Source organism: Bactrocera latifrons, unplaced genomic scaffold (genome assembly GCF_001853355.1).
Source record: "Bactrocera latifrons isolate USDA-ARS-PBARC rearing strain unplaced genomic scaffold, ASM185335v1 scaffold_432, whole genome shotgun sequence".
Classification (NCBI taxonomy): Eukaryota; Metazoa; Arthropoda; class Insecta; order Diptera; family Tephritidae; genus Bactrocera; species Bactrocera latifrons.
Window position 1 is genome coordinate 23 of NW_017537082.1, and position 72089 is coordinate 72111.

At 35.6% G+C, this 72089-nt stretch overlaps 7 protein-coding genes across 8 annotated transcripts; 3 read left to right on the forward strand and 4 right to left on the reverse strand.

Moving 5' to 3' along the window:
* The first annotated feature begins 27115 nt into the window (after positions 1 to 27115).
* On the forward strand, positions 27116 to 29995 carry LOC108972863 (serine/threonine-protein kinase stk11). Its single transcript, XM_018939743.1, has 5 exons — positions 27116 to 28553; positions 28632 to 28954; positions 29038 to 29232; positions 29296 to 29459; positions 29529 to 29995. Exons 1-5 carry the CDS (start codon positions 27747 to 27749, stop codon positions 29750 to 29752), a joined length of 1713 nt encoding a protein of 570 aa, XP_018795288.1. The 5' UTR covers positions 27116 to 27746; the 3' UTR covers positions 29753 to 29995.
* A 1147-nt stretch (positions 29996 to 31142) lies between these two features.
* LOC108972867 (integrator complex subunit 5) lies at positions 31143 to 34888 on the reverse strand. Its single transcript, XM_018939747.1, has 9 exons — positions 34247 to 34888; positions 33854 to 34183; positions 33417 to 33761; positions 33095 to 33356; positions 32584 to 33016; positions 32470 to 32527; positions 31756 to 32403; positions 31554 to 31696; positions 31143 to 31484 (listed from the first exon to the last, which is right to left on the reverse strand). The coding sequence occupies exons 1-9, from the start codon at positions 34815 to 34817 to the stop codon at positions 31230 to 31232; spliced, it is 3045 nt and encodes a 1014-aa protein (XP_018795292.1). The 5' UTR covers positions 34818 to 34888; the 3' UTR covers positions 31143 to 31229.
* A 398-nt stretch (positions 34889 to 35286) lies between these two features.
* Positions 35287 to 36602, forward strand: LOC108972868 (ATP-dependent (S)-NAD(P)H-hydrate dehydratase). The gene has a single exon (XM_018939748.1). The coding sequence runs from the start codon at positions 35291 to 35293 to the stop codon at positions 36332 to 36334; it is 1044 nt and encodes a 347-aa protein (XP_018795293.1). The 5' UTR covers positions 35287 to 35290; the 3' UTR covers positions 36335 to 36602.
* Positions 36603 to 37217: 615 nt separating this feature from the next.
* LOC108972869 (N-alpha-acetyltransferase 40) lies at positions 37218 to 38076 on the forward strand. The gene is made up of 2 exons (XM_018939749.1): positions 37218 to 37710; positions 37769 to 38076. Exons 1-2 carry the CDS (start codon positions 37352 to 37354, stop codon positions 38001 to 38003), a joined length of 594 nt encoding a protein of 197 aa, XP_018795294.1. The 5' UTR covers positions 37218 to 37351; the 3' UTR covers positions 38004 to 38076.
* LOC108972870 (pterin-4-alpha-carbinolamine dehydratase) lies at positions 38035 to 39438 on the reverse strand. 2 transcript variants are annotated; one of them, XM_018939750.1, is made up of 3 exons: positions 39098 to 39438; positions 38909 to 39002; positions 38035 to 38422 (listed from the first exon to the last, which is right to left on the reverse strand). In XM_018939750.1, the coding sequence occupies exons 1-3, from the start codon at positions 39283 to 39285 to the stop codon at positions 38123 to 38125; spliced, it is 582 nt and encodes a 193-aa protein (XP_018795295.1). In that variant the 5' UTR covers positions 39286 to 39438; the 3' UTR covers positions 38035 to 38122. The 2 variants fall into 2 exon arrangements, with proteins under 2 accessions (XP_018795295.1, XP_018795296.1); XM_018939751.1 differs by having other exon boundaries at positions 38909 to 38999; positions 39098 to 39427.
* On the reverse strand, positions 39423 to 40051 carry LOC108972871. Its single transcript, XM_018939752.1, has 2 exons — positions 39976 to 40051; positions 39423 to 39907 (listed from the first exon to the last, which is right to left on the reverse strand). Exons 1-2 carry the CDS (start codon positions 40028 to 40030, stop codon positions 39525 to 39527), a joined length of 438 nt encoding a protein of 145 aa, XP_018795297.1. The 5' UTR covers positions 40031 to 40051; the 3' UTR covers positions 39423 to 39524.
* Positions 40052 to 42153: 2102 nt separating this feature from the next.
* LOC108972864 (vegetative cell wall protein gp1) lies at positions 42154 to 57255 on the reverse strand. Its single transcript, XM_018939744.1, has 3 exons — positions 56530 to 57255; positions 43152 to 43415; positions 42154 to 43088 (listed from the first exon to the last, which is right to left on the reverse strand). The coding sequence occupies exons 1-3, from the start codon at positions 56539 to 56541 to the stop codon at positions 42324 to 42326; spliced, it is 1041 nt and encodes a 346-aa protein (XP_018795289.1). The 5' UTR covers positions 56542 to 57255; the 3' UTR covers positions 42154 to 42323.
* Between the last annotated feature and the right edge of the window lie 14834 nt (positions 57256 to 72089).

The window sequence follows — 72089 nt, forward strand, 5'->3', positions numbered from 1 at the left end:
ACAGAGTTACCTTCTATCAAAAAATCGTCATGCCTTTAATAACGTCTTCTTTCTGTTGAAGTTTAAAACAGAAATTTTTACGTTGTGTTCTTTTATTAAAAAATTTAATTAGATTAGAGTTACCATTTACAACAAGACAAGCAAAAGTAGCAAAAAAGCCACTTTGTCTGAAACTTCGTTTAGTATCGAACGGCTCGGAGAGGTCCTTCCAGTTCCTGACGGAGTATTAGCTTTGCGGGGATACCAAGTTTAAACATAACAACATAGAGGCAGCTACTTTTCGAGCTGTCAAAAGCAGCTTTGAAATCGGCGAAGAGATGGTGTGTGTTCATCCTTTATTACTGGTCTTTTTCAAGATGTCTGGTCACTTGTTGCTTTTCCAGGCCTATAAAATCAATTGGTTGACGGTTGGCTTTAATATTTCACCCAATACGCTCGATAGAACCGCAAATGCGACGTTGAGGAGGCTTATCCCACGGAAATTGGTGCTGATTGTGGTGTCTCCCTTTTTGTGGGTTGGGCAGAGAACACTTAAATTCCAGTCGTCGGGCAAAGAAGCTGATACTTGCTCCTTATCATTTCTTCGCCGCCGTATTTGAAAAGTTCAGACGGGTAAATGCTATTCGAACTTGTTCATGATTGGGTAATGGAGCATCCACTTCACCGTCATCGGTGGTGTTATGCTTGCACTTCCATTCAGCAGGCTGGATGAGGGTTTCCTGCATAATTTTAGTATGCCATGGATATCAGTCGTTAGATCACCTCTGGGGGTTCTATAACAGTATGCTCTAATCTTGGGACCGTTTCTTAACCGCCATATCTTTTCTTAGAATTTTCAAGTATTACCTCTGTCGGTCAGCTTTTGGTACCCATGCAATACGGCCTCTCTTTCTTTGCAGTTCTGTGCGCCATTTACTTGAGAGTGGCCAGAAACGATTCGTTTACATTTAGCTCACGACTTCCGCTCTTGGGCCAAGTATTATCAAACCTCCGTTTGAAGGCAAGCTAAAACGAAAAGGGACATGATGCCTCCCTATGGTTATACTTACTCCCTAATGAAAAGAAGAAAACAATACTTAGCTACCATTTATGAAATAAAGGTTTTTCAGTAAATTTTGTCTCTTCAGTTACATATGCTTATAATATAACATTCGTCGAATATTCGATATTCATTAGAATTATTAAGCAACATTTTTTAATATGAAGTTTGATCCTTGAAAATTGCAAGCGTACGAAATTAGTGCTTACTAACTTGTTTTTATAAACAAAACACATTGTTTTAATTAAGCAAAGACCACTAGAGCCGGTTGTTATGTTACTGTTATGTTACACCTCATATCTACTTGTACTTACAAATTACATACAACATGAATCGTTATGAAACGATATAATGAATAATACAAATTCCTACATTTTTTGTTACAAATGGGTTACACAAGCTGTTACAATGTTTGAATCCATAATATTTAGTAACAACTAAGGAAGTGTAAAGCAGACATTCATGACGTCATATAACAATGTAGTTTGTGTCAAAGAAAGAAATAATGGTTTGGTACTTTTATAGTCACCAATATGGCTTGCTGGCATTTCCAAATTTCTATACCTCAGTGAATGGGGAATCTCAATATTTATTATCTTGCTCGACCTTTAAACCCTCTAGTCATTGTTCAGAAATTCCATACAATTACTTTCATTATTGTGCATTATTCATACAAATATATGTAAATTAGAATATTTGAAAACAATATTTTATTTTCAGAAAATAATTCGCTGAACGTAATATTAGAAACGGTAAAACCAACTCGTAAAACCAGCACCAATAAAAGTACTTGAGAAAAGTAAAAGAAATTAATTCTTGAAAAATAAACAGACAGTGCTTTTAATAAAAACGTTCATATTAATTTATGTACCTTCTTTGTGTTCGCGCGTCATCTTGCTTTGCCGAACCACATGTAAAATTCCTGTCGAAAAATTCGATTAATTTAATTAAAAATAATTTCATGGCTTAAGCAGCGTTAAGTTGCCTACATGTAAATGCGTATATGATCATAAATTATAACCTCATTTTTTAAATTCCGAAACATATAGACATCAACGAAAATAATATTTGAAAAATGCATGTTTGAACTCGTCTTACTTTGCCGCAGCGCATGTAATTAAAATTTCTAAATAATAAAGAAAGAACAAGTATTTAATCAATGTGACAAATAAATGGTTTTCAATAAGAATATTACCATATTTGTATGCAAATATGCAAATGATATAATGTGAATTCGACAAATACAGAGAGATCAACGACAGTTTCATGTCAAAAAACGCATTTCTCTTTTTATTGTATTACTGTAGATATGGCGAAGCTCACTCAAGGTTAAGTGAAGCCGTTTTGTATAAGTATGTATGTATATGTCATTTTCATTGTTATTGTTAAGAACTTAAGAACGTTCTGCAGGTGGTATAAAATAAGTGCCAACATTTTTATTATACACCAGAAAATGTATACGCATTCCTCACTGTTCGAGAAATAGAATATACGCGACTTCAAATTCAATTAACCTTCCAATAATTCCAATATTTTTAAAACGAAGTATGTAAGACCCAGAACGAACGAAGCGGTACGAGCTGAGTCGATTCAATCATGTTTGACATATACACAGTTATATATTACACTGAAAGTTTTCAAATGTTCTTTTCTTCCTAAGAAGCTGCCTACTTGTCGGAACCGCCGCATATCGAACCACTATAGCATAAAGCTACCATACCGCCAACCGATCAAAGAACGTGATCTTTTGAGGAAAACTTTTTTATTTGAAAAAATAATTGCACATAATTTGGATTTGTTTATGTAATGTTCCAGAGAACGCTATAATCTCCGAATATATTCTTCAGATAGGAATATACTAATGTATTAGATATATTTCTTAAAGCATAAAAAGGTTTAAAAATACTTCTCCAGTAAACTGGTCGATCAAAATCAAGAAAAATATCTTTATCAACCTTTTGCTATAAGAAATCCACCTGTGAAGGGAATTATAGCCAAGTTACAGCTGAAGTTAATTTTTTCCGGTTTTTAAATTAAATTTTATGGACGTAACTTAAAAATGTCAATTACTTTCACTTTCCGACGTCATACCAAGTCAGAAGATTTTTATTTTTCCTTCTTCGGACAGAAATTTTTAAAACTAGTATTCAGTAAATTTTAGACTAACTGTGGTCTAGAGTTCTTAAGCTTTCGGTGTTCTAGAATTGAATAGTTCACTTTCATTTTGTGGTCTTATTATTCATTAGTGGCCTTTGTTGTTCGTAATCCGAACTAAGAAGTTACCGAACTACAATTCAAAGCACCTTTCCAACATTGTCATCATTATATTTTGAATACACTTCTTAACCTTACCTCTTTCACTTAAAGGACGTAATGATGAAAGAAAGAGTATCTGATTATTGCATAATATTTTTTCTTTTGTCACACTACCATATATAAACGGAAACAATGAAAAGTGCATTTTTGAAAGCATAACTCAATTCAATTGTATTGCTTGCCGGCATTGTTTGGCGTGACAGCAATAATTCCTGGCTGCCTAACGCAACACATACGGACATTTTCCGTCTGATGCATTTGAGAGTGCTCAACATTACCGCCAACATATGCTATTTATCGCTCGCAAAATACTTTCAAAAATGAGCTCTCGCCTATACAAAACCCCTCTACATTTAGTAACACATACTAAGTATATGTATATATATATATATATCTTTATATACATAATACTGTACATTTTTGTTGAGCACATGTGTGCGCTTTTTGCTCGTAGCCGCACTCACTTTTGTAGCAGAAACTGCTAACCCACCACTGCTAAGTGGAAGCAGGCGTATTAGTGGAAGTCACCATTAAATGTGGAAGTGGCAGCTGATTTTGCTGATTTTGCTGATTTCAAACGAACTTTTCGCTTTTGCTTCTTAGCGGTTTTCCGTTCGGTTTCCACTCAAAACTCGCATTGTTGGCAGACAATTTCAGTTTTATTGTTTTTGTATATATATTTCACTTAATTATTGATTTGTTGCTGTTATTATTTTTAATACACTTCAATTAAATTTTTCTTATTTTTGTTGCTATTGTTCTTTTGCTTTTGCTATCTGACTAATGGTTTCAGTCGGCTGATTACAACATTCTTGATTATTTAACAACAAATGCGCACGTTATTTACGTTTATGTTTATATATATATATGTATATGTTTTCAATAGAATTGTATATGTAAGAAGAGGGTGATCCATTTTGAAGTTCCMCACTTTTTTTTTAAGTAAAAYTRKGCAAACTTCAAATTTAATGGGGTATGTTTWTTATCATTCGTAAGAACATTCTTGGCATTTATTTTTGGAAGATTATCTGTTTCAAATGTCTACGTCTCAGAGAGTCCACCTGTTTGTCAAAAAATTGAAAAATATACCTCAAATTGGATCACCCGTTATATGGAGAATTGCTGCATGTCACATTACTTGCCGCTAATTTATACGAGTTTTATCTATCGTTTTCTCGATTCTCGCAACGTCTAACCCCCATGTCTGCAGCCAAAAAGTCATCCGTTGTCAACGCAACTATGCGCATAGCTGCTGAGCATAAGCAACTTTTGCGCACGGCAAGTATTAAGCACATTGCAAATAGTATTTACAAATCGTATCCAAATTCTTCGTTTGATTTACTACGGTAGTATACACCACTTGATTCTCGAATCTTGTTTACTTCTGCTCAAAAGCCACTGACCGATATTCTTTGAAGTATTGTTGTGTTTGTGTGTGACAAAGAGGGAAATGACTTGGAAAAATTACGACAATATTTTAACTTTGTGCAATAATGGCAATAATGGCAACAATAAATTATATAAATAATACTTGTAGATCGTGTGAGTTATGAGTTTAATATGTGATTTATCACTAAGCATTGGTTCCTTTTAGTTCGTTAGACTAAACTCAATTATATATTAACTTCTTAAGCTGGTCTGAAAAATATCTGTTTTTGAGGGCTTCGATGTAATTATACTTATCGACGAAAACCTCCTCATTCAGTAAAAACTTCTGACCATGAGTGATTTTTACAAGATTTCCATCAAAAAGAGGTGGTATGAATCTAAACCTGGATAACACGGTAGGGAGTTAGCATCGTCGTGCTAGAAAACCACTTTTTTCTTCGTCTAATCGGCCAGGTTTTCTGCAATTCGCTGTCGAATCGGCTTAATAATTAAGCGTATTCGAGTCATCTTCGAGTGAAACGTTATACCATTCTCCAGGTACTGAATGTACCACTTCTTGTGAATCCCAGGAAAGTGTTGCCAGTGCCTATGCAGCTGACAGGGCAGTATTGGCATTCTGTGTCTCCTCTACAGGTTTCGAATATCCAATTTAGAACCCAAGCAGCCTTTTGAGAAGTCTGCACCTTCTCTCGGAAGTCTGCCAATATGAAAACGTATTCTTTTGTCATGTTATTATTCGTGCTAACCTTCTGTGAGGTACTAAGGCGTGGCTCGTCATAAAGCGATCCTTAAGCTAATTAAAAATCATCAAACTTTGAAAACTACTGCGTGACTTCCTTCTCAGGAATAATAATAAAAAAAAAAAAACAGTATTTCTTTTTTTCATTTTTCTAGGTTTCGCGATATATACACTTCCAATTGGTGTCGACTGCCGATAATTTTCCTTGGATTCTAATGAAACTAGTTAATAAATCTTGTACCGAAGCTATAATGTCCTTCACAAACCCAAAAAAAATCCATCAAGAATTTGATTTTAACCGATCAGTTTTTAAGCTAACTATATTTTATAGTGACACGATTTCAACAAATTCGAATACGGCACCGTTGCTTTGGATAATAATTCAGAAACCAAATTTCGTAAAACATCTCGTCAAAGCAGAAAGCTTTCATACGAGAACTTTTTATCTATCGTTGAGTTTGTATGGAAGCTAGCTTCCGACAAATGGACAACTTCTTGAGGAGAAGAGAACCTTTGCAAAATTTCAGATCGATATCTTAAACCTGAGGAATTGAGCGCAAATGACTAAATTGACTCAGCTCGTCTGCTGATTATTATATATATAGTTATTTTATAGGGCCTCCGACATCCTTCTGGCTATTATAAACTCCTAGCAAACTTAATATAGTCTGTTCCGAATATAAATATATATACGTGTACTGAGCGGGTCGAAATTTTGGATAAAATCTGAACTCTACGGTCTGCTGATCATTTTAAACAACTTTGCCTAAGTGAATATGAGTCTGAAACCGGTTTCGAGACAGCGAATTTTTAAGTGCACTTTAATTTTTCGGGATTATAAAAAATTCTTCGGCAATTTTTAAGATATCTGTGTAAAGTTTAATACATTATTTTAAAAATTATTTGTCGGAATCGGCCAGATTGGAAAATATATCATATATCTACCATACAACCGATATTCATTTTTTTTTTTTTTCTTTTGTTCTGCGGTTCTGCCTTCAGTTAAAAAGCTGAAAGCTCTGAATTTTGCAGAATAGTCCTCTTATATAAACATACTTACAGTGAAAATAGAGAAAATCGTATTTTTATACCATATATCCCCCATAAGACAGAATTCTGAAATGAAATTCTGGAACTTTTTACAAAGTCTGAAAATAACAAAAAAGTCTTTAGCTGATACCGAACTAGTCCCGAATACATTGCAAAATGGTTCCAAAACTGTTCCAAAAAAATCTTAAAATCACTTCGAAATGCTGCACAACAATAAAAAAATATCCTGTATTATACAAAATACTGCGAAAATATCTTCCAACAGTCCAAAAATAGACACACCTCTACTAAACTATTTATATAATATACCGACAATGTCAATTGGGCTTGAACCGCTGACATACAACTATTTAATCTTCCTTCAAATTCCCAAAACTCCACAAATTTATGCAAATAATACCAATAACCAGTCTGATCGACTACAAGCCATGCCAAATGCCACTACGTTGGCTAATATTTCCTTTTCTGGCTGTTGACTTGCATGCCACATATTTCCTTTATTCTCGTGTGAGCACGGCTGTCATGTTGCAAGTGCACTCCAGCCACTTTGCCGCACATAACTCAGCCATAATATCAGCGCTCGCGTGCAGTACTGTTAGAGTAAGCCCCATGAAATGAAAAATCAGAAAATAAATATTTTTACTTTTTATTTATTACATACTTTTTTTTTTTTAACACTAAATTGTCTCAGATCGCAATGCCAACGAGCAGTGCAACACATGGCATGTAGCAACTGTTTGCGGCTGCTTCGAATGCCGTTAGGCGTTTTGTAATAACTTGGTCATTCTATTCCAGTTTGGCAGTCAAGTGCTTTCGTCCAACACAAATTCGCTTTCAGTTGCACGCCAACCCAGCCCCAGGCACGAGCGCTTGCAACAACAGCAATTGAAACAGAGCAACAACAACTACACTAGAACTGAGCAGCCGCAAACGGCAACATTCAGCGGCAGAGATTGCTATTAAGTTGTTACTGTTTTATTTTATTTTTTAAATTTTACATTGTTGTTGTTCGTTTTGTCTTTCCTTTTTGGCTTGCAATTCATCGTTTGCGTGCAATCGTCGTATCATTGGCGATTGTAGCACATTGTTGCTGTTTGGGGGCACAATCGTCGTTGCTACCACTATTGCATCGCACGAGTGTTTTTGTAGTTGTTGTCATAGTGGTTGCAGTTGCTACAGTAGTCGTTGCTGCCGTTGCGTGCTAATCGATATTTGTTGTTACTGTTTTTTTTTAGACAACAAAAACGGGTATATTTCGGTTTTACTTGTCGTTGCTGCCGCTGCARTTGCCGCCGTCTTGCATGGCTGGTCAGCGAATGCTTTGTAGGTCATACTCACAAACGCATATACACGCTTACGAAGGCGCTCTCGCTTTCAGTGGCAACACGGCTTTAATGCACCGCTAGCCAAGTGGCATGAAGGTTCATTACAAGCTAACTCAAACACTGCTGCAATTTTACAGATTTGTATATGCCATAGCATATGTGTGTRTATGCGAGTGTGTGTTGCTTGCAATTTGCGTTACAAGCAGTTATTGTTTTATTGCGCTCATGTTGTTTATATTGCCATTTAACACTTGAACACGAAACTGATTTTTATATATATAAGTATGTATATAGAATTGACTAATAAATATGTACTTGTTCTAAATTGCTTTGCACTAGAAGAGAAAAGCGCGCTAATTGCTCCCAAAAATGCATACAAATGTTACCAATTTTGCAATAGAACATTGCAATAACATTGTTATTGTTATTGTTTCGTATGCTAACCAATATTTTTATGATTTATTTATTTATTTGACCAAATAGTTCATAAACATTTATGTAAAATATTATTTATTGCACGCTTTGTGTACATAATACATAATAGTTAATGCATGCACATATATAAAAGACTTAAGAAACGAACTCGCTGCTGAGGCAAGCGGCGAGTGATGTGTTTACTTATTAAGGAACAAATAGTAATGTATATTAAAATTTCATTATTTTTATTGGCGATTGTAGGAAATAGTTAGTTAATATAAATATTATAAATGAATTTGGCTTTAATAAGAAGAAATTTAAGAGTAAAATAGGAAAGTGTCTATCGGATAAAACCGCGAGTAAATAGTTACTAAAATTACAGAGAATATTGAATCCTTGAAAGACATACTTCGGACCTAAAAAACAAAAAAAAAGTTAAATAGAGTGTATCGAAGCTATGATACCCTTCCTAAGTACATAAGATTCCTTACAAGAACTTTTTTCGATAAGTTTGTATGACAGCCATAAGAAAAAGTGGCTCGATCTGAACAATTTCTTCGGAGATTGTATCGCTGTTTTGGACAGCAACTGTTGCCAAATTTCGGTGAGATATCTCATCAAATAAAAAAATTTTCTTGTAACACCTTGATTGCGATCGTTCAGTTTGTATGGCAGACATATGTCATAGTTATGCCATATCGACCGTTCCGACGAATGCGCAATTTCGTAAGGAGAAAAGGGTGTGTGCAAAATTTCAGATCGATATCTCAACGACTGAAGGACTGGTTTGGGTATATACTCATACAGACAGACGGATTGACAAAAATGTCTCTGGCAGGAATACTTATCAATTTTGTTTTCCTCAATACCTATATAGTAATATTGTATATATTCAACAAACTTTATATTATACAAACCTTTTTGAGTGGGTGGCCACTCTGAGTAATATTGTTTTATATTCGTCAGAAATATATCTTAAACTTTTAAACATTTTGTTCTTGACAACCCAATTGCAGTATTTTTGAATTTAATACAACAGAAAAATTTTCAAAGAGGTGGCAACCCTGCTAAAACTAATATTTAGAATAAATCTTCGTGTAAAACATTGTTATCCATTTAAAAATGAAAAAAAAAAAATTAAACAATTTTGCAGCATTTCTGAAAATTATTTTCAACGATAAGTGTGGTGCTTCCTCTATCTTAAAATTTAATATGTTAAAAATAAGAAAAATTAAAAAAAAAAATATTTTGAAACCGGTGGAAATCTTTCTAAAAAAGCAGCCCAGCAGAAACTTCTTAAATTTTGCATCTGCAAAATTCTTTCTGTAACCTCTATCCTCTTATATGTTGATCTTGTTCGAATTTCATGACCTTACATATATGTATGTATGTTTGTATATCACATTGAGGATTCGCTAAGGATTTTTGTTCTTCCATGCCTTATTTAATAAGGAAATGTCCAGATAGAAAATATTGACAATATACGTATATATGACATGACTTTAAATTTTTTGGCTGAGGAAACTCGAACTCTAATTTAAGTGAGATATATGCAGATGTGTATCTGAATTTGTTTCACAGATTTTCTGTAAATGTACATTTCATAGTAGAAAGCACATTATTAAAACAAATATAGAATTCCACAAAAAGCACAATATTGAAGAATAACTATATACAATGCCAAAGATTACAGCTCACATAACTTGTTCTTTGAGGTTTCTAAAAACTTAACTGAACTCATAAAAAGGAGTTCAGAGATGGTTCTCTTCAAAAACTAAACAATAACAGAGAATGCTATAAGTTGGTGGGCAGTGACTCCAACCATTTCTTAACATATCTTTATTTTCCAAAATTCTCAGTATTTACGAACTGAGGATATAATAAGTGTCTGAGATCTATTTCATTGACTTTATGTCGTTTGCTAAAATAAAAATAGAAAGGTTTCCTATTACATATAATATTACAGCAAAGCGTTCGATCTCTTTTGTTATCTCTCACTTTCTCTTTTATTATCACAGCCTTCAATAACTTTCTGCCCTCATTTYATTTCTTACGATTCTTTAAGATATAGAAAAATTTTTAATTATGATTTATGTCATCATAATAAATAAATTCAAAATTTAAGTTTTGAAATACACATTTTCAAGCTGACTAAGTTATGCACACAACAGTACATAACCCGAAAGGAGCCTGTTTTTTATCTAGCCAAGGAATGTCAACTCAGCTCATTTCTGCCGCTACAACATTAATAATTATTATAATATTTTCTACTCAAATACTTTTGAGTACTCTTTGTACTTTTAGCGTATTTTCACTTATTTTCAAAGTTTTCAAAATTTTTAAATAAAGTTTAAAATAACTGAAAATGCCTCAAAATGGTACTTTGCTCTGAAAAGTAAGCTGTATACAATTTTATAAAGTTCACTCATAAATTGGAACACTTAGTAAATTTGTTTAAAAAATGTCTATATTAAATATATGTATATAACTTGATCGTTAAATGTGTCTATATTCCAGAGAATATTATATAGTGATCCATAAAAAATTAATAAGCTTACACATGCCTACAATAAGCTTACTTAATAAAATCTCATCCGAAAATGAGACCCTTTCGAAGTTAGTAAATTTGTCATTGTTTCGTTGAAATTTGTTAAAAAATCGCTTACATAAATCTATATAAAACAAACTTAAATTAAATTTGATCGTTAAGTGTGTCTAGTTTTAAAATATTTCCCGAGAATTTTAAGCAATAATTCATAAAAAATAATTAAACTGTAGCAGGTGCACGGTAAAAAATTATATGTAAATATACTGTTGAAACTATTTTTGTTTTCAAACAACTCATGCTGCTGGCTGGCATAAATATTTCGGCTAATTAAAACAAGTCCATAAAAGCATTATAGCTTATGAACGCTAAGGAGCAAGTCATTGACTTGTGGCACTCGATTGTACTTTGGCATATTTCAGCAAAACAATAACAATAGCAATACACGCATAGTTCAGATCAAGAAAAAAAATAATAATAATAAAAAATCTAACCTTTAAACAGATAAAACATGATATATGAAAAAATTCCAGCCGCGCAATAAAAAAATATTTTGACATTATTTTCGTCAAAATTTTTGTGGAAAATGCTAAGTACACTACATATTGCACATATATATGTAAGTACAAAACTATCAAATAATGGCAATTCTTTCAAGCGCTTAATGAAGATATCTGCCGCTATTTTTCTTACAGTAATTACTCAAAACAATTTGAACGCATTACACCACGCACACATGCTTACACAACAACATATATTTCTATATACATATATACATCTACCATACAATGATATATGCATAAATTGTTGTTCACCCACATCAATTAGTGCTCACAGCGGCATCAAAGTCCGGCGAATGACACGGCACAGCGTTTCAATGGCGTCGCTGCACGCCTTCGCATACGTCACGCTCTTGTAGTTGTTGCCAGCGTATCTGTACTCGCTTTTGGCGTATCATTGATTTTACGGTTGTCATTGGTACTTGCCACACGCCGCGCTGCCACCGGCTGTCAGCATAATTTCTGTGTTGACAAGCGTAATAATCATTCAATTTGCTGTCACTAAAAGTGATTTTGCATAGACAAAATATGTTGAGTGAGTCAAGTGGTTAGTCGTAACTCAGGGTTTCATTGTTTTTTGTTTGTATTTCCGAAGACTCTGCAGTGACAAAAAAAGTGAGAAATATCACTCTTAGATGTTCTATTGCCGCATTGTTAGACTTAGGGAAAATTTTTTTGGTGACTAAAATTATAGAATTAAAAAAAGAATTACACAAAAAAGAACGGATAAGAAACTTTAATGAACTAAATATGTATCATTTTGATCCACCACTTTTTGCCATTATTCCGCTATAGACATTATTTTATCAGCGTAAAACTTTTCTGTTTTCTAGATGAAAAACTGCGACAAGTAATTTGCACATGCTTCTCTTGAAGCCAACTTTACCCCCTTAAGGGAGTTCTGCATTGACCGAAACAAATGGTAGTCCAAGGGTGCAAGGGTAGGGCTATATGGTGGATGCATAAAAACTTCTCAGCCAAGTTCTTCCAGTTTTCTCGAGTCATCAAAGATGTGTGTGGTCTAGCGTTGTCTTGATGGAGACGAATCCCTTTCTAATGATCAGTTCTAGTCGTTTTTTTCGATATCTAGCGTCAATCTCATCAGTTGTTGACAATAAAATTTTTCTTCTATCTTTCACATCGAAATTTCCAGAACGAAAGCGAGCGAACCATTGTTGTGATCGTCTCTGTATTCACAAATTCCATTGCTGACTTGTGTGGCATTTTTCCTTTATTTATACAAACATATCAAGCTATAGCAAATTTCATCTTTATTTTCATTAGTTTTTGAACACCTGTAACTTTTTTCAACTTCCCCGAATTGAACTTTTCAATGTAATTGGTAACACTGGAGCTATAAGACTGTAATGACATCTATTGAGAAAATACGAAAAGACTTTTTCGACTACCCAAACTCCCTTTATTTTAATATTGAATTATGAAACATACTTTTGTATGAAACATTGTAATTTGTGATTGAGTAATTGTTCTCTCATTTTATATGCAAGTAGCTGACCCCGCMGCCGTTGTCCTGCGTGAAATTATGTGTTTTGAAATGAAAACAAAATTGAATTTAACATTTCATTTCTTTTTTGTTTTTCAATGTAACCCAGCTTGATTAACACCATGTTTTGGTTTCTGTTTCGATGTAGAAAGAAGATGGTTTTCCAACTCGTGAGCACGCCACRTATATCTGGCTATGTGAAAAACATAGCATTTCCAAATTTATGCCACACACTATGCGACTATCCTTGTGGCCTGTTGATTGGCATCTCAAATGCATTTTTCACTGTAAACGGAAGACGTTTTAATTGCAATCGTAAATCGTTGGAACTCAAAGGAATTCGTAGAATCAAGCATTCTGACCCCTTGTATGCGACCCCTTGTATACGACGACAGATCCAACTTTGAGACGCAAATGCTGCGGTGGCACACCAAGCCATTTCAAAGAATTCATAAATTCCACTGGATAATTCACGGCGTCGTGTTCATTGTCAAGCCATTGAGTTCATCTTTCGTGAATTGATAAACGGCAGATGGAACTGATATCAAACCACCGGAAGTGTCAACCGGTATTGACCCATTTCCAATTTTTAGCGAAGACGATGTAAAATGTCTTCGGCAATGTCATTTTTGTTCATATCCCATAATTGACGCGGACTTGAAGGTTGATATGTATCATCGCGAAAAGTGTACGACCTTGATTTGCATTCAAAGTAGCTATCGCATTGTACATTGTTTGATTCCAGTGATTATCATGTTCCAGAAATTGTAATTGCTGGTTTGCTTCTCCGAAACTTGCATGACTCAAATGAAGTTGAACSGCGTACATTAGTCAATAACAATCGAAGGAAGAAGCAATCTACTGGTTGGCCTTGCTTTCTGCGTAACTATTTCCTCGACGATGCATGCTATGTATAATATCAATATCGAATAATTGAAATTTGCTGGTCTCATCTCGTTCAAGACCAATAACCGCCATGTTGCTTCCTTTGGTGACGTACTTACAAACGTATTTTATCGATTTSACCAAACTGCAATACTCAACTTTGATATGAGTTTTGAATGTGAATTAGACAATCGTGGTGAATATCCACATGGTAAGATCCATGTGTTGTCAACTTCGATATTCACTCTTCTAAATTGAATGCTGAATTTTCTACCATTGTTATCTGGTGAGCGTCGCCGATAGAGTAGTTATCCAGTTTGTGTTTCCGAAAGAAAATCACGTGGATAGTGTTTCGTGCATTTATTGTCAGATATACAAATTGAAGTGAGATTTTGGTGTCCGTAAGGTCCATGAACTATATTGGTTTYCACSACTTCTTATAAYACTGGATCTTTCTCTGCAACAGGAATTCCGCAGAAATGATTTCATCAATTTTATCTGACCATCTAAAGAAGAATGTGCGCGTGCGGCAAACCTCTCTTTTGCCACTCAACAGAATACATGTAGCATCTAACAGCACCACATACACGTTTCTTCAAGATAAAGTCTATAAAATATAGTAACTGTTGTTTGAAAAGTCGTGTTGTCACATCGCATCCTAGTCATCGCATCTTAGGAGTACTGAGTCATGTGCTTTGGGCTGCCAATGTATGTGGATGCCAAAAAGAACGCCGACCGATTTTAGAGCGACCTCTTTGTGGCATCGTAACGCATTTCAATCTGTATTGATCACTTTGGGTGAAGCACACATAAAGTTTTCACTGAATAATTTTTAATGAATTATTTTTTTGAAAACCGGAATAAAGAAAGCTAACGACAAATTTGAACGGTTTAAATAATTAAAAACCAAAACAAAAAAATTAAAAAAAAAAATTGGTATGAAAAAGGGTTACTTTTTGGAATCGTCCAATTTTCCGACTTTCCGTCCTCACTAAACGCATACGGTTTATTTTATTTATAAACCCTCTCCGATCCACAGCGAACTACCTCTGAAATTGGCATCAAGATTGGTTCAGCCGATCTCTTAGCGTTACTAATAAACAAACAGTCATTCGTTTGTATGGGAAAAAGAAAGCATTTTTTTAGGGGTTTCCGGCAACTATACGAATTTTTCTCGCCGTATAAATCATCTTTGAGCCTCAGCGAACATTGATCCAGGCGTTGTTGAGTTATGCGCTTAGCAACACAGTTTTATATATATGAATTAAGTCAGCTCAAATTGCCTTTAGAATAACTATAGCCTTATTTAGCTCATAGAATGTATTATAAATTTATGTATCTCTAGATAATGTTGTCAATTTTCTATATCTAGATAATAATTGTGTAATAATTGTAATAATATGTAATTCATTGAACTAGTTTAGTTTTAAGCATTGAAGTGACATCTACCAACAGTGCTCCTCATTTGCATTAAAGAAAAAATCCATACCTAATAAAGCAAATATTGACAATTAGAATAGTAATAACTCAATCATATAATTACTCCTTCATTAGCATATATTCGTCTTCATTATTTATATATACTAATATATCAATTAAGTTTTAATGGAATGCATATAAAATAGTTTCGCAATTAGAATAATTTATAAATAATAATTAGCTAACGACACAAAGCATCATCATGCTGGATGGCTGTAAATCATTGACGTCAAACACAGTTGGCGCCAAGCAAGCTGTGATACCCGGCAATCACTGYGGTGGCAACAACAATGCCTTCAGCGCAACTGCAAGAACTTTTTGCAACTCACWTTTGATTGTGGTTTTTGTTTTTGTATGTATGACTTAGCAAAATGCGGCTGCGAAGTTCTTTGAACATTTTCTCAACAAACTGGTTAAAGTACCGTGAATATGYACAAATGTTGGTAGTTGTAATGCACACACATACATGCTCCTACATGTGTATGAGTACGTAGTGTTGAACTTGATAACGTCCTTCGCAAGAATGCTGTTAGATTGGTTGCCGTGCATATTGAGATTTCTTTCTAAAGCCCTTATTTTGACTTGAGCGCAAAGCTATTAATGAAAAATTTAGCTCCGTCACTTTAGTATTACAAGCTAAACATTTTTTTTTTTTTGTTGTATTAACTAGAAATTTTCGTATTCATGTTGTTGAATTGCATTTCTTACAGACTTTTAATTTTTTGGTTAAACAATGATGTTTTGCTTTTTTTGTGTAAAATTATTACATAGACATTTGTTCATTAACAAAAATTTTCTAGAACCTCGGAGTTTAATGGACTTATTGTGGTTCAATGAATTCCCATGGTGTTAATTTGGAAATAAATTGAATAATTATATAATTTTTTAAGGCCTCAGTCAGACTTCGCCAAAAAAAGTAGCTTTTTTGTGAAAAAGGTCGCTCTATGTGAAAAAAGTAGTTTTTTGTAGGAAAAGTACTCTTCTGTGAAAAAGAAGTAGTTTTTTATAAAAAAAAATTGTGTTTTGTGAAAAAATAGTTTTTTGTAAAAAAACAAGTTTTTTGTAAAAAAAAACAAGTTTTTTGTGTAAAGTAGATTTTTGTAAAAAAAAAAGTCGTTTTTCGTGAAAAAATTAATATTTGTGAAAAAAGTAGCTTTTTGTGAAAAATTAAAAAAAAAATAGTTTTTTGTGAAAAAAGTAGTTTTTTTGTGAAAACTGTACTCGTCAGAGCGGCTTGAAAATTTTTAATCGAAAATCTTATTCCTTCTATCATTATCTGACAAGTACGAGTTATATAAAAAAATGAACGAAATTTTAGTTTAGAAAATATTTRTGCATTCGTCTATATTAATGCTGTGGCCTTTAAAATAGTCCAGATTCAATATTATTTACAGAGGAGAGCTCTTTTTCCAAACGTCGTAACACTTCTCAAACTCGATTTTTGKGATAGCCCTTTGCTCTTTCAGCGATATTTCTGTAAAATGATGATCTTTTAAAGTTCTATTTATTTTTGGAAATAGAAAAAAGTTACACGGAGCCATGTCTGGAGAACTTTGAGGCTGGGTCATAGTTGTAGTACTGTTTTTGGCCAAAAACTCATAAAATAAAACGTTAATTTCGAATGCATTGAAACTACAATACTCTTTTCTTTACAAATACCAAAGTTTCATTACAAAAACATRATTCTGTTCTTTCAGTTTGTACGGTAGTTATATGCTAAAAAGAGATCTGTTCTGAACAATTTCTCCGGAGATTGATTTTGACAATAACTTATATCAAATTACGTGAAAATATGTCATCAAGTGAAAATATCATTTTTATGTATAAACATCATGGCAAACTTAGTATACCCTGTTCAGGTTATAAAACACAAGAAGCCTAATATTTTTTTAAAATTATCAAAAAAAGAACACAAAAAGTAATCCCTACATACGATAACTGAGTCATTCATTGAAGTAAATCATACAAATTATTTTAAAACATTTCTGTAATATAATAGAATAACTATATATTACTTGAAAGCAATCAATCATACTTTACTACTTATACTACTTACTACTAATAACTCTAAATTGATTCCGGTCAGCACAACGTGTAGTTGTGCAAGATCTTCTTATTAGTGTTCACTGAAAACAGTTTCATAATGATAAAACAACATTTAATAAAAAATAAAAAAATCTTCCATATTTTAAATCACTCTTCATTGCATTTATCCCAAAAATATTTATAGCACATCAATACTATTATTTTTACTATATATTATTGTATTTATTAACACTTTTATGTTTGAAAGATAACCGAAGAGTATTGGCCCAAACGTGTCATAATTTTATGCACACGTTATGATTATTATAAATATTGTTGTTATTAATTGCTTGTTTGCTTTGGCTAGCAAAACCTTGACCGCGCACTCGGAAGTGCAAAACTTATACTCCAAGCGGTGTAGTTTAATTATTCAATAACATTTCCTAATCTATGCCAAAGGTAATCTACAAACTAGTTTCAGCCGCAGTTTCATTTTATTTCCAGACAGCTGCTAGCTGTAGAATATTAGTTAGTAAAAGCACAGTTAACCGATAACCAAGCAACTTTACAGAAWCTAGCTTTTACAGTAGATAGCACAGAGCGTTGATATTTAAATTTAAAGTGGGTTTGCTTTGAGAAATTTGCTTTATAATTAGGGAGATTATGTTTTGGTGGAAAGTTATTATTGTAAAATAATATTTCTGTAAAAATGCTATTTAATTTTTGATTTATCGCACATTTAGGATTGTATGTAAATTATTTAACTTCTCTCATAGCAGCATGTTTTAGTCTTCAAGTATGATTACACTGACTAATAAGTAGTTATATAAATTGCGGTAGAGAAATTGATATTTAAATTTAACTTATATTTTTTTTTTAATTAATGTTTATTCCTTATTAGCCTAGCTACAAGCCTAAAAGGCTTTGCAAGTGAACTCAAAGTTCATATGATTTCAAAAGACTTAAGAAACAAACTYGGCGCACGGGGAGTAATTCGTCATTGGATTCTCTTAGACATTTTTATACTCTTGCAACATGTTGCTGCAGAGAATAATAGTTTGGTTTAATGATCTAATAGTGGTTTGTGTCACCTAAAAATAATCGTGTTAGATATTGGGTTATATATAAATGATGATKAGACGAGTTGAAATCCGAAATGATTGCCTGTTTGTACATGCGATAATTAAAATTTACTTGAATCAAGAGGATTATTATATTAAATATAGTAGTCTTCATACAATTTAATATCATGTCGGAAAATTTTCAAATCGAGCCTTTGTAATCAAAATTCAAATCCTACTAAATTAAAAAACCATAATCCCATATAATACGTAGACGTGCGGGTGACATACATACTATATTGCAATATACATATACATATGTATGGTAATGTATTAAATTGAAAAATTTCACAAAACAAAACGATGTGGGTGACAATCTTACGAGAACTTCTTCTGTAGTGACTTGCATGTCATGATGCGTGTACAGCATGCACCATTTCAGCCATGTTTTCATGTGGCGAAGTATCGAAAATGAACGTGGAGAGCTTGGATTCATCACAGGAGGTGTGCAGACTATGCGAAAAAACAACAGAAACAGAGGAATATACTCTGAGACCCAGGCGTATTATTCGCAAGTTTTCGCTCAAAAATTTTCGCATTTTGTTTGTCGGCCGCAAATTCTTGGGTATCCCTCTCTGAATTCGCACTTATATATGTATATAWATATATMTATAGAGAGAGAGAATTGCTTGAATTCCGCTCCTTTGGTGAATATTTTCCCCTTAAGATATTTTCTTGGCTTTGATTTCTCCAAGTTGCAAATTAATAAATGTTTCACCCAAACTTAGTCCTTCCTTACTTGCTTTCATTTAATTTTCGATCATATGTACATAAGCGCCCCAGCATACTCTTTCACATAACTGCAGAAAAAGAAGTCAGACGGAATCAAATCTACAAACATGAGAGACCATTCAATCTTTGTTGTATAAACTAAATAATTTGAATGGCAATGCAATCTGACTTGATGTTCACTGATATCGACCTCTGTCGAGTTTTTGTATTTGAAGAAATATGGCTAAAGCTTTGTAYTGTCTTTTCGTCATGCAAGAAGGAACCAAGTTTTTTCAATATTTATATTTAGATCAAAAAATATGACGCATCCTTTACATATTTCCTCAATTATTAAAACGCTCCTTTATGGCTCATATTTTGTTACAAAATTTCATTAAAATACAGAGTCCAATTTACTCACTTACGGGGTATATAGGAAAACTCATCATTAAACTATTTGTATTTGGAATTTTTCCTGGTTTTTATTTAATTTTGCTAATTTTTTTTTCGAACCCCAACAGTCATTGGAGAAACACGTCAGAAACACGTCGAGTGTTGAACCCAACTAAATGTTAACTTCCTCGAGCGATTATCGCATGATTGTTTAAGCGGCTTAAACTTTTAACTAACAAATTTCACATAATTTAAACAACATTTAGTTGAACACGCAAACACGGACACGACATAAACTATACTGATTTAAATTGCAATTTAATTGTTCTAAGGTTTTATTATAAATACAAATGTTCTCCCCAGTTTAGGCATGCAAATATTTATACAGATTAAATGTTAATTGAATTCTAAAAAAATTAATAAGAAGAAAGATAAATCTAAAAAAAATTTGCGTGCAATTAGTTTCGGTAGGAACTTTTGTGATATCATGACAACAAAAATTTAAATGTGGAAAAATAAATTGTAGGTATTTTTTTATGTTACTATACAATAATAATAGTCATTTTATTTATTTTTGTATACATTGATTTAAAATTTTAATCATATCTCATTGCTTCCCTTCCTTTCCAGGCCCAATTTGTGCTCTGCATCGTGCACACCACCCGCGCTCTCATCAGTTCCCAATGCCAATTCTCGAAATTCATCTCGTCGCTGCTGCTGTTGAACGCCTCCATCTTCTTCTGTCTCTTCATGAACTTCTACATGGCCAGCTACAAGAAATCGCAGAATCAGAAAATTACCATTGCYGGCAAAATGAACGGTGCGCCGCCTGCGCAAAATGGCTGTGCGTTAGCAACGAAAAAGATTATAGAAATGAACAACAACACTATGGACACGATGGATGCCATTGGCTTGTTGGCGCTGAAGGAAAAACTCAATTAAAATAATGGAAAAACCAAGTGGCGCCAGACTTTCCATGAACCGCGCATTGGCCATAAATAGCAGACAAATTATGTGCTTTGACAAAAAATTTATACAAAAAGGAATACAAAAGATGTGAAATGATAATCGCAAGTATGTAAGATGGACGAGGAAAATGTTTGGAAAGTTGCTTTAATGAATTAATTTTATTTTTTTATTATTTTTTTCTTTTTATTTAAAATAATGAAAGTTTATTGTTTGAAGTTCTTGCTCCATATTATAAAAAAAAAAGTTTTCCTACTGCACTGAAATTTAAATAGACATTTTACCATAATATTTTTTTTTGTAAAATCTCGATGTTGATATTTTAAACTAAAAAAAAAATTAATTATATAAAAACTTTATTAAATAAAGTTGCAACGTCGAGGCCRATAAGCGAAGAAAATATTTTCAAAAACACAGTAATAATAACAATTAAATCCAACAATCTATTAGTAGCGAACGTAGAAATTAATTATTTCTCCCGATAATTTCAAAAATATCTGTTTTTATAAAATWAGCATAGTATTGAGAATTGTAAATGTGAAAACTCATTTTTGTATGTAGTCCAACAATATTTGTTTTTTTAAATCTGTGTAAAAATTTATAATTTTCCGATGCTTTATGACGGGTTGTGAGTACCCCATGTACATAAATTTTCTTAACAAGAGAGCTAAACTCAGGTGATAGAATGTGCCWAATCGAAGTCGTTTGGTCCAGAAAATGACGTAAACATTATGCTATGTTCACACTTTGTTCAGAACTCATTCTAAATTTCTGTAAAATGGTTTTGCAAGCAATGTAAATTGTTTTCAAATTAAAGAAAATAAAATACTTTACGAAACGATATAATTTCAAAKCTTGATATGCTGAATAACTGCAATTTTCGACCTGCTAGAAGCTCACGCTGTGCAACCGAGCTAGAATTTTATTGACTGGACAATTAGCAATGTTTTTGTAGCATGTCTTAAAAAGATTCGAGCATTTTGCATGCATTTTGAAAAGAAGAAATGTAAAAATGTAGCGTGAAAAATACATTAATAGTACTTTTTAGTGGGATCCTAATTAAAAGAAATAATAATCCGGGCCATCCCTACTTATCCTAAAGTGTTCTGAGTAATTTTTATAGTAGCTAGACCACATAACTGAAAATTAAAAGCATGTGAAGGCACGTACGAACGCTATCCGAGTACAAGCACGTTTCGTATTATTTCCGCTAGCGTTTGCGATATCTCAAAAGGGTAGCGAGAAACTTCTATAGGCGGCGTTAGAATGCTTACTTGAACGTCAATGGCGGATAAGTATGCGTATGAAATGGCGTACATAACTTACGACGAAAGCGTTGCACATGTAAACATAAGTCAGCTGTTCTTCATAACCTACAACGTCAAATGTCAATTGAGAGTTGGTCAACGGTGCATTGTGCATATAAATRCACACAATCGGCACAGCTGCCATTTGCATACATTTCCGCAACGGAAACAACGTACCCATTCTGACGCCGCCTTATCATGTGAAGGCAAACAGTAACAATCCGTTCCCATGACAGTCGGGTCTACGTAACCGGAACGGACCCGGATTTTTATCCGGCCAAGGACTGTCAACTCTAGAGCAGTACTCAAAATTACTGCAGGAATCTTTTCTACCACTATACCAACAACAAACAATAATAACCGAAGAACTATTTTCCAATTATTTTSTATTCATAACTTAAATTTATTTTCTTTAAAAGCAAAAAAAATGGTTTTTTAACACGTACGTCTCCAGAACAAAAAAGCCAAGCTGCCAAATTCATTTAACTGAGAATATCAGTGTGAACATGGCATAAGGGAAAACACAAATTTTAATTATTTTTCTTGGCAACTCAATAAAGAGTGGAAGTAAATATGAACTTTGGGCGCAAAAAGATTTAATTTGGGGGATTCTAAGAACGAAGCGACTAATTAATGTTTGAAAATAAATGAATTCTAAATTATCAAGCCTTTTCTTGTATAAATATTTTCGAAACCACAGTAGCAGCCAAAATTCAACGTACTTTGCCAAAATAAATTTTAATAGACAATTTAAAGACACCAACTTTACTAACTCAATAGTTTTCATTATTATTATTTTCATTTATGAACTTTTTTATTTTATATTATTTTTTTATTTAATTATTTTTTTTTAATGAGTTTATGTTTTTTATTATTTTCTTTGAAATTACGTTGTATACACACTTAAAGTTTAGTTCAATTGTCGTAAATAGTACAACAATATACAAATATTTGTATCAATTAAGAATTTAACACAAACAATTTCCTTAAAACATATGAAAGTAGTGCAAAAAACGAGAAACCATTAAAAACAAAAATAAAAATAAAACATATTTATCAAAAAAAAAAAGCAATACATTTATTAACTTAAATGCAATTACAACAAATGTCGCACTTTGTAATACGAAAGTAAATAAAACGAGCAATATTCCAGCCGAAAAGCAAACATTCGTTTACAAATCTCTCGCATGCGAGCTARCAGTTGCTCACCTAAAGTTCGCATGAGTTATGGAAAACGGTTAAATTTGCTTGCGGCTGAATATTGCATGTAATATATTTTTAAAATAMTTTATGTCGCTTTGCCTTAAACCAAAAACCGCAAATATACAAATACAAATACAAACACACAAGCAAACACACACTACTCTTAGAAACTTTTATAGATTTTCGCCGTGAAGGTGGAAATTTTGCAAACCTTTGCATAGAGTTTGTGAAATCACAAAATGGGTCAATTTTTGCGATCTGCCTTAGACTTAGCCTTAGCCATTCTATAATATAGTATGTACATATGTATATATTAATTATTGTAGTGATTAGGTTTGTATGTGAACTACCAATGTAATGAGAAATAAATATTGTTAGTAATTAAGAAAAACTATATACATATAAGAAGATTTTATGAATGAAAATAATATATGTAAGTGCTGTTAATTATAATGAAATTTATGCAACAATAAAAAAAAAGTTAAAAAAAATTAAATATAATATTTGTAGTTAATGATATGAAAAACATTTATTTACAATTATTTGAATTACAAATTGTGGAATAAAAATTTGTATGTATGCTTTTTTTAATATGTAACTTTGTTTATTGTACTTTTAATGAATCAATATTTAACTCAAATCAAAACTGTTTTAATACTTACTATATGTATACGTATACAATTGAAATTAGTGATATTAATTGTGTTTACTTATTTGCAAAATTATTACTTTTATATATTTACTTRGATTATTTTATAAAACTAGTCTTAGATGAAATACTGTACTTCTTATGGAATAGCGAGAATAAAGTATCTGAAATATTTTTTATTAATAACAAAATGTGTTTGCTTTATTGTGTATATTTATATGCCGCCGAGGTAATAATAATAACCAGAATCTTCTTCTTTATTGGCGTAGACCACTTACATCAGTGTGCAAGTTGTTCTTCCTTGGAGATTCCAAGTGTAGGCAGGCCCTTCTCCGCCTGGTCTTTCCAACCGAGTGTGCTGGAGAGCTGGAGTGTTTTCAACCCCTCGGACGACATAACCTAGCCAAAGTTGCCGCCGTCTCTTAATTCGATGAACTATGTCAATGTCCTTATATAACTAGTTTCATCGGATGCGATATTCGCCGTTGCCGATGCGCATAGGACCATAAATCTTCCAGAACCCTTCTCTCTAAAACTCATAACGCCGACTCATCAGATGATGTCATTCTGCATGCCTCTGCTCCATATACTAGCAGGACGGGGGTGATGAGTGACTTGTAGAGATGGGTGTTTGTTCGTCGAGAGAGGATTTTACTTCTCAATTGAATACTCAGTCCGAAGCAGGACCTGTTAACAAGAATTGTTCTGCGTTGTTTTTCGAGGCTGACGTTGTTGTTGGCGTTAATGCTGGTAGCAAGATAGACGAAATTATCTACGRCTTCTTAGTTATGACTGACTTGAGAGCCAAGTCGCGAGTGCGACGACTGTTTGTTTGATGACAGGAGATATTTCGTCCTGTCCGCATTCACTATCATACCAATTTACCTTCTTTTAATAGTCAAGAGAAAGCAGAACAAACGACGCGATTGTTGAGGCCATTAATATCAATATCTTCAGCGTACGCCAGTAGCTATACACTCTTAAAGAAGGTGGTACCTTCTCTATTTAGTTCGTCTTGTATGAAACCTCTTTTGGTATCGAACGGCTCGGAAATGCTCTTAACGATCCTGACGGAGCTTTTGATATTGTTCAACGTCATTTTACACAGCGGTATTAGTTTTTCGGCGATACCAAATTCATGCTGAAGAGGTGGCGTCTGTCGATTCTTTTTTCACCGGTTTCCAAGATTTGGCGCATSGTGAATATCTGGTCGGTTGTTGATTTTCCAGGTCTGAAGCCACACTGATAACGTCCAATCAGTTTGTTGACGGTGCGCTTTAATCTTTCACACAATACGCTCAATGGAACCTTATATCAGCTGTTGAGGAGGCTTATCCCACGGTAGTTCTCGCAGATAGTGGGGTCTTCCTTTTTATAAATTGGACAGAGCACACCAAGAACATTCGCAAAAGAATATTAATAAAAGAACTTGATTTTAATCTTACAGCTTGTACGACATCTATACGCCTCGTGATCCTATATGAATTGTGTATTCGAATATTATAGCATTGCCTTGGAGAATAATCCATGCCAAATTTTGCGAAGAGATATCTTGTCAAATAAATTAACTTGATTTTGATTGTTCTATATGACAGCTAAATACTATAGTGGTCCGATATGGACTGTTCCGGTCAGCTTTTTAGGGAGAAAACCACGTGTGCAAATTTTCAGATCAATATCTCAAAACCGCAGAAACCAGTTCGCCGTATATACAGATAAGTATACGGACAGACGGACATAGCTAAATTAGCTCAACTCGTCACGCTGATTATTTATATATACATTATTAGGTCTTCAAAGTTTTCTTGGTGTATTCGTGGCTACTTAAACAGGTTCGAGGTATATAAAACAGCATATGATTGATGTTCTTGCACTTTATTCACGGTGTTCAAAAATCTTTTGTCGATTCTTTTATAATTTCTTTCGATGTCGATGTATAAGCATTTTGATCCAAAAGACAGCTCCCAAGAAAGATGACGTGATAAAATCCCTAAATCTCATGTGGCAGATTGTTGGTGCTCGAGAGTTGAGACCATAGACTTCTCTGAAGACCGCTCGGAGTGGATCTAAGCCCGTTCTGGCTGTCAACTCGGCGTCATTCCTTGTAATATCCGAACGTAAKAGTCACACTATGCTTAATTATTCCGTCGATTTGATGTCGAATTGCAAAAAMAGTTGCCACTATCAAATTGGTTGAATTAAGCTAGTAATCTTCAGATTACATTGACATTGATCACGTCCACAATTTTCAAGACGAGATAAAGAGTTGACCAAGTTACGTCAAGTATGTCAAGCTAAGTGGAGACTATGTGGAAAATATTTAAAACTCCATATTTTCGAACTCCCTTTTTTTTGTAGGCTATGTACTTATCGGACCGTCCTTGTATGACTTAAAAGTAAAACATATCGAAAGAACGTTGGGTGTTTGGCGACGAGGAGAAAATGAAAACAGATTTCAACAATCTTCAGGTATAGTAACAGTATATCATATAATTGCCTACTCAGTACCCCAAACAGTCAATTATAGGTTAAGTCATACGTTAACTATCTAATAGACTACTAGAAATTTCTATTCACGATTCTATTAATTTACTGAAGCCGAATTGTCAAAACCACCCGATACTCGTGTGTCCGTGTAATCGGTCATACCTTTCCGTTTCACAGTTATCGGAGTTAATTAGTAGTAACGTCTGTACTCGTTTCGGTGAAAATTCCTTCAATGTTTTGAAGTTTCGGGTAGTGGCGACTTGCTGAGTCTAGGAAAGGTGTGGTATTGTTGTTGTAACGGTTATCTAATCTCCCCTTGCGTCGTAACTACGATTTAGTTGTCATCGAGGTTATCTAATGTGGTATTGTATTTGTAACGGTTATCTAATCTCCCCTTGGATCGTAATTTCAATTTAGTTATCATCGAGGTTATCTAACGGTAGAACCAGGAAACGTGMTGTTTTGAAGTTGTCGAACTATATAGAGAGGGGTGATAGATGAGAGAGTTTTGCTGGGCATACAAAAAGGTAATAAAATCTTTGAATTATTCACAGTCGCGATTATGGTCGATGTGAATTGGAGAGAGTAATAGGTTCCTTGCAGAGAAGAAGTGAGAAAAGTCGGAGAGAGAAAGTCCTTTGAAGAGGAGGTGATCCGGCTAAGACCTGATGTTTCGGCGATCTAAAACATTTTCATACATATATACATATGCATATATATATGTATATATATATATGAGTAAAGCATTAATGCATTCTTACATATTTTTTTATGTTCATTTGACTTATTTTTAACTCTTGGCCCAAATTTGAGCCATAGTGGAATATTTCCATAACAAATAATATGTATGTACATACTATATCTCAGTCTTAGTTTCGAAACCGTGCGGACCCACAATAATTTCTCGCTTAACGTAGAAATTTTCGCATTCGTTATCGGCATGCCGCTTTTGTATTATTCGCCATGTTCAACCTTTCTTCCGCATAGCTGGCAACACCACAGGCGTGTTGATGGGGGAAAAAATGAAGTGTGTTACGATCAGCAGGCAAAGCAGAAAATTTTAGTGATTAAAAAGTTATTCAATTAAAAACTGGATGAAAAAATTGCGAAAATATATAAATGATAAATAACTGTAGATGAAASTTATCAGCAACTATATAATAACACAAGAAAAATACCGAAAAATTAAAAAAGTTGATCTCAAGGCGAAGGCAGTGGATTGCTCCCCCTTGCTTGTGATAAGATCTGTGCATGTTTGCTAAGCGCTTGAGAAAATCACCGAAACTTGTCAAAAATCGTCAGAAAGTGCAATCTTTACGCTAACAAAGGCTATAATTAAGTCACTGCATTACGGTATAGTAATAACAAACGTCGAAGTATTAACAGCAACACGAATGACAGAAAAATTGAAATTAAGTAAAAATGTAAACTAGAAGTAGCGCTCTGCATGCGTACGTGGAGCACATAATTGTAAAAGAAAAGAATAATAAGTGATTAATATATATTTAGCAGCCGACATCCAAACAACAGTGAGTGCATTTCTAGTCCAGCTATTGAATTAAATATACAACGAAAGAGCGGACGCTGTGTCCCAACGCAATTGCAGCACATTGCAGACCATTATAGCATATATGCAATGGAAATACATATACATCAACACTTCACAACTGATGAAAGCAATAACAACAATAACATTAATAATAACAAAAAGAATAACTTAGAGCAAACCCTAGTTGCAGCTACTACACATTCTGTGACAGCCAATAATAGCATTTTAATGCCACCTTTAGACACTAAACTTGTGGCCAACAAACAAGGATTACACACCAATAACGAGGCTAATAATATCAATATGGATGTGGACACCGCTGACGGTGAAGTGTCAGTACTGCTGGCTAACAAAAACTTTCACTACGACGCACTCTCTAACCCAGAGCAGTCATTTGAAGCCGATGTCAACTTAGACGGCAATGGCGGCGCCAAATTTGTAGCCGGTGATGAGGCAAAACAACTGCTCAGTGAGCAAACACATGCACAAGTGACATGGCTAGATAGTGAACAAATTGATGCACTGGACTTAACGACATTGGACATTGGCAATATGTTCTTTAATCGTGTCGATAGTGCGGAGATAATTTATCAAAAGAAAAAGAAGGAAATCAAAATGGTTGGGAAATATGTAATGGGTGACGTGCTGGGCGAAGGCTCATATGGCAAAGTGAAAGAGGTGCTCGATTCGGAAAATCTCTGCCGGCGTGCAGTAAAGATACTAACAAAACGAAAACTGCGACGCATTCCGAATGGAGAACAGAATGTTCAGCGTGAAATACAACTATTAAAACACCTACAGCACAAAAATGTGGTAGCGCTTTTRGATGTTTTGTACAATGAGGAAAAGCAAAAAATGTACATGATTATGGAATACTGCGTAGGCGGACTCCAGGTTTGTGTCGCAGATTTTCCATTTATTATAAATAAAAWACATGCTAATATTTAAATTTTTACCATTTTTTTTTTTAAGGAACTTGTGGATAGCGCACCCGAAAAAAAACTACCTCTATTCCAGGCACATCGCTACTTTTGCCAATTAATTAGTGGCCTGGAGTATCTTCATGGTTGTCGGATAATACATAAAGATATTAAACCCGGAAATCTATTGCTTTCAYTAGATCAAATATTAAAAATTTCCGATTTTGGCGTCGCTGAGCAATTAGATTTATTTGCTGCAGACGATACATGCACCACCGGTCAGGGATCACCTGCATTTCAACCGCCTGAAATTGCCAACGGTCATGAGTCATTCTCAGGCACCAAAGTGGATATTTGGAGCTGCGGTGTTACGCTGTGAGTACATTTGAGTTACCCGTTAAGGGGAAAATGTAAAAATGTAAATCTATAAATCTTTTATTTTTATTGTGACCTCACAGCTATAACATATGTACAGGCCAGTATCCATTCGAAGGTGATAATATTTATAGGCTATTTGAGAATATCGGACGTGGGCAATGGCAGGCACCAGATTGGTTATACAAATTAAACGCACAATTAGCAGGTCTCATATTGGGYATGCTACAAGCTGAACCAGCAAAGCGGTACTCTATACAACAAATACGCTGTGATCCGTAAGTTGTTGTTTAAATATATTATAATTTATATATGATGAATTAATAAACATTTACACTCAGCTGGTTCATTTCGGCACCAGAAGAGAAGGGCCCACCAATACCCATACCGCCACTAAAGCACGATGTTTATCGCCGTTCCACGGTACTGCCTTATTTAGATGCTTATCACTATGAAACTGAGCGTGATTTGGAAGAGGTGTACTTTACCGAGCACGATCTCAATCGTGAGTACGCGCGCTGAATAAATACAAATTCCTAAATCGCATATTTATTTAATATTTTCGCTAAACTAGGTGAACTTGCACGTCAGGCAGCCGCTGCCGCTGCCGAAATCAAAGCACAACAGCAACAAAAACTATTGGCGGCTGCAACTGCAACAGGGCCTTCAACCAGCGCTGATGCGTCTACTTCCAACAGCATTAGCAAGGAGAAAAAATCCTCCTCACTTAAAAGACGCGCCAAAAAACTAACATCATGTATATCTGTCAAGAARCTCTCCAATTGTCGACCATCGTAATAAGCCGTTATGTATTTGAGCGCACATGCGCAATGCAAGTAGTCATTGGAAATGCAAAAACAAAAAAAAAACATAGTTTTAATATTATGTAAACAAAATTAAGAATTTTCAACTCTGAACATTTCATTAGTTGTTGAATGTTAAGTCAGTTAGCCTTACATACATATGTATATGGTGCAGCTTGCAGTGCTGCGGAGAACAATTAAAAACTTCTCGCGCTGCCAAAACGCAAGCCACAATTAATTAGTCACATCTTAATTATTGGAACATAGGAACTACTACTTATCTTGGATGAAGTAATTTTTATAAATTTGTTTTGCTTTGCGTTGTTTTTYCTAGTATTTATTAAAATGAAAATTAGTTTTCGGTAAATCTGTATTAATCGCGTCCACTTTTTTGTTGTGTAATTTCTAGGTAGTACATACGTTTTATTTATTAACTTTTGTGTGAAATATACCGCTGTGTATTTTTTGGTTTTTTGTTTACTCTTTTCTTTTCGTTGTTTGTTTGTTACTTTTATATTATGTAGTTCTTTATATTTTATAATTTTTTTTCCATTTTATTTATTTTTTTATTGCATTTTTGATTTATTTTCTTTTTTGTGTTGTTTTTATTTATTAATCTTTTTTAAATTTAATTTTTTTTGTATTTTTTAAATTTTTTTCTTTTTTAGTCAATTTTTTTTTGTTCTTTTTTATTTTTTTTCGATTTTTGTTCTTTTTTATTTTTTTGTTCTTTTTTATTTTTTTGTTCTTTTTTATTTTTTTTTTTCGATTTTTCTGTTTTACGCCACTATTTTTTCACATATTTTACTGTGGAAGGAATATGTGGAAAATTATGGAATCAATCAATCAAAAATTATTTACCATATAAATATTGCGATTGCGTGTAAATTTTGCTTAATAAATCTGTATGTTAATACTCACACCTGTCATATGTGTGATGGCCTTTATCAACAAACGTTATAGCAAGATGACACTTATCTTAAGAGGCAGAATGAGTTTTTTTAATGTATTATTTTTTGTGCGCCGATAACATGTGCAATCACAAACGCAATCACATACAAGCACACGTACTTTGTAGAATATATTTTGAAAACTTTAAAATTTCAGTAGCCAAAATCCATATTTGAGAAGATACAAATAGTATATAGTATACATAAATATAAACATATAAATATACATAGAGTGCATATAAGCAAATGAAAGAATGCATACATTTCCTACCGACAATACAAAAATATTGTGTTTTCGTTTCTTAGCTGAAAAATTAAATCTTATTTGTTATGAATTACATATGTGAATGGTTGAATCGAACCAATACACSAATACAGAAAAACAAAAACAAAAGATATTTTCCATATTTTTAACACTTGAAAAAATATAAACCGTTTGTTGTAAATGAAAAGTTACTTCTTGCTTATTTTATTGCCTATATGGTATACTTATAAACGTCCAAAGTTTTATAACTCATTTAATTAATCCACTGGACCAACTTGCGGTATATGCGCCTCATTCAACTCGGGCATAATGAACATCTGGTAATAATGTTGACCCAATTTCGTCAGCTTTTTCTGCATTAAATTACGCAGTGTATCGACATATTGCGGCGGAATTTTGGACATGTGTGGATTACGCCAATGCAGCTCGTTGCTGTCGACATGGAAGAGTGCCGGTGAGGGCACGTGATCTTTTAAATAATTCCAAATACACTCTTTCAGCAACAAAGCAATCTGCGAAAAGAAATTGGAAAGTGTGAAAATAACCACAAATAATTGCTAGTGGGTGGCAAATAGACTAACCTCTGGCGGCTCAAAGTGTTTTATGATTACGTGTAGGTTGGAAAGTGGCGGCGGTAGTAACTGTCCCATTGCCAGCAACTGCAACAGTTTCTGCGTGCAAAGCATAAGTTCGTCGTTAGGATCGAAAGCTTGGAATTTGTTMACTGCAAAAATATAAAAAGCAATAGAATACTAAATTAAAGCCAATTCTTAATAAAATTACCATTTTTCGCACGCCACTGATGCAAACAGGTGGCACACATGGCGCGCAGCAGTACTGATGAAAAGCACAACGCCGGTCTATGTGCCGCTATAAAGCCCAATAATGCCCAWAGCACTGGAGATGTGGAAAATGCGCGACGTATCATCAGATCACGTTCCATTGTCACTTTAGTGAACTCTTCGTCCGGAAAGGGCAAGCCATTGTACATAACRTCCGTTGAGACCATCTCCACCAGCAATAGCGATATCATTGAGTAACCTTCGACAGAATTTTGTTTATCTGCCACCGTGCAGCAGGCATCTAGCGCTTTAAGCAACAGCGTTTGCATCTCAGCTGGACACACTTTTTGCTCCTTTGTTGCCAAATCTGGCCGCAACCCACGTCCAATCACACCCGCATGCAGCACAGTACGATTGGCGTTTGGCCCCAAGCTATGTCGTTGATTTTGTAGYAGAACCATTTCATGTTCGGGTATTTCAAGTTGATCCACTTCTGGTTCTTCATATTGACCGAATAGATAGCCATAATAGAAGAGTGCACCCTCTACCAACTCGCGTATGCAAGCAGTCCGCGCCGCCTTGCGTGCAACACATTGCCGCGTCAGCAGCAAGTACGCACGATTAACTGCAGCAGAACGGGACATTGAACCTGCAATGCGTGAAAAGTGAAAAGCGACAAGTAGCTATAGACATTTTTTTTTTAAATGTTGCTTACTTTTTTCGGTGAGCGCCAAGAAGAAGTATTTTACGCTTAAAATTGACAGTTTTAAAATCTGCAAGAAAAATATTTATTTAAACAAATATAGTGTTAACTGCAACGAATGTTTACCTCTGTGGTGCGGATCACCGTGCCTTTCAAGCCAACATCAATCGTATTRAGTAAATCTATGATAGTATGTGCTAAGATACGCCGATTGACATCTTTTTCTTCTTCTTCGCTATCGTCGGAATCGTGCAGTGGTATGCCTATGATAAGCTTTGTATCCTCATCTGAATTTTCTACATCCATTGCCTCCACTTCAGCATCAGCCGCGCCAAATTTTACTTTTTTGTTGCTACCAAACTCGTTGCCACCAACATTTTTGTTATTTTGTGCAGCTTTAATTGCCTCTGCGCTGTCTGCTTCGGCCAATTTATTCATGTGTAGAATCACTTTAGTCAGCGTAACTTCGAGAATCTGTAGAATTTTCGGTAGACAATCGTTCAGTACATTGGACAGCAGGTTTTGYTTCATATATTGAAATGAATTCTTTTTCTGCATTCTGCGCGAACGAAATTACAAGGATTCATTAGTAATTATTTTTGTTTTCKGATTGCTATGTATGTTTAATCAAACTTACTTTGTAAGCGTGTTAAGATTTTTGAATGTGTTAAGCGCCTCTGACTGGTCACTGGTTATTAAACGCGTGTGTTTGAATTGTTCCTGAAGCAGCACATCTTCCAGCACCATTTGTAAGCCGGGCTTAATGCATGGAAATTCAACTACACCACTTTGACCGCCTATTATCCGTATAACGGCACCCAAACCATTGGGATTAGTCACATAAGACTTGCGTAGTAGTTCGGATATCGTCTGATAGTAAATATGTGAATGTTGCGTAGCTGAAAAAATTTAGCATTTACTATAACGTAGCACATGAAGATATTTCAAGCTTTACATACAGACAATCAACAGGAGCCGCACGGCAGTTTGCTGTTGAAAGATATTTGCGCTTAAACAATTTTTCCAAAGCAAATATTTCGAGTCTTCCGTCGCCAGATCATTCATTAGCGGACAAACTGTAGCATTTAGTACTACTTGTTCCAAATCTTGCATGGTATATTCGAGGAAATCCTGACACCAAGTATACTGCTCGGCCATTTGTGACACAGCGATAAGCAGATAGGCACCATTCGATTTTAAACGCAATGTCAGACTGTTAAGGGATGGTTGCATTTCTGCAAACATCTTGTTGCTCATCCAAAGAGGCGTTTTCTGTATTATAGTATTGCGTAGATCATCATTATCTAAATATGTGAAAATATTTAATATTCGGTTAAATTTATAAGACAAAAGTGTAATTAATTTTTGACATATGTTTTTATTATTGATTACTTACACATTTCAAGAAACACAATCACCAAGTTTTGCAGTAATGCATCCGCATTCGTAGCCATCACCAATAGAAATGGTATGATACAGGCATCTAAACTTTTCTTTGGATTAAAACCATCTTTAAGTAGTTCAGTCAATGCTTGCTTAAGCTCCTGTTCGTGCGCAAATGATAAATAATCCAATATACCGAGTTCGGAGTTGAAATGACAACGATAATCATCAGAAAAACGTTTGAGGCTGCATTGCAAAATCTGCGATATAATGCTTAAAGGAAAGCAACCGCCCAAACGCGCTACGACCCAATCAAAACTAAGCGTGTATCGTTGAAAAGCAGCTGAAATTTTAAAGGTGAATTTAAATTTATTTGCTTATTCGAATTAAAYTGAAAAATGCATACCTAATAAAGTTTCCACGCAAGCTTCCTTTTCACTATTTGTTAGTTTACGGAAACTCAAGCTTATCAACGTAAGTAAACCACGCATTGCACCGCAATTGAGCCAATAATTACATGCAGCTACAATAGACATCTTTCTTTTGGTATATCTATCTGATAACTTTCCTACAAGGTCAAGACTCCACGAAGCTATTACAGGACCCCAAGCTGAGGGTCCTTTAACAACTAAATTTTCGAGTGCTTCTTGTACTGCGGACCAGTTACTATCCTCTATGACCGTTGGCTGTGTCGCTGCATTGTTACTTGAACTGGGACCTGCACCTTGTTTACCTTGTCGTATTGGCAGTCCAGTGGCGTAATCTACATTTGCATTAGCCAAATAATTTTGCACCGCTACTTCAGCTACTATCGAGAAATATTCTARGATAATTTCGCGTGCAGCCGGTAGGTCCTCAAGCAAGCGAAAACAACTTCGAAGCAAAGTGCTATTTGTAAGCTTCTTAGGATTGCCATTATGGTTTGTTACAGCTTGAATGAATTGTTTTAACTCCAACAAAACATGTTGTTTTAACATTTTTTAACTTTTAATCGAAAATACAGCAAATTAAAGACCGATCATAACAAAACAGTAGATAAAGGAGAATTTTGAATTAAAGATAAAGTAGGCGTTACCGTATTTCGAGAATTCCTTAAATAAACTGTAGAAAAATTTAAATTAATAATTTTTTTTTTAGTTTCATTAATATTGTTATTTTGTATTTGTTTTTTATTTAATTAGTTTTAAAAATATATTTAATAATTTAAATAATATTCAAATGTTTTACTTTGCATATGACAGGGGAGCATGTAAAACTTGTTTACAGCTTGAGACATTTTTTCACCCCAACTCAACACATGGAAAAATGTTACCGTTTGGCAGACAGCCTAACAAAAAGAAATTACGGCAACTCGAACCAATTTTACCTGCAACAGCTGATTCTGTTTGTTGTTGGGAATTCCAGAAATGGAAAATGATCAAAAGCAAAACAAACATAAAACAGAAATATAATGAACCTGTCAAAGCAATTTGTCAATGTGAAGAGGCTCAATTATTATTTGTTTACTGCTTCACAGCAAACGATTATTGGTAATTGGCTCGGTGCCAATTTGCAGCAGAATTGTGCCTATTCTAGTAAAATGTCAAAGTTTATCGAAGTACCAGTGCAAGCAGATAAGCTGTTAAAATTAATTCGTTCTACGGTAGTTCCTAAATTAAATGTGAGCGACGGCAAGGGCAATCGCCGTCACAAAGGTCAAGCTGGGCGAATTGGAGTAATTGGTGGATCCCTGGAGTATACCGGGGCTCCATATTTTTCAGCCATTAGCGCTATGCGTGTAGGTGCTGATTTAGCCCATGTATTTTGTCAACGCGATGCTGCTGTTGTTATTAAATCGTATAGCCCTGAATTAATTGTACATCCTTTATTGGATGCGGATGATGCTGTAGAACAAATTTTACCATGGTTGGAGCGGTTACACGTATTAATCATTGGTCCTGGACTGGGAAGAGATCCAAAAATACAGAAGACTGCGGTTTGCCTTATCGAACTTTGCAAACAACTGAATAAGCCTTTAGTTATTGATGCTGATGGCCTCTTCATACTCAATGGAAATATTGATTTACTAAATGGATTAAGCAACGTCATATTGACGCCAAACGTTATAGAATTCCAACGTTTATTTAGTACCGATGTCGAAGTAATAAAACATCGAATGGCACAGCTGGGAGATGGCGTAATTGTACTTGAAAAAGGTGCACAGGATAAAATTTTTATACCAAGTACCTCTGAAATTTACACACTACCATCTGGTGGTTCTGGACGTCGTTGCGGTGGACAAGGTGATTTGCTGTGCGGTTCGATTGCTACCTTTTTCCATTGGGCTTTAGAGTCTAATCAGTCAAATGCGGCCTTTATAGCAACGTTTGCGGCGAGCTACTTGGTGAAGCAATGCAATGCGGCTGGTTTTCAGAAATGGGGTCGCAGTATGGTGGCGAGTGATATGTTAAACGAAATTCATTCTGTGTTTCGCAACATTTTTGAAGAGACTTAATTTRTTTTGTTGATTTGTTTAATGAATATTTAATCACATAAACTACCACGAAGAAGTTTATGTAAATGGTTACCGAAAACACTTGTTGATTGCATTTTTAAGTTTTCTTCTTTCTCTCTCAACTWATTAAAGTTCGTAGTTGTATAGAAATCAATATTCACTCAGCGATATATCTATTTAGGAAGTTAAGATTTAAAATATATACTCTGATTTTATTGTATGAATGAAGCATTTGAAAAAGAATAAATTACCGTTGTAATAAAACAAACTAATTGAGAATACGTACGTACAAACCGTTACCACAAAAGATGGCATTCGTAAGCGGAACGAGCCAAATTTTTATTCGGTCAAGGAACTTAAAATTTAAAATATATACTCTGATATTATTGTATATTTTAACAAATATATATGTATACATAATCCAGAATTAATAAATTGCAAATGTAACAAAGAAAACTAAATAAGAATACTTATAAACCATTTCCCAATCAATTGGGGATGATAATATATCTGGGACGGACATTTTTTTGYGGCCATGGACTATTAGCTCGGAAGCTTTTCTCTTAATTACTGGAAGTGTGCTTTCTGCCGCTTTAATAACAACAAAGTACAAAATGGTCAAATATTCCCAAAGTATTAATGAAAAYTTTAATATGGAAATGTGCTTGTTTCGTAATAATTGTATTCGTAGCAAGATTCCATTTCAAATCAGTTTTCAAGACAAAAATTATTAGATAAGATAATAAATTATCATACATCGTTCAAAATAAGATGAATTAACAAAAAATCATATACATCTAGTTTTGTGAGATTTTGGCAAATAAACTACTCCACGATTTCTCAACAAATTCTATTTGCATGGCAACACTACGTTTTCCTTGTTTTTTCCCGCTTAAGCAAAGCAAAACAAATTTTTACAAATTACACATGTGAACATAGAAGCTTCAATTTTACACATCTGTCGCCAGTATTTATTTGAATTTCACAAATTGTACCCGAATTAATTAAAATTCCAAAATGACGAACACAACTAATCAACAAAGAAATGTAGAAAATGCCGGCAAAGCCAAAAACCCGTTGGAGGCTGTAGAGAATGCTTTCCAGTTTACGGCGAAGAATGGAACAGAATACAAACTTTATTGTCGCGCAAAAACTGATATGGATGCAAAAACATTGAAATGGGCTTTTAAGTTGGCGGAGCGTAATGTAGGACCTTTTTATAAGGCTTTAAAAATGGGATGGCAACCAAAGGTAAAGCAAAATGATTTGAATAAAAAATGGGCACGCTATTTAGTGGCGACAGATAAAAGCGGACAACCCGTTGCCTACACCATGTTTCGCTTTGACATGGACTATGGTAACAGCGTGCTATACTGGTGAGTTCTAGTGCTGTTATGGAATTTACAAATAAATTACATATCTTTATTGTTATAGCTATGAAATGCAGATTGAAGCAGAATCTCAACGCCAAGGACTTGGTAAGTTCATGATGAACTTACTGGAACAGTGCGCCCAACATTGGCACATGGATAAAGTTGTGCTCACAGTGTTGAAAAACAATACCAATGCCACAGCTTTCTTTAAAGCAATCGGCTACAGCTTGGATGAGACATCGCCTGACATATTAGAGAAGGCGGAATATGAGATATTAAGCAAGATATTACTATAAGTTTACCTAGAATGACAAAATAAGACACATATTTGCTAAATTTTAAATACAACATTTATTTTACAACTTTAAATATTTAACAATATCAAGAAAATACCGCACACAATTGGAACGATAGCTTAGAGTAGGCGTTTGGCTTGTTCTTCCATGTACTTAGCTACTCGAATATCTTTTGCACTGAGACCGCCAACATCATGAGTAGACAAAGTTACTTGTACTTTATTGTATACATTAAACCACTCGGGATGATGATTCAACTTTTCGGCCAGCAAAGCCACACCGGACATAAAACTGAAAGCAGCATTGAAATCACTGAACAAATATTCCTTGTATATGGCATCGCGGTTATCTACTAATGACCAACCAGCAGCCAGAAGTGGTTGAAGTAGTTCAGATCTTTCCTGCTCGGTGAGTCTTGCCTGAAGTTAGATATGTAAAAAAATAGATTTTAATCATTTATTCATACTTCTAACTGTGTGTTACGCACAGAAAAATTATCAGCATGAAATTAGGTACTTAGTGAGAAATTATTCCAAACCAGTTTACGCAAAAAGTAGTGTACACTTACATACATATATAAGGTAAATTGGCTTATAACTCTGCCTTATCGATAGTCGTAGAAAAATAATTAGTTATATTGAAGGCCTTGAAAATCAAGCACACTTACTTTCACTTGTTACCACTTTATWTAATCTCATATTGATCTCGGAATTGACCTCACGATAAGAGAAAACTTCTACGAACTTAATATGCGTAGTGACTCAAATTTTGCAAATGCTTAGAGGAAATCCATTACAATCGCTCTGCATGTAATTCACAATTTCAACAAGTGTTTTTATGTCTATATCAAATCTTYACCCCCTTACACTTTTTTACATTCATAAAGGACCGTTTGATATACTTACCATTTTTTTCTTCGCTGGCGTTTTCTGCGCAATCACCGTAGAGTATCGCCTCTCACTTTCAAATGTGTTTACTCGTACTGCTCTTAGCAGACTACTACAAAGTATTTCATTGGATTTGTTTAAAACTCGATTTAGTTATATATATAGTACGTATAGCATTTAATCGATTCAAGCTATATAAACACATACCTACACATTAAGCGGCTCTGATAGGGCTTATGCACCGATAAAATTTTACATGTATTTAGTCGCTGGAATCCATTTGTTTGTAATTGTGATATACGCAAAAATATTGTTGGCTGAATTTGTGCACAAAATTTGCTTATACTGTACATTATTGTTTTATTTTTGTGATATAAATTAAATAAACACTGCATACAATTTATTTGCCGGTCAGCTGTTTTGAGGAGTTGCCATTGTTAAGGTTAAATACCAATACAGTTGCTCTTCAACTGCAGTTGYAAATTATTTTGTGGTCGTATATTAACAAAAATTTAAATAAATATCTAAATCATTTCAAGTTTTTCTACTTATATGTTATATAGGTGTATATTTGTATGAAGAAATGTTGTAAGGTTGCATAATGATAAGAATATTGAATAGAAAGTAAGTTAAATTATTTATGACCTGCATCTTCGTAATTTTCTCCACCATTACCATAGTAATCATAGTCCAATGGTAAGCCATTTGGACCATTATGTCTTGGATGTTCGGTTGTGGTGCTCAGAGTTTTTTTGGCTGGTTCCTCTATAACTTTTGAACTAGTTGTTGTGGTTCGAAGTGGCATGGACGCACTAACCACAGCAGTTGTTTCCTCAAATTTGGGCACGTTGCTCGGTATAGTTGTTTCCCCTGTTTTCAAGACCACTCCTACAATCGTCTGTTGCTCCGTTGTGGCGGTGCTGCTGTTGACATTTGCCTCAGTTGTAGCAATGCGCCAACGTTTGCTGTAACGGCTGCGCACAAATGGCTTAGAAGTGCCATCACCAATGGAACACTCTATTGTTACAAACAAAGACAACTTTTAATTAGTTTCAAATAATATAATTGGAGGATGCGTTGTCTACCAATTGCAAGTAGGTTTATTAGTATCAGTACTCCGAGCAATATGACAGACTTCATTTTCTGCAGAATTTCACTGCGACAAAACTAAGTTCCGACGCGTTGGTTCTACTTTTATACGGATTTATTATTAAACATCCCGACATTTCTGCTTTGATCTGCTTCTGGAAAGCCATCTGGTTTCGATTTATTCGCTCTTGAAATTGCAAGTCCATTATCTCGTTAAAAAAGCGAAAGTGTGAAGATTATTTTGGATATACAGACACAGTCATGTGTGTGTTTTATTGTATGTTCTTCTGTGTTGTCTGATAATGCGGTCTTTAGGGATTCGAAAGGTTAGTGACCCCCGCCTTGATTCAAAGTAGGAAATTTTTATTGTATATTAAGCAAAAATATATACACATTCAATAATATATGGACGCTAAATTTAAAAGCTTTGGCTTTAAGTCGGTTCTAACTAACTGGTATGTAACTAGACGGTGCGGATTCGGTTTTTATTAGACAAGAATTGTCAACTCGGCGACATTCTTCAAAGTGGGAATTCTTCTGACGATACAATGACATAAATATCCACTTCGTTTTGGTTAGTTTTAGCGTATTTCTCCTATCTATTAGGTTAGTTCTAGGCTTTGATGGCGTCGGAGCGATCTGCTTGCTTTTCATCTCATAAAATTTATAAGTTCTGTACTTTATTGTTCTGTGAATAAATATAACTAGTRCATATGCATGTATACATATCTTCGATGATGCGTCAAAGTTTTGAAAAGACTTGATGAACCTGGATTTACTTCGCTTTATTGCTTGAATATTAACTACTATATGGTTAAAGCTTGAAGAGAGGGTTGATGGAGGAGTACACTGTCGGGAAYTTTCCATCTGTACCAGCCTTAGGCTTTCTGACCACTGCAGCGTCTTCCAAGCGGACAGGGCTGCCATAAAGATAGTAGTAGTAGATATACCGCTTCAAAGCGCTCCCTCTTTCAGAGACAATCCACTCCGATAGCACGACAGCGTCATTAGCCTTGGGTGCGCAGACTGTACGCTAAAGACTAGTAAAAGGATGTATAGACTCCTTATCTCTAGACTCGACTTATTTTATGATTAGACTCGTTTGGGTCCCTGGTCACAATGATATTGCAGAAAACTGTAARGCTGATGACCTTGCTGGGATAGGTACTGCGGAATGAGAACGGGTAAGACATCCGTTCGCTTGTTGTGTTACACTACTGGATAGTTGAGCCTCAGATCAGCTCAACAAGTGTTGGTTAATTACCAGTAGCTGTGCAGGCCAAGGTCCTTCTGGCCTAGGATAAACCGTTTGGAAGATGATGAGATGGAATCATCTCAACATTTTCTTTGAGAATGTCCCCCTTTTGCCAGATCAAAGCAAAAAGACAGATGTCATACTTCTAGGTATCCAGGTGAAATAGMTGAAATAGAGATAAAATACCCAAGAAGATTTGTGATAGGTTAAGCCACTTTTTTGCCRATAGATAGCGGATATTTAATCACAGGAGTTTTTCGTATGTACATAAAAGTCTTAGTCGAGGCCCTGCCTTGCTGAGGGATCAACTATCTTCCCTAACCTCTTTAAGTCTACATGGTACATAAGCATATAAGTCGTCGAGCGATACTTTAATTGAATCCATATATGTACGAATGTAGATTCGACCTGACCTTCAAAATACACATGTGTAATTGTCGGCTGTGCGACAATTTGTTCGTAAATCTTGACAAAAAATGAAGGAAAAGGAACTTTTGGTAAAAACTTAAGGCGGATACCAGAAATGGCTTGTTGGATGTTATCCGGGCTCAGAGCGCCGAAGACGCCGAATCCCGTTGACGTCTAAAGATACTACATCGGACGAAAACATCAAAAAATTGGTCAAATGATTTTGGACGACCCCAAAATTAGGGTGTCCGAGATAGCTGACAACCTGAATTATTAAAAAAAAGTTTTGGTGATATCGCGAAAATTGCATCAAATTGCTTTCGCATGAATCGTTTTCTCTCGATTTGACCCCCAGTGAGGTATTCTTGTTCTCAGACCTTATGAGTATGATCACTCGAAAGAAACGACCGATACTGAGGTCGTACAAAAAAACGCTGAAAATATTTATGACAAATTAATGTTTTAATGACTACAATATATCCAACATAATATTGATGTACGACAATAAGAGTTAAATGCAAAAATACAAAATTTTTTTACTAAAAATTTCGTTAACAATAAATTAAATTAATTCGAGTATTTGTTTACCAATAATAACTTATAAGAATTTTCCTAATTGTTTAAAATGCGATTAGTGAACTTTAAGCCAAGTAAAGCCGAATCATTTCTTCACATTCCATGTTAGGATTTCTGCGGCTTGCTGCCTGATGGTATTGGTGGCGGCGGCACGTCCGGCACAGCACTGTTCTTGCTCTTCGACGCATTCTTTATGCTGTCGAAGTCGACAGTCGGTGGYGGCGTCTGTGGTGGATCGGCCGGTTGCGGTTCTGGTTCACTCGCCGCTGCTTCCTCKGGTTGAGCTGATGTTGGATRCTGTGGTGGTGGAGGTGGTGGCGGGGTGACTGCGGGTCCAATGGCTGCAGCTGTTGGTGSTTGTGGAAATAGTGGCTTAGGCACACCAGCCAGCGCAAAATGCTGATGTTGACTGGGGAAATATTGATATGGCGGTAGRTATTGTTCWCGATAACCCGTAATGGGATCATAGATGACCGGATACTGGTTGAAAGCATATGGCGGAAGAGCTACCGAAYTCTGGGGATTACGATTTGGGTATTGCTGCAGCGGTATAAGCGATGGTGGTAGACCATATTCGTTCAAAGGTATCGGCAATTTCTCGTTGGGCATCTGCTTGGGTGGATTCGGTTCGAATGGCGGCATAAAAGCGGGAYTTTTCGGTGGCGGTGGCTGAGTTGGTGGCTGCACGGGTTGTTGCTCTTCGGTTGGTGGTGTTGCTGTGGACGCTGCATCTTCTACTGGCGAACCRTCTTGCGGCGGCGGTTGTTGCGCAGCTGCACTGGGTGTGGGCAACAGYTGTGGTCCACTGTTCGGTGGCAGCTGACCCATGAACTGCGGTGGGATGCGKTGTTGTGGTATTGGGTATGGATACTACGAATATACGGACTTATAGTACACATTTTGATGAAAAATTAAAAAGAATGTGGAACATACCTGTGGACTTGGTGGTAAACCCGGCACGATAGGTTGTCCAAAACGCACCACCGGTGGCGARTAGTAACCATACGGATTATATGGCCCGAAGGGATAGTGTGCCACGCCGCTCTCGTGTATTGTCGGCTGTATAACGGGATAGGCGCGGCTCGAAGTCAGATTATCGTCGGTTGTAATGAGTGCATTGTAGACTTTTGGCGTGCGCCGCAAAGCTGCGCCACAGCTGGAGTAACAGTTGCTGGCTATTACTAGCGCGATTAGTATCTGCAAGACACATGTAAAGTTTCAAAWAAATTTATTAGTTCTTTTCTGAATTTTATGATTTATAGATATTCTAAGCTACGAAAACAATTTGTACCCAGGTATGCGTTTTTTTCTTGAGTTAATAGACTTCTATTGGTGAATAGTAAGCAATTATGTAGACGCTTTCAGTGAGTCAGCCGCGGATAAAGTATACAGGCTCTTGACAGTTGCAGATATGCAAATGAGCTTTATCTAACCGGTTTGCACTTGGCTTCGCCATTGAAATGCGCTTGCTTCATGTTGTGCGACTACAAAGAGGGGTTGCTCGCTTTGGTAATAAATCAAATCTAGAGCAACACCCAAGTTCAATAAAATGGACAACAAAAGCTGATACTGCTGACAATAGYGGCTGCGCGGTGCAATATGAACGCTACGCTTTTGAAACCTTGTTTTGTGTACGCGACTATCTCTAAGTGATTGTAGGTTCACGCTTCGATCTTGATTAATTGCTAGTCAACATTTTGGTCTTAGATTTGCTAATGAAATCCTCTGCTTACGGTCGCCATCTTTACAATATGGAAACCTAAAAAAGTTCATTCTTCAGGTAATCAGTTCCGAAGTTACCAATACTGTAAGCGTGTATCAGCTATCGRAAGATATAGATTTTACTAAAGAAGTCGGTCCAGCTCAGAAGCTTGTTGGAGGCTATTTGGTCGAACCATGCTCGTTTTGCGCTTGTAATAATATTCTAGTATCCTCGCTTATAAGGTTCTAACGAGCGTACTGTGTGAAAGACTGAAGCCCACCGGCAAACAATTTATGGGAGCTTGTCGGTGTAGCTTTAGAGCTGGAAAATCTACAATCGACCAGATATTCACTATCAAATCTTGAAAAATACCTATAAAAGGAAGATCAATACACATCACCTCTTCGTCGATTTGAAAACCGTCTTCCACAGCACGAAAAGGAATTCACGCTATGACTGAACCTGGTATTCCCGCAAAGCTAATACTGGTGAGAAACTGAGCAACACCAAAAGCTTTGTCAGGATCGGGAAGACCTCTCCGAGTTGTTCGATACCAAGCGAGATTTCGGACAAGTAGACTTCCTATCGTGTGACTTCTTCAATCTATTGCTGGAGAAAATAACACGAGCTGCAGAGCGAAATAGAGGAAGTACAGCCTTCGATAACAGTTTATAGCTACTGGGCTACGGCAATGATATTGATATCATTGGAATCAACAATCGGTCTAGAGTGAATGAGGGAAAAACGAAATATTTCCTGTCATCAAACAAAGAGGCGTCGCAGTCGTAGATAATATCGTCAGCGTTAACACCAACCACAACTTCAACCTCGAAATCCAACGCAGAATAACTCTTGCCAACAGGTGCCACTTCGGACTGAGAAAAGAAAGACCAAATTATAAAAGCCACTCATTATTATTATTATTAGAAAGGTTCTGCGAAAGATGTATGGTCTTTTGCGCATTGGCAACTGCGAGTACTGTAATCGATGGAATGATGAGCTGTACGAGATATACGACGATATTGACATAGTTCAGCGAATTAAAAGACAGGCTAGGTCATGTTGTTATACGAAAAGACTCCRGCTCTAAGACAATTCGACGCTTACCCGCCGGAGGAAACAGAGGAAGACTAMGATGTCCACCCTATTGGAAAGACCAGTTGGAGGATTTCCTCTTGAAAGATCTGTTGTACTACGGCAAAATGCATATTGAACTCATATTCGACCGACTTGTTATACACTGAAAATCCGAGACAATCGCTTGTCATATACAATAACAGCGTTAGAGTTATTTGATCCGAAACGGAATTTTTACTTCATTAGAAAATCAACTCATTTAAAATGAGTATGAAAACTCAGCGAATGGAAGCTTTCAGGCAGTGAATCATGATCGATCTTGGGACTGTTTGTTYGTAGTCAATTGCATAAAGCTATTTGCATATTTCTCTTTCAAATGTGTAACTTGTATGACAACAGAACTAACTGAGACACGGTATAGAGACTCAATTGACTAATCTAATCGAACAAAGCACTAAAATTTTCTCTCAGTGTCCGTTCAATTTTCTACTCCCTCGGTAATTATGCGTTTCAATATATGCGAATGCAAAACAAATCTTTTTTATGTCGAAACTGCCAACATTTTATTTCATATAATGACARTAATGACAGCTCGGTTGCCTTTAGTTAGCGACTTAACATTATAATACCGTAATTTATGCTACACGTCTGATACGCCTCTCTTCGTTCATAAGTCTTTCTTCGTGTAAATTACGTTTTGTTTACCTYTCCGCATTATTTATGTGCTTGTTTAGTGCGAGTAATTGTAATTAAAACTCAAATACATATCATAAGATAATGTACAAAAGTATATTTATAGATAAACATAATTGACACTCTTCTAATAGACTGTTATAATGTGATCTACTTACTTAAAGCGTGATTAAATAAAGTAATGGTAGCAAAAAAAAAAAAAAAAACACATTTCAAGTGTATTTAGCTTAGAGATATGCTTTCCACATGCATAATTACTTATGATGAATTCCGATTTGGGAAATTCTAATGGAAAGAGTTTAATGTACCCCGGCATTTAGATATTCATACACTGAACAGCGTAAATTAAGTTAAGTCCGATTTTCGATGACTCCTTCGAGCATTTCGACTGGTACTCGTAACTGGCGTATAGCACGCGTGATGTTTTTCTCCAAGACCGAAATCGATTTGGGATTGTCCGCATAGACTTTAGACTTTACATATCCCCTTAGAAAAAAGTCTAACGGTGTAATATCACATGATCTTGGTGACCAATCGACCGGCAAAAAACGTGAAATTATCTGCTCACCGAAGTGTTCTCTTAACAAATCCATTGATTGATGCGATGTGAGGGAAGTTTCACCGCCTTGCTGAAACCAAATGTCACCGAGATCACAAATTTCAATTTTAAGGCTTCAAATTGTCGGCTTTCATAGCGCAATAACGATCACCTTTGACGGTTACGTTCTTGCCGATATCATTTTTGAAAAGATATGGATCGATGATTTCACCGTCCCACAAACTGCACTAAACCCTTGTTTTTCTGGATGAATTTCGCTTGTTTACATACCCATTGAGGCAAAAATGAGCCTCATGCTGAATAAAATTTGGTTCGTTAGATCTTCTTGAAAATTTTAAAAAGCCCAAGAGCGAAGCGATGTCGCTTGGGAAGGTCGAGCGGTTTTAGTCCTTACACTGAGTAATATCCTGACGTAATATCACCGTGTTTTTTTTGGTGTAAAACGTGTCTATGATAGACAAAAGCAATTAGCGAGAGAGGCGTCTATGTGAGACAATTCATCCTAAGCTACCGGATTTGTAGGCAGACAATGGGGCTGTCATATTCCTGCATGATTGTAACTGACTTTTTAACCAAACGTGAAGCGAGGGTCATCGCCCAGGTACCGGTTTTGGCAAATCCGCTTTGGGGATAGTGCCATGAGTCTATTGAAGTCATTGAAAGTCATTCGCTAAAGATACTGAAGGTCATCCGAGCCGCGGCCTATATCAATTGTATGGAAAATTAAGCGTTGGCAAGCTGGTAGGTGTCAAAAGGCGATAATAAAGATCAGGCGTACCATTCAAAACTGCAGAACCTACTGACAGAAGATTTAGAATAAACCTACAACCTCTTTGAAAAATATAAATAAAAATTAATGACGTCACACAATGCAAAGTAATATACTACCTATAAAGAGTCTAGACATAAACTGAAAAATTTCCACCATTTATTGCAAGTTTATGTCGGGYAGAACCAAATCAAAATTGAGGTTATGGGGAACTCAGTTCATAGCTGTGCATAATTGTGTAAGAGCAAACATAAACATTTGAAATAAATAACAGAAAATGACGCAAAAGTTGGCTGTATACAAAACAATTAAAATATAATATGCCTCTTCTGGGGAAATTATGAGGCATCTAATTGCTTTAAAGCGGAAAGGTCGCCTTTAGTGGGTAACTAGGGCAGCTGGCTGTAAAATGGTAAAAGTAGCAAATCGGCTGAGTCACTAGCGTGTTCTAAGTAAGTATATATACTGCTTTAATTTTACTACTAGTTTCTTAGTTGACTAGCTTTTCATAGCTAAGTCAGCTCATATGACATTTGACAATGGGCTTTCTTAATTGCGSCTTAGCAAAACAAAGCTGTCAACCACAAATTCACTGCATTGCAGATAATTTCCACATATATTTATGCACTATTTTCATTACATAGATATGTGAGTGAATTTTTTCTTTTTTTTTCATTTAGAAGAGCAGTATCGCCAAGTAAAAGTATTCGAATTTGCCTCGACGCTGTTGCATGCTTTAATCATGTCTTGCAAAGCTTTTTACGAGAAACGGAAGTKGAAGTCATGCTCTTGCTTTGTTTGTATATATTAGCTGTATGATACAATGAAATTTGTGAAGTGCATATGTGGGATTTTCCATTTTTCTATTCATACTTTTATTTATAAAAGCCAAGAAGTATTATTGCTCTTATTTCGCTTAAAAAAAAAAGCACAAAAGTGGCTTGGAATCGTAATGTGTAGGAGTCCATTCGGGCCGTTTAAGCCCAGAGGAATATAAAGTGTGTACAGCTGTGTGTGAAAATCCGTGTATGCCTTCATATGGCTATTTAGCTGCTGATTCGATATTTTCTCTTGATTAGCTGTCAGCTGCCGGGTTACTTTTTCGTTTTGATTAATGATGTGTCACAAATCGTATTCGAATATTCCAGTTGCTAATTTCTCATTTAAGAATATTGTGYTTATACTTTTGCCAGATAGTCTGTATTATATTTGACATTATTAAATTGCTTCTAAAATTATTATTTGTATCACAAAGTTTTTATCAAGCATTGCTTGAAGCCATTTCTGCAGGTTGAATGTCACTTTTCTTTGTATCACAAATAATCGATCAATTTCATTGATCAACTATTTCATTGTCATCTTGATGGCTTTTGCTCTTATTTGTTTTTTGTTTTCGTCATGACGACAAACCTTTGCCTCTGCGATTTGCCACTCAGGTAGCGCCGTTTTGATTGTTTGTCGTGATTTAACTGCACGCTTTTCCATTCAACAAACGTTTTCAACCAAAAATAGCTTATTCAAATACGACTTTTCAAAAATTAAGCAGAAAGGCGATATTTTTTTCTTATTTATAAAAAGACCGGAATATGGTTTGTACCAAGTGCTAACCAAAAAAAGAAAAAAAAAAAACAGTTGCTATTTGTTGTAACACCCAAAAGTACCGATTAATTTATTTTATTTTCCGGTTGCCTACCTTTAATTAAAAAGCTAAGAAAGATAATTCGCTTTATTTTGAAATTTTTGTATAAAAAAGCGAAGAATGACACGCAAGGTAAAAATGAAATTTGCGAAGTCTATGGAGACGCTGCTGTATCAGTTCGATGTGAAAGATCCACCTCGCTCTGGTCGATCTATCATTGAAAGAGTCGGTGAAATTCAGGAAAGAATTGACCAGGACCAGCAGCCATGACATCGCTAAGAAACTTAACATTCACAATAATGTGCGAAAAAGATCATGGTCAAAGCGTGTTGAAGCTCAACAAATGGTCGCATTGGAGCCTCGAAAGATTATGTTGAGTGTTTGGTAGGGTTTGAAAGGAATCATCCAGCCTGATCGAAAGATTGATTCTACATTTTACTGTTAACAACTGATGAGATTGAAGCAAGCAACCTATTCAGTCCGAAGTAGGACCTGTTTCAATAATTATTCTGCGTTGTATTTCAAGGCTGACGTTGTTGCTGGCGTTAATGAACCAGCAAGGTAGACGAAATTATCTGCGACTTCGAAGTTATGATTGTCACGAATGCGGCTGTTTCTGTGATGAAAGCAGATATTTCGTCTTGCCTCCGTTCACTATCAGGTCCAAAGYGGAGAAAGTAGAATGACATAGATATAAAAGATTGTACCTTCTCGATTCAKCGCTGTAGTTTAAGTTATTTTCTCCGGCAGTAGATTGAAGAAGTCGCTCGAGAGGGAGTCGGGAATGTATGAAGATCAAGTTAAGTCTGCAAAACTAGTTTGAAATAATGGCATACTATAAGTACTTAGCCTTGGGGTTATCAAGTTGCTAAAAGGTTACTGGCACAAGAAGGATACAGACGTGTTCGCCGATTTTAGAATAATGGAAAAGGAACAATCACGGATGATGATTCGATGCCTTTATTTTGGAAGGAATATCGCACAGTAGAATCAAAGAGCATGCAAGCTTTATATGATATCTTTTCTCTATTTGATGGTGCATGATGGATGGATTGAACGTAAAAGACCTCGTGGATCATCCTGTATAAAATGGGGGCAAAACAGATGTCTGTTCGTGATGTGAAACCATAGAACCACTTTTGGATTGTTTCGCGACCGTCTACTAAACTGGTGTATTACAAAGGCCAAGTCACAATGGTGGACTTTACTTGACGAATATGCTTCGAAAAAGGCGAAAACTGTCTTATCTGGTGAAAAGATGATAACAACCGTTTTCTGTGATTCAAAAGGTGTGATCTACATTTGGCGAAGAAAAGCGTTTTTCCGTCAATAACAACAAGAGCATATTTGCAGACCTCCAGTAAACTTATTTTTCAGACGGGGTTAGAGAAGATATGTACTTAACGGACTATATGAGAGCTAACTCGGTAGCAGTAGAACTATCTAACGAAAAATATCACAGTTGTGTTTTTTGTTCGTAAACTTCCAGCCACTTATTGCACAGAGTTGGCGCTGTTGTAGTTTCATGATAATAGGACTTCACGCTTGAAATTTCATATCAGCACAATAAATGATATTAAAATACCTACCACCATTATATACGTACTCCAATAGTTAAGAGGCGATGGTGGGTCTTGTTTTGCGATTGGCTTTGCTTGGTATTCAAATATGCACAACTCAAAAGTGAACTACATACATATGTACACATATTGGGCGCGATAAAATTCTATAGACAAATTCAATTATCATTATCACAATTAAAGCAAATACAAAGCGAATTAAACTATCGTATTGTATTTCAAATGCCTTTCTTACTTCTTGRAAACTAATTGTCAATTATGATATTAGCTCGCACTCTTGTTGTTGCTCCCTAAAAATGAATGTATTTTCTAGCAACTTCCGCATTGAAATGAGGAAACCGGCGGGTGTGAACGTCGCTAATGCATGTTGTTGTTAAAGCAAAAATATCAATTCAACAGCCAAATCGATCGGATTTCAATGTAAAACAATAGAAAAAGTAAGTTAAACGCTATAAAAATAGATTTGCCACTTGACTACCGAAATTCCAGCTAAAATTATCGCAGACCGTGATTTTGATTTTTCCGAACATTTTTTTTTTAATTACTGTTATTTGTTGTTGCGAAATAATAATATTGTTATAAATCTTATTGCTTTGGCACGCTTGTCAACATTACATTAACATTCTCTGTATAAGCTATAGAYACATATAGTATATATAYATAYATAATTATGTTTATATACTTATATGTACAAGCAATGTATTTATGTACGAGTATGTTAACGGAACTTGCAAGTCACTCTTGTCTTTTACCACCACAATTTAGATTGCATGTAGCATATGCAAATTTGTTTCTCAAACCCTCCCATGTGTGACATTGTGGCGTGGCATGCGGCTTGGGGCTTGGGGCTTGGGGCTTGCGGTGTCTGTGAACGTTTGCTCCGAATCGATTTGAAAATATTCCGGTATATTTTAGCTTATTTGTGTATAATATTGTATAATATGTGTTTTACCATGTATCTGCCCGCAAAGTTTTGAGTATTTTGTTTCTTATTCAGCTTAGCGCTTAACCCCAGGCGTCCTGAAGCTCAAGGCCAATGCTTCGTTCTTTGTTCTCTAATGGACTTTGAWATTTTGTTATATAAAACGATTGAGTTTCAAAGCAAATTCACACTGTTTTAGTTATTATGCAGTTATTGATTGGTAAGTCTGTGAGTATGTTGTCACTGATAAGAAGCTGGTTTGTGGTTACCGTTATTTTTTTTTAGCAAATATAGGTAACTTATGAATTATTACAATGTAATACTAAGATTAGAATTTAATTAGTATACAAAAGTAATGTTTTGCTAACGCTCAAGTTGCGCGAAAGACCATTTGCATTGAAACAAGTTTGCTGCTTAAGTCTTCTGTGTTCAAAGAATCGGTTAAGTTATTTTGCATTTATTGGCTGAAGTTGAGAAAAAATTAAAATAGGACAAGAAAAAAGTTAGCTTCGGCTGCACTAAGGCTATGATACCCTTCACAGGTGCAGAGCTTAGCATTATATGCATAGCTAAGTCTGAAAAGGTATCCCGTCAACGGATTGAAAAAAAGAGAAATCTTCCGCTAAATCTTTMTAGGCACGTTGTTTGATATAAAGAACATCAAATGGCAACTATACGCTTTGGTGATCCGATCTGAATAGTTTCTTTGGATTTGATAGCGTTGCGTTGAACAAATTTAGTTAAGATATCTTGTCAAATAAAAAATAAAGGTCATACAAGAACTTATATTTCATCGCTCAGTTTGTATGGAAACTAAATACTATGTTGGTAAGATACTGGCGTTTCCGACTGATTAAGCTGCAACTTGGAGATTAAAGGACGAATAAAAAATTGCAGAATGATATCCTCAAAACTATGAAACTTGGAAAAGTCTTTATTTGTATTGCTTCGATTCTCATACTTGTAGATGTAGAGAACTTTGGATTTTAGATAATTTAAGGATATGGATTGCCAATACTAATCACACCAGCTACGGTGAATAGATTATAAGAAAGACTAATGAGCAAAAGCTTCATAACCATCCATATAGTCATGGAATTAATATATTCGACTTTTTTGAAGGGATACATAACTTTAAGAATACAAATTTGGCTCAAAGAACCATACATCCGCCCATATTACTAATTTTTGACCTTTTTTGGTTCATGCTACAATGCTCAAATAAGGAAACACTCTGTTGGTTCATAACTCTGCTTTTGCAAAAAAAAAAAAAAAAATTTCTTCCCCATCATAAATGTCTGTGGCGGTCCATTTTGTGAATTCGTTTTAACTTTCCTTACGCGTTTAACCTCTTGCCAGCGAATAAACGAAATGGAAAAGTGTGAAGCATGAAATCAAAGAAGAAAACAACAAACAATTTGACACACTCCTACCCAAAGTATTAATAAATACAAATGCTCCACTTATGCACATGTGTATGTATGTATATACAATGCTTATAAGCTCTCATACAAACCTTCCGTTGCAGCATACTCTAGCGCATTCCCACTTATCCGACATTTTCTCTAGCAATAAGCGCTTAAGCAATGTATCGATTTTTATTACTTTGGTCTGTGCATGCGCGCCTACCTGCCATATGCGGTATTTGCATGTACTTGACCTCAGCTACATACATACATACATATATCGAGTGGGCGCTAAGTGAGCTGACTTGAGTGGTGAGCAGACAAGCTGTCTGCCCCACTAATTGACTAACGGGCTGCTTGAGTGACTGACTGACTGACAGAAATGTTAGAAAAGTGAAAGTGTAACAAAAAGTCAAAGGAGCGGCAGCAATTACAGATGAAACGATATGCTCTTAGATGCTTTTGTTATTGGTTTTGTGCACAGTTTATTGTTTTTAGCTGTTGGTTTTTTTTTGGCTTATCGACCATATATGAATCAAAGTGTTGCAATCGTTCAAATGACTAAGTACTTTTTTATTTTTTATTGAATTTATTTCTTTTGAATATTCGGATATACATATGTTTTCAATGAAAGTTTTATAGTGAGATTCATCTCCAACTTCTMTACAAGCGTAACTGAAAAGATATTGGAAAATTAAACCGCTATGCACCATATCGAATTAAAGGATAATTTTCAGATTTGACCTCCAGGGGTTTGAGGTCGCCTTAAATATTTTGTTTATAAAAAAGAGGCTTAACAACAACTGACTTTGATATTCTTATCAAAATTTTAATAAATATCTTTGAAAAGCTTCTCTACCCTCTAGATGGGGGAATGCTTTCAAAAATTATAAGTCACAGTACATAAACTATTTATTCAAAATTTGTCGAAACACTACTAAAAACAAAAAGTTTGGGATAACTGGAGTAAATATAGAAATTTATTAAATTAAAATAGAGTAGARGAGAAGACAATCAACATTGTTCCGAATATGTAAGTAATTKTTTGTCRAAGGTYTMCCTTCCGCCKTTTTGCCTTTTGAATTTCGCGGCTATGTATGAAGTGCTACAAAGCTCGTATTTGGCAATACTATAMATCTTTGAGAGGTCTTGACATAACCAACAAAACGTCGCTTWGYAAGATTAGTTTGGATAWTGCGTTCAACAGTTMTAGACRTGTAAACAYGGAATTCACTAACGCCGAAATTCGTGCTATTTTAAAGTTYGTTAAMGGCAAATCCGCTAGAGAAACTTTCCGTAAGACACCATRGAGAAGCCAGCCGGCGGAAGACCTATGACGACGAATACCGATCAAATCATGGAAACATCGAGTTACACCGGCATGTGGCATTTCGTGACATCGCCCAGAAGATGGAAGTTAGTCACCGAACCATATTAAATCATCTGCAGAAGGCAGGATACACAGAAAAGCTTGATGTTTGGGTGCCGCATGATTTGACGCAAAAAAAACTTTCTGGACCGAATCAACGCCTGCGATGTGTTGCTGAAACGGAACGAACTTGACACATTTTTGAAGCGGATGGTGACTAGCGACTAAAAATGGATCACATACGACAATATCGAGCGAGGACGGTCGTGGTCGAAGGCCGGTGAATCGTCTCAAACAGTGTCCAAGCCGGGATTGACGGCCAGGAAGGGTTTGCTGTGTGTTTGGTGGGATTGGAAGGGAATCATCCACTATGARCTACTCCCATATGGTCAGATGCTTAATTCTACCATCTACTGCGCACAACTGAACCGTTTGAAAYAGGCGATCGACCAGAAGTGTCCAGAATTGCCCMAMAGGAAGGATGTAGTRTACYACCAAGACAACRCCAGATCACACACTTCGTTGATGACTCGWCAGAAGCTACGGAAGCTCGGATGGGAGGTTTTATCGCWTCCACCATATAGCCCGGATATAGGGCCAAGTGATTACCACCTGTTCCTGTCCATGGCGAACACCTTTGTTGGTGTAAAGTTGAACTCAAAAGAGGCTTGTGAAAAGTGACTGTCCGAGTTCTTCGCAAATAAGGAGGGGCTCTTCTACGAGGGGGTGTTATGAAGTTGCCGTCTTGATGGAAACATATTATTGAACGAAATGGCGCATATTTGAATAAAGAGCAAAAATCGGAAGGGAGATATTTAACAACCTAATATTAACAGCATTAAAAGTATTCTAATAATTGGCAATCCATTTTGAGAAATTTCGGATCCCGTTGGTCTCTTGTCCGATTTTTAGGAAGACCTTCRAAAAAAGTTGCCCGGCGGAGAGAAAGACTTTTCTCTCATGATAAATGTGATCAAAGTATTAGTCGAAACTTTGATTTTGACAAAATGACAGCTTCCCAAAAAAGGAGTTTTGTTGTGGGAAAAATACAATTAAGAACGGCTTTAAGTATATTGTTCAAATCTTATTATTTCGATCAATACCTGGCAAATATATTAAAGAAGTTTGTGTAAAGATTTCAAGTTGATTGGTCCAACCGCCTCRGAGGAATCTGCCTCACTGACTCTGAAAGCAGTGTTTTGAGAAAAAGTTTTTGAAGTTTTGGGAGCCAATTACGCTACAAAATTCTTGCAAATACGCTCATATCTCTGAAACTGTCTGCCGGATCAAGATCAGTTTTTTTTGAACAGTTTTAACACATATATGTAAACAAATATGTGTAAATATGTGCAAAAACAACAATCGCTTTTTTGAAAATCACAAGTGGATATAACCGATTAAAACAACAATTTCAACCAATAATTCTTTAAAGAAAGAAAAAAAAAAGAAAGTGAAAAATCCATTTTGTAGTTAAAAAGTATAGTTTCAAATCCTAATAGTAATTCCAAATGAAAAAAAAAAATAATGAACTAATCTCTGAAACATCAGTTTGTTAAGTTTTACAATAAAGCTTATCTAAATAACAATGTAGTCACGCAGCTCTCTCTAATGCCATTTTTTTTATCAAATTTTTCGAGCCAACTTTTAGAAGATTTCAATTTTTGGAAATAGTCCCTAAGTGGCGTGTTTTAAAATTCATTAATGTTAAGTATGGTATGGTATATATAAAATTATGCTAGAAATCTCAACACAAAGAAAACATCTGGATCCTTGTCCTAAATCATAATTACATAGAATATAGCAGCTTTTTTCAATGGTTCTCAAGTTAATGTTCTYAAAGTAGCACCACTTTAGTTGTTTTGGTTTATATTGGAATAAAGTGAATATTGTGTTTTGATAAAACATTTTAACCCGATGGGTAGAAAAACAAATTATTTACAATCTGCTCCAGCATATTCAATGATAAAATACTATTTTTCTATAAGCGTGCGAGCACAAATTAGGCACCACTTTCAGGAAGCCCATAAAAGGAAGTAACGCCACGAATTAGACACGAAAAGTAACTGACTCGAAAAAGAAATGAGGRCATAAAGATGGAAGCAAATTCCTACATTGAATTGCTTGAAGCTTCACGCCATCGAAGCGTTATCAGACTGTGAAAGGATTATTACAACAAATGCATTACTCTAGATGGAGATTATGTCCATTCAAAAAACATAATTTTATTGTTAAGCTAAAGGTTTTTCAGTCCATATAAAATCCTTAGCCATTTTCATTGATTTTCGGCTGCACCGAAGCTATAATACCTTTCRCAAATAAAGAAGCTTCCATACAAGAGCTTGCTTTGGGTCGTTCTGTTTATATAAGGCAGAGAGATGKKCATGGCTAAATTAACTCAGCTCGTCACGCAGATCTTTTGTATATATGTATGTACTTTATAGAATCTTCGATGTTTCCTTTTGCGTATTACAAATTCCGTCGCAGTCATAATATACACTGCCCAGGGTATTCATAAATATGTGTATATAATAAATATAAATATTTCTCAAACAAGCACAACTCTCCAAACACCCAAAACTTTTCAATAACACTCACCTTCGCATCCATATTGCAGCACTCCGATTGCTTCAGTGCAGTGAGCTGTTGTTGCTTTCGATTTCGACAACTTCTGCGTACTTCAGCTGTCACTCACTTCTAACTTTTCTTATTTTTTGTAAATTATTTGTTTACTTATTTAATTTGTGCAGTTTATAACTTTACGTGTYACTTGTTTAAGTTCCCTGTGCCACTTAACGTTTTATGAATTTAAAAATATATTTTTAATTTCAACACGATTTTCGGTAAGGTCTTTCCACACACACACGTTCGTTCGCTTTCAAAGGATGTTCRTTGCGCATGCGCTGTGCTGTCCTCAAGCCCGCCTGTCACGTTTCCAAAATATGTGAGTTTATGAATAATTAAACGCCACACCAGCGCTCAAGGAGTCGAGTATGCAAATTTCTTATATTTTTACAGAACACGTGCATCTAGATGTGGTGCAAGAAGCATGAGAAAACGCACRCTGCAAGTTGCGAAATTGTCAATAAATTAATTTTTTATTTGTCGCTTTGCTCGTGCGCTGCGTTCTTGTACGTGATTTGCAGAATGTTTCACTTCACTTGTCTAAACTTGAACCGCGTCGCAACAATTAGTTCACTTGATAAAAAGCGCCTTCAAAATTATAATTGCATTACTGTTAGAGCGGTTGAAAAATATTCCCGTTTCGGGTGCTGTCGCCGTCAACCCAAAAGCGCACACGTTTCGCGTCGAATTGAACCGCTCAGCGAGAGCAGCGAACCTTTTATACCTTTTCAGCGCTTTCCAGCGGCAGCAGTCACGACGAGTYGGCCAGCGGCAACTATGACAACAGCAATAACAGCAGTAAGGWACACAACAACAACATTAACAAATSTGACTTTGATTTTGACTCGTTCGCTGTTAGAAAACTATATTGTTGTAGTTGTAGCTGCTMCCGCTAAGGCGGCGTTGGAGTAGCGGCTGCGTCAAATCGTGTCTTGATCTTGCTGCAGCAATTAAAGCTGTTCATGAGCGTTAACCGGCATAAAGTTGGTTAACGGCCTGACATGCACATTTGACAGCAGCGGCCAATGTTGCTRGGTCTTTGCTAAACGAGCGTTTTGTTGTGCTCTCAAGCGCGCTGCAAGCTGGCTGACTGCTGTTGCTGTTGTTGGCACAAAGAGATTCTTGTACATTCCGTGCGTACTTGCCCCAAACTTAAATACAATTTTTTTACTGCGACTTTRTTTACTTTTTTAATTTTATTCATATTTTTCTTGTGCCGAATAGTTGTTAAATGTTGCAAACTGAAMACTTTTGGCYAAAATTTTTYAATTATTTTATTTTTTTAAGCTTTCAATATGGTTAATTTGAGTTGTTATTGAAAATTAGATCCAAACGGATTGATTTAGCGCTTGTACTGTTGATTAAATCTGTATTATGAACTTTAATGTTGATGGTCAAAGTATTTTTTTTTTTTTTGTGCAAAAGTGATTGTTCACATTATTGGGGTTCTGAAYAGCCAATATTTCATGCAACGTAGCAAAATTTTTAATAATTTACAAAATAATTTTAATATGGAGCACTGAAATGTTTCATGTCATATTTGATCGACTGTAATCTAGCAATTATATCAAGGTCGTGCTTTCGATAAAATCATGTAAATCACTTTCCCGGATTTAATACAATTAATACACTTAGCTCTGGTTTAATATAATAATTTTTTTTTTGTACTCATGCGACTCCATGTAATACTTAGAAGTCTTTACTTTTTTATCAGGCTCAATTTTGAGTTTTGAGTTATTATTTGGAGTCTCTCTCTTCAAAAAATTGTTCAAAGGTATCACAAAATCTAGAAACGTTTCGATACCTGGCCTGAAAAGGACAATTTTTGTAGAAAAGCAGRTGTATCCTACTAAGGCTACCAACAATAGGAAGCCATAGTTAAACAGACCAAAGCAACCGCCTTATTCTCTTACATATATGGTTTTAAGCCCCACGAGTAATTTATGGTATTTTAATGTTTTTCGTSCTCTTGGTTGTAGGACATCACATGGAAATTTTTATAAAAATTATACTTTTAAACAAAAAAGGTCAAAGATTGAATTCCAATAGGCATTTCCAGATGAGGATACCCTCCAGACGTGAATGGCTAATCCGGTTATTAGAGGAGGAGAATACCATCTCAATCTATTCTCTCGGGTTGAAAATATACTGCGGGGTAAGGGCATGGATATTGCCATCTCTCTCTCTTGGTCTACCAAACTTAGCTAGCAACTTCTTAGCGGATGTTCTAGGCATAGGAAAGACCTGTGAAATCTAAATGAATAACTGTGGGAGGATTGAGAAAGCAACCATATACACAGTAGTCAGGCGGCATTGCTGACCTTATCGTCGACAAKGATAATTTCCATAGTAGATAGGTGTTTAAATTCTTTGCAAGGTCAACTCCACTTGCCAATAATATGTGTTCCTGGTCACAGAACATTTCGGCAACGAAAAAGTACACGAGTTTTTATATGCCTATTAAAGTTGCACACAAGCAATAATGAAAGAGGCTTCCACTTTATCTGAGAATGCTCAGCTCTATCACAAACCAGGTATAGAAACTTACGGTGATTCAGTTTTATAAAAAMAAAAGTCCACGAGTGKTGYAAAGTCTTCAAAGACCGCTTCAACTGAGGAAAATATTAAAAAAGTGAAGGATATGGTATTTAAAAGTWGTTAGGMAARCGTTAGAAAGRTGGTAAGAGAGCTGGACATCTCTCGCGAGTCCGTTTGAGTGAGTTTSGTGGATATTTTGGGCATGAAACGAGTTAYTGCTCGACTCGTTTCGATAAAGCTAATTTGTTTTTTTAAAGAGTACCGTAAGCTGGCCACTTTGGGCATGAACTCCGACGGTCACACATTCATGAAGAGCATTATAACTACCAATGAGACATGGGCTTATGAGTTTGCGTGCAAACAAGTCAACTATCTTCGGAATGGAGGGAAAAAACTAACCGAAACCAAAAAAAAAAACTCGCCGAAGCCGCTCAAGAGTAAGGGTGATGATTCTTGTTTTTTTCGATATTCGTGGTTTGGTGCATCATGAATTTTTATCAGAGGGAGAGACGATTGGGCGTTTTGCGTGAGAACATCCATCAAAAAACGATCGGAATTGTGGAAAAATAATATATGGATTTTGCACGATGATAATGCACCATCGCATCTAGCCACGATTGTGACCGAATTTTAAGCCAAAAATCAATTAACCACCGTATTCACCAAATTCTCTACTGCTACCAAACACATTGGATCATAMCATATAGTGTTGGAAAGAGGAGATTTTAAACTTAATTTAGTCCAAAAAAATTTAATACGGGAAAGTTGAAAAAAAGTTACAGCTTTCCAAAAATGAGTAAAAACAATGAAGAAATTCGCTATGTTTTGAAATTTTTGTATAAAAAAGGGAATTTGTGAAGTTTACAGAGACGATGCCGTATCAGTTCGCTTCTTCGGTTCTGGAAATTTCGACGTGAAGGTGAACCTAGCTCGACATATCACTGAAAAAGTCCTGAAACGAAATGAAATCGATGCATTTCTGAAGCGAAAAATGACAGGAGACAAAAAATGAATGAAATACGACAATAATATGGGAAAAAGATCATGATCCAAGCGTAGTGAAGCTCAATAAAATTCCGCAAAGCCATGATTGACGCATCGAAACGTTATGCTGAGCCTTGAAAAATTTTGGTGAGATTGGAAAGGAATCATCCAACATGAGCTGCTCCAGCCTGGTCGAAGGATTGATTCTACATTTTACTGTCAACAACTRATGAGATTGAAGCAAGCTATAAGCGAAGTGAAAAGGCTTCGTSTTCCATCAGGACAACGCTAGACCACACACATCTTTGACTCGGCTAAAACTGTGAGAGTTTGGCTGGGAAGTTCTGATGCATCCACCATATTGCCCTGACCTTGCACCATCGGACTACCATTTATTTCGGTCAATGCAAAACTCCCTTAATAAAGTAAAGTTGGCTTCAAGGAAAAATTGGCAAATATGAAAATTACTTGTCGCAGTTTTTCGCTGAGAAAACCAGAAAAGTTTTACACTGTCTCTAGCGGAAAAATGCCAAAAAGGGGTCGACCAAAATGKTACATATTTGGTTCATCAAAGTTCATTATAAACATAAAAAAATTAAGTTGAAAAGACTTTTTCGACTACTCAACGTTAAYTATTTTTTGTGCAATATTTTTATAGGTAAAATTTTTGTGTTAATAATTCTTTTATTGAATTTGATTTTCTTTAATTTATTTTTTATTATAACTCATTCTTCATTCAGTAAATACTCGAATGGGCAAGATATTATATGTGTGAGAAAACTCAATGTGTGGCAATGTGAAAGCGATCTCTCAACAATCAAAGCCTTAAGAATAAGTAAGCCAATTAGAAATGCTCTTGAAATGAATATTGTCTACGTGCTGTGGCAGCGCAATGACAATCGGCGGCAGTACTTTTCGAAAATGACGCGCCAGAATGCGACGGAGAAATGCATTAAAGTAGGAAAAGGCGACTTGAAATTATTTCTAGATATGTACATACATATGTAGCACACAAAAGCGATTTGAAATCAAGCGGTGAATGTGAAATTTTCGCTTATTAAAAATTAATAGAWTTGAAGTGAAGTAAAGCTTTATTGAATATGAAACAAATGTTGCTTTGCACTTGCATTTATTTGTGTTGTATTACACACAAAAATATTATTGTTGTTTTTTTGTCAAATGCTCTCTGTAGCTTGTTGTTATTGATTTGCGTTCTTATTTTTCGAAAATGATTTATATTGCTTATTTATAGCTAAAACTTTATGAATTTATTTTGATTTGGCTTTCCAGAGCTTTATTAATATTATTGCAGTTGTTGTTGTTGCTGTTGGCGTTGTCGTTGTTTGTTTGTCATTTGCTTTGACCCAATTTGTATTTCTTGTCGGCAACGTGTACTTATAGCTTTTTGTATGTGTATGTATAGGTATGTGTGCAGCAGAACGACACTGACAGTGTGCAACCACTGTCACATTGTCAGTCAAACCAAACAGCCAAATGGACGGACAAACTGCAAGCACGCTTCAACAAGTGGGMGTGTGGACAATGGAGGGGCATGCCAATTGCTGCAAAGCAGTCCATAAAGCGCYACAATACAAGAGTAGCAATAGTTGCAAATTTGCGGGAGTTCCACGGGCGAGGGGCGGCACCGAGCCGGTCATTGCATTCGCTTGGCAATTTCGTGTGAATATGYAATATGAATACGCCAAAATGGCCAAATGTCCAAAACGTTTGTTTGTTGGATTGCGTTTGCAACATGGTCCGCATGTCAAGCCATCAGTCAAACAGTCATACGGTATCATATGGGGCATGCATCACAACGCGAATTATTCACCCACAAATTTTGCAATATTTATTTTACTTCAAATTATGAGCTGCAAATTTGGAAAATTTTGCACCCCAGCTGTAATACCCTTCACAGATGCATTGCTTATAGCATAAAAGAGAATACAAAGGTATTTAACTTGGTTTGATGGGCCAGTTTGTATGGCAGCCATTCTTTGTAGTGGTTCGATCTGAATTATTTTTATGGACATTATAGCGCTGTTTTGGATAATTATTTATATCGATTTACGCGAAGTTATCTTGTGAAATCAAAAAGTTGTCCATAGAAGGACTTTATTTTAATTGGTTAGTTTGTATGGCAGCTATATGCTATAGCGGTCGGATCTGAACAATTCATCCGGAAATTGTAGCCTTGCCTTAGAGAATAATCYTTGCTAAATTTCGTGAAGATATCTAATCAAATGAAAAAGTTTTTCAAACAAGAACTTTATTATGATCGGTGAGTTCGTATGGTACCTACATATATGTAATAGTAGTCGGATCTGAAAATTTTATTTGGAGATTATGGCGTAGTCTTACAGAAGAATCCATGTTATATTTTGCCAACATATGTATCTTGTCAAATAAAAAAGTTTTTCATAAAAGGACTTTATCTTTGTCGGCCAGTTTGTATGCAGCTATTTGCTGTAGTGGTCCGATATCGGCGGATCCGATAAATGAGCAGCTTTTTAGAGAGAAAAGGTTTTATGAAAAATTTGATATCGAAATCTTTAAAGCTGAGTCCGTGTATATACAGACGGACATTACTGAATCGACTCAGCTTGTCACGCTGATAATTCTCATACAGCATAGGATCTCCGCTGTGTGCTTCTGGGTGTTAAAAAATCTTTGCCAACCTTAATATACCTTGTTCAGGGTATAAATATAATTGGTAAATCAAGAAAAAAACATTATATCACAACTTTCTCCCCTCACAATTTGATTTCCTGAAATTTCCATTTGATAATTTTTCGCTGTGCATTGCAATTGCACTTTCGCMTGCTATTGTCTTACCATAAGCATATTTGCGTATGTATGTCTACTGTGTGTGTGGTTGTGTGTGTGCCGTCTGCACAATGCTCGCGTTTGAACTGCATATCCGCCGTTGCGATCGCATTTGATCGACTAACCGCTATAATGCGCTGCGGGCGACACTGTTTTTCTGGCGTTGTTTGTATTGTTTTTTATTGTTGTTGTTTCTGCGCGTACGATTATCGCTTTTGGAGCTATTTAGTTGGCGCAATGATCGCTTTTCAATGGGCATTAGGATATTAAATGCTTCCGCTCAGCGTCTGTTGAAGCGAACGACCGCCCGCCCACTCGCTTGCCTGCTGGCTGCGGTCTTTCAGCTGCGCTTGATTCTTTTGTTTACAATCCCTTACGGTAGTAAGTGCAGTTGTGTGCACAATTTTCGCATTCCGGTTACAAAAATCGAATAGCAATTGCTCTTATGTAGTTTTGAAAGCTTAACTCTTSTATATAGAGTTACTTTCTGATGGTAAGGAAACTTTTCTTGTGCCTTATTTAGTCCATGCAATAATTTACTGTCCTCAAGTTCATCATCTGCTGCTTTTTATAAGTATTACTGCAATTAAAGCGAACTTTTTTAAAAGCTCCAATCGAATTATATGAAATAAAAAATATCACCATCAAAAGAGAGGAGATCTCCATCTTCCGATATGACATATACTGATCCAGTATTTAGTATTTATGGCTTGCCAAACGTTGATTAATTCCACGCACTGAAATTTTTTGCACACAAAGATTCTAAAAATTTTAGTTTTGTTTCGCCTAAACTGTTACAGTTCCTGTCATCCCGATCACTACTTTAAGTAGAACTTTTTAACGAACGTGTACAGTAATCATCGATTAGTATTTCCCCTATGTTTTCAATTCATTGTCCTCATTTTCTGGAAATAACGGGTGATCAAAGTAAATGTATTTTTTTCTATAGCATTTTTTGACGTGTGATCTACACGTAAGTCAAGTCAAGCTGTCATTTTATTTTGTGAGAACGTAACTGTCAATGGTTATGGTTATCGGGCCGACTATTTGATGCCCGAAAGTGAAGCTCGTGATCTCCAGATCTCGTGATTTATTGAGAGAACACTTCGGTAAACAGATAATTACACTTTTTGGGCCGGTCGATTGGCCAACAAGATCATTTGATATCACACCGTTAGACTTTCTTGGGGGTTTATGTGAAGTATAAAGTCTATGCGGACAATCCCGCTTCGATTTATTTCTTGGAACAAAATATCAAGCGTGTCATTCACCAGTTACTCATTAAATTTGAAGTTTCTTTGTTTTTTCTTGAGTTTTCCAAAGTTGTTTGGAGGAAAGCTTAGTGAAAACGTTTCGTTTCTCCTTGAAAGTGCAGCCTTCGGTGAACTTGTTGACTGGAGTCGATTGTAGCCTCCAAATATTTCGTGAATACACGAGGGTCTCTTGATCCATATGCATATGTATAGAAGGTTTGTTTTCACAAAAGAACGTTGACCGCGAAATCCTTTGTTAGGTTTAGCCTAACCCAAGTTATTGAATTAAATCAAAGTGTGTTATTTTTATTTGTTATTATYCTTTTCCAAATGTACATTAATCGAAAATTTTTAAACTAAGGTATTAGTAAAGAAAATTCGCATAAAACTGCAATTTCTMATTTAAATTAATAAATTAAAGAAGCTCTGCGATTATAAAAATTTTGCTCCCTACTGTAGCAACAGCCAGCATCAACTTCATATTGCGGCATTGCGGTTATTAAAGTAAATTGCGTTTTGTTTTATTTTCACATTCGCTAGAAATTTGTCCCATTTTTACAATTAGACAATGCGCGTCAACCACCGTGAAGCACAGATCTGTAAGTTAGCACGAGTGCATATCGGTGAGTTCAAACTCGTATGTTGCAGAGCTGTTTAAGAATGAAAGTTCTGGAAAGTTGTAAATAATCAATGGGAATTTGATGAGATTTCCACAGTGCCGGTAATGTCGCTCGGATTGTGTGCTCAATGAAGGTATCTGCTATTGAACTTTCGTTTATTTTCTAGGTCACATTTTCTGTTCAGTCCTTTGGGTTATTTTTGTAGTATTTTTATATTGATGCAACGACACTGTGAATTTGTGTCAATTTAAAGCTTTAGTTTTTTGTTTTCTTCAGAGAAAGGCAATAGAAAATTCGTGAAATATGGATTTAGCATACATAAATAGTTAATTTGTTTTTAAATTTTCTTTAAGTTTTATAGTTACGATTATTTTACCTTTAATATGATGTCAGCAAAATATTAAAAGTGATTTCATTTTATTAATTTTTTCGTATAAAATACTGAAAAACACATTAGAAAACAATTTAAAACATAATTTACGAAATATTTTGAAATAAGAAATACAAATAGAAATATGATTAAATTGCGAACTATCTTAAYAAATCAAAGAAGGTGGAAAAGGTAGTTCAGCGTCACCCTTAAGTTAGGATAATAGGTTATAGAAATTAAAAGCATTATATTGAGCAAATAATCCCGATCTCTACTTAGATTTGAAGGTAATTTCTGGTGTTTTTCTGATGGAACAGTAGAGACCACGTCTGCTTATAGTAGAGGATTATCTGCCAATTCCACCAAGCATATAGTAAACTATTCTTGGCAATCAATTCTGGCTTGGCCTTCGCTTGCGCCGGCCCTTTGCAATTCAATCATGACGTCATCGAATCATCAACCATATTAYATCACCAGTAACCATCCTTATAAAAATGGTTCGACAACTGAAACAATCAAACTCGACTGTTTGTCTTCCAGTAATCACAACACGGTCTGAACACCATATTGTGTAATCCAATCGTACGAATACTTTGTGGTAAAAAACCACCCGAAAGTTATAATATAATTTCCCAGTTTTTTTACGGCAGCTGCGTAAGTCGGTACACCTCAGTAGTGTGTTGAGATTTTTGCAATGGATAAAAATATCGAACTAAGAAATTGTCTAAAATTTTGTATTTCTAACAAAAATTTCGTGCGMGAAATCGTTGCGAATGTTGGAAAACGCTGACGGTGATTCAGTTTTATCAAAAACACTAGACTATGATTGGTACAAAGCCTTCAAAGGCGGACGAGAGATCGTTGAAAACAAGTATTAGAGGGATAGCAAACCGCTCAAAAATCAAGGGGATGCTCATTTGATGAATTTGTTCCAGAAGCTCAAAATGTAAATAAGGAGTTCTATTTGGCAATATTAGGCGTTCCGAGAGAACATCCGTCGAAAATGGTCCAAAATTGAAGGAGTTGAAGGCCATCCTAAAAARTGCTTATGAAAAGTGTTTCGTGGACTGRAAAAATCCTTGGCATAAGTGYATTTCATCAGATGGGAATTATTTTGAAGGCGAYAAAATAAATATTGATAAATAATTAAATATTCCACTACACTTCATATTTCACAGGAAAATTGAAGACATTAAAAATCTAAACCACTGAGTATATTCCCAACATAAGAAACCTGTTTATAATGCTAACTTTTCAGTGCAGATTTAATTAGGAGTAATTGAAGAAATTGTTCTATAGGTGGCTAACAGTAGCATCTGCCAATGAAATTGCTTAAATTTTACATTTTGCATCGAACTTTTTACTGAACTTCTTGCTTGTACTAGTCTGAAAAACAGCGGTTTTGTACATAGTTTTTGGAGATTTAGTTAGGAACGAGAGCAAGAKTATTCGAGTTTCGGCCTGAGTAAAATCCATAATACATTTTTTCTGAGAATATGACACAACAAGTTATSCAATCAGAAGTACTTTTTTTCAATAGCCGTTTTTGTTAAACCACGCGTGAGTCGTGTGAAACTATGATGTTATTTTGTTTGGTATTTCATCGTGGAAAAACTTACGCCTGAGTAACGCCTACAAATCGTTTAACTTTATTACGGAAATTCATGTTCTGTAGAGAAGGTCAACATAATSGACCTACTATTATTCTATTCGCAACACCATCACCCATCTTGAGACCCAGCAGTCATTATTGCATAATATTTGACCGAATACACTACGCCCAGCATGCAGTGAAGAAAACATACCCACTGTAGCTGAAGGGTTCACGAAGACCGAGCAGAATCGATTTGGCGCTTTTCACAGCAACTCGGACTGACGTATGGAACGATTTGGCGGATTTGTCGTCGAGATTTTAAATACAGGTTGTGCCAGAACTGAAGCACCTCGATCTTTTCAAGCAACATCACTTCGCTCTATGGGTTCTTGAAAAGTTCCAAGAATATACGACGTTTTGTCGACAAATTTTGTTCAACCATGGGTCCCATTTCTGACTCAATGGGTAAATGGCCACATTTGGCACGAAGAGCAACCCGTAGAGATTCAAGAGCTGCCATTTCTTTCAGAAAAAAAAAACAACGCTTTGGTGTGGTTTTTGACCCAGTGGAATCATCGGTCCATATTTCTTCAAAAATGTTACCGATGAGAACGTAACCGCAACCATTATCGCGCCATGATAACCGACCATTTGATGACTGAGATTAAAGCTCGTGAACTCGGCGGCATTTGATTTCAACAAGACGACGCCACTTCCCACACATCGCATCAACCAATGGATTTCTTGAGAGAAAACTTCGGAGAGCAGATAATTTCACGTTTTGCGATGGTCAATTGGCCACCAAGATTGTGTGATATCACGCAGTTAGACTTTTCCTGTGGGGATATGTAAGGTCAATCCCGTTTCGATTCAGTTCTTGGAGCAAAACATTACCAGTTATCAGTCGAAATGCTCGAACGAGTCATCGAAAATTAGAGTCAACGGATAAAACATCTGAGGCGTAGCTGCGGTCAGCATTTCAAAGAGAGAATCTTCAAAGATAGTCGGCTTGGTGTTTGATACTAGTTATCAATTAGGTTTATAACTGGTTGATTTCTCCACCGGGTACACATGACTGTAGCGCAGTTCAGATGTTTGTGCTGTGTCTATTTGATCAACGAGGAAAAGTGCTACATCATACATATGTAAATTACAAAAGTACTTATAACTGTAAGAGTCTGTAAATAACTGTAACATATTTCGCTTTTCCTTTTCATGTCCACTTAAATATTTTTCGACATTCGAGACGGTTTTGGAGAAACTTTCTTCTTCACTCAAATGCCTCAAGTGTTTTACTACTGAGTGCTGTAGTGATTCTCGTTTTCATTTCATTTTAAATATTCAGCTCGCACTCCAAAAACCATTGATTAATGAAGTGATCCGCGATCCGTAAACAAATAATACAAAATTACAACAAACAATTTGTAGTAAACTGCAAAATTGGAATTTAATATATGTATGTGTTGTTATGACATCTATCATGAGCTTAGATAATAAAATTGGTAACAGGAGTGTGTGGTGGCCAGCAGTTTGGGTAGAAAGTGGTCTTTTGAAAATATCTGAAAATTTAAAATGAAAATGAATTTTATAAATATTTAATTTAATGATGATAAATATGACCTGCTCTCWTCGTGGATCGCAGCTTCAATGCCAGTYTTAMTCAGCTGTCTTCATTTGAATTCCTYTGCTGTTRTTGTTGTAGTTTTGCTGAGGCATCGCTTCGCACGTTTACATTTTGGCCGCTTGAGTTCCCCATTGCCCACTTAGCGCTTGGGGCACAAAGCCGTTAACTGTTATTTTTTCACTTTCTTTGCTTTCCGCTTCGTGACTGGTGTATCATTTCTTCACCGATTCGTTGTCGGGTGTTTTGACCGGATTACGCATTATTTCTGCGTCATTTTCGCATAAGCGCCAAGTGTGCCCATCTATGGCTGTTGTTACATCAGCGCGGCAAAGTAGCGCGAAATCGCCTGTTAAGTGAAATTGTCAATAAGTGCAACAATCGTTTGTTTACTTTTCGCATTTATTTTGCCATTGAAGTTGTACATGGCCTATATGTTATTAATAGTTCGGTTGTTAGGTCGTTTGAAGTAGCTGGATGACATTGAAAGTAGTGATGCTTTGAACTTTGTTTGGGATTTACAAAATTTTGTTTATGCATATAAAATGYTTTTAAGAAAAATGAGATATTGTAAATTTTGGAAGAAGTTTCTGGATTTCAGACTAAAAGCTTTATACTTCAAATATTAGTTTTTGCCTCATAAAAGGCAATATTCCCAGGGACCCAGGCATTGACTGTGTCGTACCGATGGTGATATGAAAAATATCGCTGGCAAAATGCTTTTATATTTTTTTTGGTTTCTTGTAAGGATTGACCATGACCAATTTCTTACATTTTTATAATCAAACCATAAAAATTCTGCAGAAAAATATTTCCACATAGATATCCCATAAATTGCCCGATTTRTAATACTACATACTATTACTGTGGTCAAAAGTAAGTTGATTTGATTATCTATTAAAAAGCCTTGCTAAATGGCATTTTATCGAAAGGGGATAACTTTGAAGGGAATGAAATTGTTTTGGAAGAATTAATAAATATTTTACATTTTATAAAAAACCGGTATAAACCCGTCCGAAGAACAACAAAGCGGCGGGCGCCGAWGGATTACCAGCCGAGCTATTCAAACACGGCGGGGAAGAACTGATAAGGAACATGCATACGCTTTTTTTTTTAGAACATGGTCGGACGAAAGCCTGCCTGACGATTGGAATTTAAGTGTTCTCTGCCAAATCAACAAAAAGGGGAAACCCCACAATCTGCGCCAACTACCGTGGGATATATCGCATCGCATATAAGGTTTTATTGAGCGTATTGTGTAAAAGGTTGTAGCCCATCAACAAACTGATTGAACCATATCCATGTGGCCTCAGGCCTGGAAAATCAATAACCGACACGATATTCAACATGCGCCATATATTAAAATAAACTATGAAGAGAAGATCGACATACACCATCTCTTCGTCGATTTTACAGCTGCTTTTGACAGCGCGAAAAGGAGCTCCTTTTATGGCCCTGTGTCTGACTTTGGTATCTACGCAAAACTAATACGGCTGTGTAAACTGATGATGAGCAATACCAAAAGCTCCGTTCAGATCGGAAAGGACCTCTCCGAGCCGTTCGATTCCAAAAAAGGTTTCAGACAAGACGGCTACCTTTCGGGCGACTTCTTCAATCTACTGCTGGAGAAAAAAATTCAAGCTGCATATCTGAATGGAGAAGGTACAATCTTCTACAAGAGTGTACAACTGCTAGCATACGCCGATGACCGCCTCGTTCTGCTTTCACTTGGTTGGATAAAGAAGCGAAGTAAATGGGTCTGGTAGTCAACGATGGCAAAACGAAATGTCACAAACCGTCGTGGCGTTCGCGACTTGTCTATCTTAAAATTAGCAACAACAAGGTGCTACGGGAGATGAAGATTTATGGTATTTTGCACATTGTCAACGCCGAATATCGCAGTCGCTGGAACTATGAGCTGTAGGAGATATACGACGAAATTTAACGGCGACATTGATCAGGGAWTTAAGAGACAGCGGCTACGCTGCCTAGGTCATGTCGTCCGAATGGWCTCCACCTCTGAGAGTATTCGACACAGTACCCGTCGGGAGAAGAAGAGGAAGAGGGATACCTTCACTTCGCTAGAAAGACCAGGGGAAAGGGACCTGCCTACTCTAAGAATCTGCAATTGTTGCCAAACARCGAAAAGGTAGAATGACTGGCTCGCTTTAAGCGAGTAAGCGTGTATCTACGCGAATAAAAGCGATGAAGATGCATTAGCTTCTTTGGATATATTTCCGCAGTTCTTTTAAAACGGTTTCAATTATTTCTATCGGGGCGTATTTCGTATTTCTGGAACTCTACACCCATCTTTGCATGCTTTTTGCCTCTCATAGGCCACTGCAGACGTGAGAATTTTCAAATGAAAATTACTGGGGTTTTCTATATTACGCCAAAATAAGTTGGAAAAATAATTGTTTAAAAAAAAAAAGTGTCTTTGGGATGTAAAAAGGTAAATTTACACTAAATTTCGTAAAAAAAGTATTTTTTTTTTGTGCAAGATAAAAATAAAAACCTAAAACTGCTTGGTTATTTGAAYATTTTATATCACTTTTGAGGTAAGGTGCAGAAAGTGTTAATAGAAAAGTTGTAAGTCTCTCGATTACCTACAACTTTGCTATATAAATTTTTCCTATATCTTTCTTTTTCAATGTGTTTCATTCTACTATGGTTTTTTCMCCTTATGAGTCAGGAAAGCTGATTAAACGCTGCTAACCAAAACAATGAAGATCCCTGATAATCTAAACAGTGTTAATTAATGGGCGTGGYATTATTATGAAGAGCGTGTAAATGGCGTTAAATCAATTCGTGGTAAATTGCTCGCTTGCCCTTTTCTAACTCACGTTCATGCTATTATATGGAATCCAAAAACAAAGCACAAATCTTACAAAGGTAAGACAAATWAATTTCTGTTGCACAATTAGATATCTATGCAAATTGTTTATTAATAATTGCTTAAATTATCTGCTAACTATTGGTTTTTCATGTCAATCCCTCTTGTGAATATGCGCCTCTATTTGCTTTATAATCACTGGACATTTGCTTAGCCATAACTCACTTGAGAGTATAAGCAGCGCCGAGTTGCTGTGGGAGTTGCGCGGCATGTCGGCGATAATTCAATTTTGGGGCTGGCTTATCACGTTCTCGGTGCAAATCTTCTGCGATTAAAAATATAAGCAACTTATGCAATTTGATTTCTTTAGTTGTGATTTTTTTTTATTTGTTTCATTTGATTTCATTGTTGACCATTCGGTATTTCCATAGATGCAGCTGCAAATTCGCTGCTTAATAAATTACATAGGCATATTTGATAATAAATCTTTTAACGGATCAAGTTTAATTGCTTTTGAATTTTCTGCGTAGTAAATATAATTTTTCTARAATCACCTACTCGCCGCTAGGTGGCTCTGCATCAATAGGTTTCGTTGTTGACTTTTGTTTAYTACTCGGCTGTGTATTATTTATCGCAAGCGATTTATTTGCAGTGCAGCTAAAACTGTTGTGTAATTTTGCTGGCGATCAAACTGTTTTGGTTAACSCTTTATATATACAAGTTTTATACCATGTTAGAACATATACATAAATATTAGTAYTTTGATTTTGAAGTGCTTGAAAGAACTCTAGATGTTTATGAGTGATAAAATGACTTTGAATTATTTTAAGTATGGGAAGACATCATAAAGGTCATTCTCTCGAACGAAAGCAGCTAATGGGACAATATGCGATT

Bases quoted from the DNA above. Each gene is read 5' to 3' on its own strand.
- LOC108972868 (XM_018939748.1), top strand. From the start codon at position 35,291: ATGAACCTGTCAAAGCAATTTGTCAATGTGAAGAGGCTCAATTATTAT.
- LOC108972869 (XM_018939749.1), top strand. From the start codon at position 37,352: ATGACGAACACAACTAATCAACAAAGAAATGTAGAAAATGCCGGCAAA. The intron at 37,711-37,768 runs GTGAGTTCTAGT...TTATTGTTATAG, and splicing joins GGTAACAGCGTGCTATACTG to CTATGAAATGCAGATTGAAG.
- LOC108972870 (XM_018939750.1), bottom strand. From the start codon at position 39,285: ATGCAGTGTTTATTTAATTTATATCACAAAAATAAAACAATAATGTAC. The intron at 39,003-39,097 runs GTATGTGTTTAT...AATACTTTGTAG, and splicing joins CAGAGCCGCTTAATGTGTAG to TAGTCTGCTAAGAGCAGTAC. The intron at 38,423-38,908 runs GTAAGTATATCA...ATCTAACTTCAG, and splicing joins CGCCAGCGAAGAAAAAAATG to GCAAGACTCACCGAGCAGGA.
- LOC108972871 (XM_018939752.1), bottom strand. From the start codon at position 40,030: ATGAAGTCTGTCATATTGCTCGGAGTACTGATACTAATAAACCTACTT. The intron at 39,908-39,975 runs GTAGACAACGCA...TTGTAACAATAG, and splicing joins AATAAACCTACTTGCAATTG to AGTGTTCCATTGGTGATGGC.